The sequence below is a fragment of the Papio anubis genome, unplaced genomic scaffold, assembly GCF_008728515.1.
Source record: "Papio anubis isolate 15944 unplaced genomic scaffold, Panubis1.0 scaffold166, whole genome shotgun sequence".
NCBI classification, from domain to species: Eukaryota; Metazoa; Chordata; class Mammalia; order Primates; family Cercopithecidae; genus Papio; species Papio anubis.
In genome coordinates this window covers 94,575-166,663 of record NW_022161646.1, presented here as the reverse complement: position 1 = coordinate 166,663, position 72,089 = coordinate 94,575, and positions in this window count along the sequence as shown.

Here is a 72,089-nt window from a genome sequence, read left to right as displayed (position 1 = left end):
CCTCACCCTATTTAAAAGGCTTTTATCCAAAAGACAAGCAATAATGAATGCTGGTGGAATAGGGGAATCCTCATACACTGTGAGAATATAGATTAGTACATCCAATATGGAGAAAAGTATAGAGGTACCAAAACAACTAAAAATAGAACTACCATGTGATCCAGCAATACCACTGCTAAGTATGTATCCCCCAAAAAGGAAATCAGTATATCAAAGAGATATCTGCACTCCCTTGATTATTGCAGCAGTATTTATGACAGCTATGAATTGGAATCAACCTAAGTGTCCATCAACAGATGAATGGATAATAATAATGCAGTGCTTATACACAATGGAGTACTATTCAGCCATTACAAAGAATGAGATCTCATCATTTGCAACAGCGTGGATGCAGCTGGAGGAACTTATAAATGAAATAAGCCAGACACAGGAAAACATGACATGTTCTTACTCACTTGTGGGAGCTAAAAATTAATACAGTTGAACTCGGGGAGATAGAGAGTAGAATAACGGTTACCAGAGGTTGAGAATTGTAGTAGGGGTGAGGGAGAATGGGAATGGTTAATGCATACAAAAATAGGTAGAATGAATAAGACCTCGTAGCTGTTTGTACAACAGGGTGAGTACAGTCAGTACTATATATATATTTTATTTATTTATTTATTTATTTATTTTTGAGACAGAATCTCGCTCTAGTTTTTGTTTTGTATTTGTTTGGTTTTGTTTTTGTTTGGTTTTGTTTTTTTGAGACAGAGTTTTGCTCTTGTTGCCCAGGCTGGAGTGCAGTGGTGCAATCTCAGCTCACTGCAACCTCCACCTCTTGAGTTCAAGCAATTCTCCCTCCTCAGCCTCCCGAGTAGCTGGGATAACAGGCACCCACCACCATGCCCAGCTGATTTTTGTATTTTTTAGTAGAGATGAGGTTTCACCATGTTGGCCAGGGTGATCTTGAACGCCTGACCTTAGGTGATCCACCTACCTCCCAAAGTGCTGTGATTAAAGGCGTGAGCCACTGTGCCCGGCCCAGTCAGCAATAATTTTTTTTTGTACATTTTATATACATTTTAGAATAGCTGAGGGAGTACAATGGGAAGGTTTGTAACACAAAGAAATGATAAATGCTTGAGGTGATGCATACCCCATTTACCCTGATGTGATGATTACATGTTTTATGCTTATATCAAAATAAATATATACACTTACCTCATCAATATATACACCAAAATATCCCATAAATATATACATCTAGCACGTACCCATAAAGATTTTAAAAACTAAATAATTATGTAAATAAATATCTCAAATGTAACTTGTGTAAAACTGTACTCTTGAACTTCTCACTTTAAGATCTACTCCTCCTACCTTCTTGGTAATTCAGTCTCCTCCCCTCCCCACCTCTCCCCTCCTCTTCCCTCCTCTTCCCTTTTTCTCTTTTTTCTCTTTTCTCTTCCATCCTGTCTCATCCCATTGTATCTCATCTTATGCTCTTCTAATCACTCCTGACAATCTATCAACTCATCATCCAGAGTGTTTCTATCAGAACAGATGTCAGATGCTATTCCTCCTTTGCTCAAAGTCCTCCATGACAACCCATTGCATTTGGGATAAAAGTAGTCTTTAAAGTTGCCTCCAAAGCCTTATATGATCTTATCTCCTAATACCTTTCTTAAATTATTTCTTGCTCCTTTCCCAGTCGCTTATAGCATTCACCCATACTGCTTTACTTGGTCTTTAGCCAATGCAAAGGAAGCTTGATTTTCACTCAGGGCCCTTGCATTTGATGTTGCCTCTGTTTAAAGTATTTTCAGAAAATTGCATAACTCATTTCTTCAACCCCTTTAGCATTTGACTCGGATGTCACCATCTCAGTGGGCCTTTCTTGGTACTTTCCATGTCCAAATTGTCACCTCCCCCATACATATACTTTCTGTTCTTCTTTCTTCCATAGAACTTATTATTCAAGAAACCATATATGATACTTGTTATCTTATTTTTTTCTCTTTCCCTTTTTGAAATTAAGCTCTACAAAGGCAGAGAGCTTTGTCACTTTTCTTTATGGCTGTATCATCAGCGCCTAGAAAGGATTCTGACATATATTTAGTGCTCAATATTTTTAGTATGATTAGAGTCAATGCATACATTTTTCATATATGTATGTATCAAGTTTTGCAAGCCCAAGAACATGAGGACCAGTAGGTATAATTACTGTTTGTTTTGCATTTGTGCATTGAAGATCCTTTCTGCATTGTTCACACTACTTATCTTTCTATACAGGCTCACCAACTCAAAGCATTTTTCCTTTCTCATTCTAACAGGTTACCATTTTAAGGTTCTTTAATCAATACCTTTTTCCATTTACATCATATTAAGAGGCAATTTAAAAGTTTAATCAAAGACTTCAGCAGTTCTTGCTGATTATGCATGCGGAGTTAAATCTGGGGGTTGCAGACTGCAGATTGATTCATGCATGAGGTCCTGTGTGGTAGGAAATGAAGGGAAACAGGGTTTCTCTCCCTGCTGTAAGAGCTTGCAGGAGGACTATTGATCTATTTGTCTTTGTGCTTCAGTGCTTGGCTGGTCAATTATTTACAGATCGCTAAGACAGTGAGTGTTTAGAAGTAAGTGAAAGAGGGAGGTTGAAATTACGATTCTTCACATTTTGGCTTTAATGATGAAGTTGATAAAATGAAAACCCATTGTTTTAGAGAAACGGATAATTCACAGTAGGCCACAATGAGGAGACTTTATCAGGCTCTCTTTAAAAATAATTTAGATATAAAGCAACTTCGCATTTCTATGTGTTATTTTCAGTAGTCTTTCGATATTGAATATGGTCTAGTCAGAAGAAAAATACAACTTGGTGATTCATTTTGGTTTATAGTGAAAAAAGATGGTCTCAAAGCTCTCTTCTACTGTTAAAAGTTATTATTTTTAATATTGTACTCATTTAAAAATATTTTTCAAGGGCTTGTTTTGGTTCATATGAAATGTCTGATGGGTATAAAAAATAAGTAAGAAAACATATTGAAATCTTTTTCTCAAGAACTGCCTCATAGAGGTTTTTATTTTAGTATTAATTGAAATAAGTGATAGCACTATAAGCTAGATTATGTTATTACTCACTAAATTTAGGTGAATACGTTCAGACAGCTTAGTTTTCTTGTAAGTGATTTGTGCAGTATCGTGCAGCTAGTAAAGAGTAGAGATGGAATTCAAACTATGGTGGTCTGAATTCAAAGCTGGAATATCTAAGTGCTGTGCTGTGTATTAAGAGTTGAATTGTGTCTCTTCTAAGTAGATATATTGAAGCCCTAATCCCCAGTGTGATACTACTTGAGGATAGAACTCTTTAAAAAGTAATTAAGCTTATAAGGCTCATCAGGGTAGAGCCCTTAATCCAATATGACTGGTGTCCTCAGAAGAAGAGGAAGGGATGCAGCACACAAAGCAAAGGTCCTGTGAGAACCTGGTGGGAAGGTGTCATCTGCAAGCTGAGGAAAGGGGCCAAAGGAGAAACCAAACTTCGAACACCTGAAGTTTAGACTTCTATCCTCCAGAACTGTGAGGGATAAGTGTCTGTTGTTTAAGCCTCCAGTCTATTGTATTTTGTTGTGGCAGCCATAGTAAACTAAGGCATTCTACCTTCATTAAGTCCCCCACATTAAAAAAAATGCAGCAGGACGTGGTAAATCACACCTGTAATCCTAGCACTTTGGGAGATTGAATCAAGTGGGTGGTTTGAGACTCGGAATTCAAGACTAATCTGGTCAACATAGTGAGATCCTTTTTCTACCAAAAAAAAAAAAAGAAAAAAAGGTCGAGTATGTTGGAGCACTCCTGTGGTCCCAGCTACTTGGGAGGCTGAGGCAGGAGGCTCACCAAAATCATACCACTGCACTCCAGCCTGTGCTACAATGTGAGATCCTGTCTCAAAAAATATATATATTAAAAAGCCACAATACCCAGCCATCCCATTACTGGGGATATACCCAAAGGATTATAAATTATGCTGCTATAAAGACACATGCACACGTATGTTTATTGCAGCACTATTCACAATAGCGGGGACTTGGAATCAACCCAGATGTCCATCAGTGACAGATTGGATTAAGAAAATGTGGCACATATACACCATGGAATACTATGCAGCCATAAAAAAGGATGAGTTTGCGTCCTTTGTAGGGACATGGATGCAGCTGGAAACCATCATTCTTAGCAAACTATCACAAGAACAGAAAACCAAACACCGCATGTTCTCACTTATAGGTGGGAACTGAACAATGAGATCACTTGGACTCAGGAAGGGGAACATCACACACCGGGGCCTATCATGGGGAGGGGGGAGGGGGGAGGGATTGCATTGGGAGTTATACCTGATGTAAATGACGAGTTGATGGGTGCAGCAGACCAACATGGCACAAGTATACATATGTAACAAACCTGCACATTATGCACATGTACCCTACAACTTAAAGCATAATAAATAAATTAAAAAAATAAAAAATAAAAAAAATTAAAAAGCCACAATACCTATATGCAGTAGATGCTGAATAAATACTCACTAATAAAAGCTCATCAGATATCTCCTAAAACAGTTCAGCAGAGAAGTCCCAGGGAATCCTGTGACACAAAATCTACTGGAGAGATAATAAACAGTCTGGCTTCCAATCTGCCACTGCCTAAGAGGCCCCAGCAACCTGTCCTGCACGGTGGCTGAAGTAACCATCAGCCGTCTATAAAAGCAGAGCAAATGATCAAAACCTATTTTGGGAGAGACAGTCACTCAAAAGAGAGCAACTCCAAAAAGCTAGAGGAGAAGGCCTTTATAGAATCAAAACCAATTGAAAAAATAGAGGATAGAGCAATAAAAGGTGACAAGAATTATTAATAAGTCATGTAAGCATTCACAAACACAAGCATATTCCCTCCAACGAATTATGTCTAAATATAACATTTTGAGATTAAAATAGTAGTAAATTACTCTAGACTGCATTTCAGTTTATATGACAAGAAGATATGATTTTAAAGATTTGGTAAAATGGTACATAAGTCAATGCCTTGTATTTTTATTTAACACTTCTTTTGACTAATTTTATAGTAATGAAGATGTTGATTCATATTCTTAATCCATGTTAAGTAGCTGACAAGGTATTTTTTCTGTATTAAGTTTCAAGCAGATTCCTTCTGAAGTCAGTGCCAATGGCAAAGACCATCAGGCAGGTGGTATTCTTGGCAGCACCACAGGATGTCCTATTGCTGGACTCTGTAGCCGCTGTAGAACAGTTAATCTGGACTTGATTCCTTGATATTTAAGATAATTAATATTCAGTTTTTTAGAATTAGGTAATCACTGTAAAAACAATTCAATAGGAGGTGATAGTTTCTTATGTCTGTGATCATATTCTATGTTAAAAACTAAAAATATCTCAGTCTGGTCAACAATGTTATAAGACTTGTAAATGTTTCTAAAAACCTTTATCTACAAAGCAGCAATAGAAAGTGCATGTGAAATGCTCAAATTTGTATGTATGAAATGAATTAAGAAACAGTGTTAAAATAGTGCTTACATCATGTCCCTAAGGCCCATGAAATTCTAAACCCAGAACTATGACTGTTAATGGAAGAGGTGCTAGGTCAGGTCAAGGATATCGGGCTTCAGAGTCACAACAGCTATCTGTTCTTTGTCTGTCTTAACTATCGAGAGGCTGTTCTTCCACACCAACATGAACGAATTTCCCTAACCTCCTACCAATATCATTGGGAAAAAATGTTGAGTTGCTTAATTCAAAATACTAGAAGTATACCTAATGGTGTAATTTACATGTGGGCAATCATTTTAAAATGTCTTATCTAGGCAAACCCCTTTGGAGATGTGCCGTCTACAACCTGTACAACTATATGCAGCAACCATGTTTTCACTCCCTCCCTCACCTGACAAATGCAATCTCAGATGTTAAGCACCATGCTTGGATTTCTACTTATATTTACAGTTTTCTAAGATTTCTTACTTTTTGTTCCATGAAGAGATTTATCAGTTATGGCAAAAACAATTTATAGTTTGGAGGGATTACCAAACTAAAGTTATTTTTTCTATACCAGTCACCTGAGACTACTAAACTCATGAAAATAATGGCATACTTAAGAATAATGAGATTTGGGAAGTAAGAAGGACATTAGCAATTCCATAGTTCACAATTCTATAAGTAAAGTGCACTTCATTTATTTTACTTCATAATTATTTAAAGTACCTGTTTCTAAACATTTTATGACATTTCATAAAAACAATATTCTGCATAAAAATACTTATTTAATAGTGTGTCTGTTATAAATCACAGGTTTTATTTAAACAAAGTTACTTTTGTTGACCCTTTTTAAGTTGACTTTATTCTTCTTGCTACTTCTATAATATCCATGAGAGGGCAGTAGAGTACCTGGTTCAGATGTTAAGAAATTGTGCCACATGAAATTATGTTTTTAAAATCCACAAATCCTTTAAATGATTATTACGATTATATTAGATAAAAAGATTTCTACCTTTCTCATCTAAATGCTGTAATATAGAAAAGTAAATATTTTTCTTAATTTATTCTCTTATTGGCAATTATGGACATCCTTTCATGTAAATATTTTTATTCATTATTAATAATCAATGGTAATGTTATCAGTAATGTTGATCAATTTAGAGATTTGTGACCACTGAGTTTATTTAAAAGTAAATATCTAAAAATATTCAGTTTAAGTCTATTTTTAAAGTTAAAAGAATATCATTTTTTTTGTTGTTAAAAAATTAGTGGAATAAATCAGTGTGAATTCAGACACCTTTCCTATTTAACCTGTTATTTAATCATTTCATGCCAATTTTGGTTGAGCAAGATGCTTATTCCCTGTCTGTTCCTCCTCAAGCCAGAGACATAAGCCTGTTCTTCATTTCAAAATCATAATTTGTGTACCAATTCCCCATAATTTAGTTAGCTCACAGCTAACACTCGTACAAAACAAGTTTACTCATTCAATTTCAAATAACCCATTTTGCAACCTGCTTATCTTGGAAGGAACATGAAGAAGTTATGTTGCTCAAAGTATATTGCTCTGATTTCCTATTTAATCCCCTAGGGGGCCCAAATCCTATGAGAACCAAAGCACAATTATACTTGTAATAATTTAAAATATTTACATAAGCTCCATATTGCTGGATTTTTCTGTTTGTAAACATAAATATGTTTTAGATACCATGACATAAAACCTCACCAGTGGGAGCTCCTAAAGCCTGGCATCTTAAAGCCTGAGTTTGGGGTCAATTTGAATTCTTTCCATGCCTCTACCAGATATATGATCCTGGACTATTTATTTAACTTTCCTAAGCTATTTTGCTAATTTGTTGAAAGAGGGCAATAAATTTTAACCATTTTATAGGGTGGTAATGATGGCCAAATGACCTAAACACCTAGTAAAGTGACTAGCACATGGTAACAACTCAGTAAGTGTTTTTATTATAAGTTTTAGTGTTACAGGTAATTTCTATAAAGAGCTTATCAGAAACAGCCTTATAAACTTTTCATCATATTTATAAAAACTGTAATTTTTAGGACATTGACACTATATATGCTAGGCTTTGTGGAATAAATGTGTCTCTAAATTTTGCATTACATTTCAGGTTAGACTGACAAATTTTGGTTTCATCTGATAATCTCTCCAAATCAACTATGTGTGATGGTTCTGTCTTTGCATTAGTTGTTAGAAAGCTTACATTCAAATGTTGCCTCAGTTCTAAGAAATTTTGTGTAATTTCATCTCTCACATTTCTTTGTATCTTCTCCTTTCTATACATTTTCTCTTTTTTCTGTTTTCTTCACCCACTATTACTACATTTCATTGTGTATGTTTTTGCGAGATAACTTAAATTCCTTCTTTCCTTTAGAGAATGTTACAGAATGTATTCATTCATGCAGGTAAATGGACAAAATGAATCTGAGTGGTTCTTGAGGAGCAAACTTCTTAATTTAATGGAAGAAAATAAGTATATTAACTATTGAATGTGTTACTCCATGGGTGTTAGTAAATGTGACTTCAATAAAAACTGTTATTTGGTGTTAAATGTCAAATGCAGACATATGAGAAATCTATATAATTTTTTTAGGATTTAGGAGAGAACACAAAGAAAAATTTATAATTTAAGAGCTTGTTTCTCCAAGCTCTCTAATTTTAAATATATATTATTATAAAAATACACTGATTTATAAAGATTATCCTATCCTAGCATGGCTAAAATCATTCTTATGTGTAAATATTGATAGTTTCTAATGCTTGAACTTTTTATATGAACACAGGAAAATACAGGAGTTAATCTTCCTCCCGAGATGTAAAAGTTTATCCCCAATAGGTCATTATTAAGCTTCCAGCTTTAGTTTGGAAGTGGTCATGGCTGCAACCTCAGACAGCTTTTGGTACAGGCATCAGCTCGCTTTAAAGTATTGACAAGATCAAAAATTGCAAACATAGTTTTATTTTAAGAAAACAAACACCTGTTTTCTTAATAGGTTAAACTCTGCTGCTAGAGGTTTTTCTTGATGATGATTAAATCACCGAAGTGTTTTAGAGGTCATATGACTAAAGCTGTACATATTTTTCTTTACATTAGGAAATCTACTACTCCATTTTAGATTTTGCATAAAAGCTAACCAAGCTCCCAAACTTCTCAATATGGTTTACTGGAATCGTATGAGATTCAGCTCCAGCAAAATCTCTTTAGCTTTCTCTAATGTAATTGGCAACATGTAATCAATTCTCTTTGCCATTATTAATTATAGCTGCCATATAACATTATTGTCTCATCATTTGAAATATCTTGAAAATGACCATTTTCTTTCATTCTTTATAAAATCAAAGGTGAGAGGCGGCAATTGTATAATACAAAATAATTTGGGTTCAAATATTGAAGAATTTTTAAACAAAATCCAAAGGACATCTATGTGCTCTTTCTACTTGTGCACAAATTTCCTTTTGGTCATTCTGTATTGTATTATAATCATTTATTTCCAAGGTTTACCCATTTTACTGGAAACTCCCCAAAGGCAAAGTCTATGTTTCCATTTTTTCTTTGTAATGTCTAACATTCTCCCTGGTTCTTGTAAATTTTGCTCATGGCCTGACCAAATCTGCTAGGTGCTTTCTTTCTACCAATGACTTCTTGGCTGACAGACCCTGTAATTATCTGCTTGATAGATTTCTCTGGCCATGGGAGAACACACAGTGGGCAAGTCTAGAAGTGCCAGTGAGTTGACACCCTATCTTAGTTTGTTCATGTCACTGTAACGGAATACTTGAAACTGGCTAATTTATACAGAAAAGAGAAGAGATTGATTTCTTGCAGTTCTGGAGGCTACAAAGTCAAAGATCAAGAAGCCAGCATTTAGTGTCTGGTGAGGCACTTCTTGCTATGTTTTCACATGGTGGAAGGCTGAAGGGCAAAGGGCTGCCAGATGCCCTGTAAAGCTTCTTTTATAAACATCTTAATCCCATTCACAAAAGGGGTCCTCATGATCTAGTCACCTCCCAAAGGCCCAACTTCTTAATATTATTGAACTGGAGATTAAGTTTCAACATGAATTTTGGAGAACACAAACATTCACACTTTAGCAATTCCTTAATACCTATTCAAAGTTAGTAGAAAAATACCCCAGCATCCTGACCCCTGAGCTGGGAGCACTCCATACAAATTGTCTTCTAATGACCACCTGTGGGATTGAGCCCCATTTGCTCACAACAGTCATCTGCTTGTTAATGTGCCTTCCATTGGCTTCTTTTCACTTCCTGTCTCTCTTCCCTAATACTAATGCTTCCCGAGATCACCTCCCAAATAAACTACTTGCACTGCTCAAGTCATTATCTTTTTGTTATTTCTGGGAAAACACAATGTAAAACATGATATGTACCACGATACATATTGGTTAAAAGATGGATAAATGGATAGGTAGATGGTAGTAAATCATGCCTTTTTTTAGGTTACCAAATGCAGACTGTTTATCACTTTACTATGTATCACATTTTATATATGCAAATGTTATGTGAATTAAGAATCATTTATATTTCACCAATATAAATATTTAATGTTATGTAAATCCTTATCCATAGATAATGTTTAATAAAGAGAAGTAAGCATACAAACAAAAATATTTTCACATAGTCTTTAACAGATATTTGACATTTAGAGGAAGTTTTGTGTTTTTATCCAATTAATGTAAATATTTCTTTTTAAATGGTCATAGTACATATGATTTATGTTTTCTCACTTATGTTGTTAAATGTTAATGATTTTTAATACTGTTAATATTTATAACATTTATAGGATCATATATATTACTTTTCTCAATTTAATGATATTAAAGGTAAATAGAAATCCTTAACTGATGTGGTTGGTAATTCTAGTTCCAATGAATGTACTCTATTATTTTTATTTAGATCTTTCTATCTAGAGTTAGCAAGGTAGAAAAATGAACTGTAATTCTGGGTGATAGGAATGATCTCTATTGTTCTATTCAATCTTGAAAAAGAGCCCAATTGTCTTAACTTCCTTTAGCAGAAGAGTTGTGTTTTTTGTTTTTTTTTTTTTTAGTAGAGATGTGGTTTCACCATGTTAGCCAGAATGGTCTCGATCTCCTGACCTCACGATCCACCTGCCTTGGCCTCCCAAAGTGAGCTTTCTTTTATGTCTGTAACTGTGTACCTTTTTTGTATTTGGTCAGTACTGCATCCCTGGCTTCTAAGGCACTCCTAGTATTTGGCAACAGGACCAGTCCTGTGGTTTCCTGGTTACTTGGCTGCTCAGTCAGCACTACCTTTATTGACAATAATGTCCCAAAAGTTCTTTATGAAACTTTTCTTCTTTTTACTTACACAAATATGTTTATTATAGATCTAATTTCTCCCAAGGCCTTCTGTCATCATAGGTTAGCTAAGTTCATCAATTCATTTGAACCAAGGTATAGTTCTGATAAGTCATTGCCTTAACTAAAAAAAAAAAATGAAAAATTAGAGAAATTTAAACACTATATAAGGTAGTGTAGTTGAAAGTGATATTTTTAGGTACTGGAAACTTTCCTAAAGCCTCTTTCCTTAGTGTTTCAGCATTACCTATTATCTTCATGTTAAATCATAGAGTCAGAAAGATTTAGAATGAGAAATTACTCAGAAATAAATCAATTCAGGAGTAGCAAATAGCAGCACTTGAATTGCAAAAGCCCCTAGCCCACCCCCATTCTTCCTTGTCGAGCCATGACACAAGTACACATTCTATTTCAACACAGAGCACCAAGCAGCTTCTTACAGCTCATCATTGTTAGCACTTGATGTGTAAATGATTTGTCACTTTGGGTCCAATCTACTTCATTTTCACAAATGAGACTGAGAGATTACTGGAGTTGACCAAGGCCACACAGCTAGTTAACTGAAGAAGAGGCTAAAGTTCTGTACTTGTTAGGCGTGTTCACATTCTCTACCCATGTATAACATATAACTATCATTTGTTCATCTCTGGATTTACTAAAGTGGACCTGAACTGGGTAGAAAATTGTTTCTATTTTTTATTTTTTCCCATAGGAAGGGTGACAGTTCATTCCCTGAGTAAAATAGACTTAACAAACAGTGATGTTTGTATTTCTTGACATTCCCTTCGAAGATTTTAGCCTTTCCTGAGAATCGAACTCATGACTCTTCATCTTCTATGTGTAGCTTTCTTCCTATACCACCCTTGCTCATTGTTCCAGATTGCATCTGCATATATCAAACCCTTATTTATCTATAAAGAATAAGAATAAAGCTAAGTATCAAATTATTTATACTAAGCCATAACATTTACATAGCTGATACAGATAATTACAAAACTGCAATGTTAATAAATGATTTACGTACATTAATAAATTGATAAATATAATTTTGCTTATCAACAAGAAATTAAGAATTACTGGTGTGATTTGGTAATGCTATCACCCACCACTATCATTCTTTTTATGTCCTCTAAAAAGTATATGCCGTACAGTATTTTTGTGCATTATTTCCTCTGATTTCTGATGGTTGGAGGACCATGATTGTCTAAAACTGTTGGGCAATGCAGAGATTTCTTGTGGTTATTCATTAATTATTTTAAATTTTCAGACTATGGGATTCAGAAATTATTCCCATTATAACCCATGCAAAAAGGAGAGGTTTAAATACGCAGCTTAAGCTAATCAGGTATAGGAACAATAAATAATACTCTGTTAAACAATAGTCTTAACAGTTCCTAAGTTTAAAACAACTGATACTTTGCTTACATTTACATGTTAATTTATTTGCTTTTGCTGCAGCAGCTTGACTGCTCTTTATCAGCACTCAAGTTAAGTAAATTTTGTTGCAGTCCTTTAAGATTAGAGCAGAGTAAAATTTCTGACTGATTTATGCATGTTAGCACAGCTGACTTTTCTATTTTTTAATGACTTGGCTGCATTTGATGGAAGTAGACAAGCCAGCATTAGAACTGAATGTATTTTCTTCTGTGCTTTTCAATTCTCAGTAGTGTGTCCTCTGTCCTGTAAACCCAACTCTCTGTGCTTTATAAAACCAGTAGAACAGTGAGTTAACTCCATGTTTCACTGTTCAGGGTTTCACGAGAGTCCTAAGCAAAAGCACCTGGAAAATAAACAGAAGGGATAAAAGATAAATAAAAGTTTGATCCGATCCGATGTCTTCTACTTGTTTATGATTTAAGCCTGCCATCTACGAAGACAGTGTAAGTCTAACAACAAAACCATGTGTTCAATTCACTGAGTCAGTGGAAGGAAATATATAGGGAATCAGCAACGGTTGAACAAAATGCCAAGATGGTAAATTAGGAAAAGCACTGAACAGTGCCTAATTCAACAGTTTTCTATCACTTCCATGCGGCTTTTTCTGAGTGTGAACAGAATGACATTTGATGATCGCGTCACCATGAGCGTACCGCAGCAGTTTGCCAATCCCTGTGGTAGGGCTCACTTTCTGATTTGTCCGATCCATGTGTCCTCAGCCTGATTACTGCTCTGCTAGCATCTGTTTGAACTTACTAAATTGAAGCTCTCATACATATTTAGTAAACTTACATTTACCAAGTTCACAGGGCAGATTTCTGCCTTCTAGAAGTTTCTAATCTTTTCTTGAATATTCCTAAGTAAATATAGCAGTTTATAGATGCTTTCCAAATTTGGAAAGCACAAAACAGTCTCCTGAGAGTAAAAAAAAAAAAAAAAAAATTCAACATGGAGCCTCAATATGTCACTGCTTTACTGTAGATTTTCATCCATTTTAGGCTGAATCTTTGTGATAGTCTCAGTTACAACATCTGAATTAATAGCATTTTAATTTGCCTTTAACAATGACACTAGAGTGGCCTTTCTCAGTTTGATAAAACTAAATACCACAGCCCAAAAGTCTTCGGTACATCACTTTTCAAAATCATCTGTAAAATCCATTTTACATTTCTTGTCTTTATATTCAAGACTCTCAGCTACATTCTACCTCTCTTGACAGCCTTATATCCTACAATATCCCCCTCAGTAGCACCTCACACATCACACTGTACCTATAGTTTCCTTGATATTTTTTCAAATCCTTTTCATGTTCACTTCTTCATCTGAGAAAAACCATATTTGCCTCAGCCCCATCTATCTGGCAAATACTTATTCATTTCCAAAATGTGTTTCAAACATCATTTGCTCTAAAATGCTTTCTTTCCACTACCCAGCAAGAAGATGTAATGTTGTCCTCAAATAGCTCAAGCTTTACTGTATACATGCTTCTGTAATTGTAGCTATAAGCTATGATACGTTAGGGACTTACATTAAATGTCCATATACAAGGTGACATCTTACATGTATCCTTATATGTTCATATTTTTGTAATGCCTAGCAAACATGCTGAAGATTAATAAATCATTATTGGTTGATAAGTGAATGAATGAATGTGTAGGACTGAACCTCTGACTGAGTCATTCACCTTCCAAAAATGGCCTGTCATCAGCAAGAGCTGATTTTAGTTATCTGCAGCTTCAAGGAGCAGAAGTCAAGTAGGGTTTCCTTCCCTAACGGGCACACTTCAGTGAAGGGGGGGTATTATAGAGGGAGACAAATAATAACTACTATGTGTTGAGTCATTAGTCTGTACAAGCATTATTGCTACATGGTTTTGTTTTGTTTTTTTGAGACAGAATCTCGCTCTGTCACCCAGACTGGAGTGCAGTGGTGCAATCTTGGCTCACTGCAACCTCTGCTTCCCAGGTTCAAGTGATTCTCCTGCCTCAGCCTTCCAAGTAGCTGGCACTACAAGCACCTACCACCACACCCAGCTAATTTTGTATTTGTAGTGGAGACAGGGTTTCACCGTGTTGGCCAGGCTGGTCTCGAACTCCTGACCTCAAGTGATCCACCCATCTCAACCTCCCAAAGTGCTGGAATTACAGGCATGAGCCACTGTGCCCAGTCTGCTACATGTTTTTTATATTCATCTTATTTAGACTTTGTAACTTGGTGAAGTAATTATAAACTATGTTCACTTCACAGATGAGATAATTGACCTTGGAGAGGTTAAATAACTTTTCTAAGGCCACTCTCTTAGTCAGTGGTAAAGTTTGAATTTGAACTGATTCATCCAAATGTAAAATCCTTAGTTCCACATGCATTGCACTCATTTGCCAGTCATTTCATGAAATGGCCAAAATTAATAATGTGTCCACTCATTCAAATCTTTTAATCTCTGTCATCAGGAAACTATAGTTTCATTTCATACCCTTACTTCTTTCGTCTTAAGGAAGTTTTATGTCTTGACAGATCATGCAAAAAAAACAAACAAAAAAAAAACCCTGCATTATATGTATAGTTTCTGTGTTAATAAATACATCTTCCAAGAAAATCGAACACTTGACAGATGTTCTGACCAAAACTGTGGATTAAAATGAATAAGAAATTGCTACTGTAAATAAAGCAAAATAAAAAATTGTGTTCTCTATATATGTGTGTATGTATGTACACATACAAATATTTCAGTTTTTTCTGTGTCTTAGTTCACTTTACGCTGCTATAACAGAATGCCTGACACTGTGTAAATTATAAAGAATAGATATTTATTTCTCACAATTCTGGAGGTTTGGGGATCTAAGATCAATACACTGATGTCTAGTGAGAGCCTTCTTTCTGCACCCTCACATGGTACAAGGCAGAAGGGCAGGAGATAGCCAAAAGCTGCCTGAAGCCTCTTTATTAGGGCCTTAATCGCTTTCATGAGGGAGGAGTCCTCACGGCCTAATCACCTGTTAAGGGCACCCCATTATAATACTATCACATTGACAACACCTGAATTTTGAAGGGGACACATTCAAACCATGCCATTCCATATGTAAATATAGACATAAACAAGCACTATTAATACTGACCTACATATGGATGTAAAATTTACCTGTAGACAAATACATGCATACAGTTGACATCATACAGTGCATGCACAGAAAAAAAGACTAGAAGGAAATATATCAACAATTGGCAATTAACTGTTGATAGGATTATTTAATATTTTAATGCATATTTGGGTATATTTTCTTGCAATAAGCATATATTATTTCTTTAAATAATGTAATTTGTAGTCACTAAAAAAGTCATCTCAGGTTGCTTGCATATAAAGTCTTCAGTTATAACTTACCCTATTTTATATCAAAAAATCTAGAATTTTTTTAAGATTAGTAGTTTTAAAACTATATTTTCATGTGTGAACTTTGCCTTTTTTCCCCATGCATCAATTATTTTATAGTCCTCACTCTCAGAAAAAAATCTAGGAAATTTAACATAATTTTCTGACAAGAGGAAAATTGCCTTTTAAACACGATTATTCCAGGTTTGGTGCAGTGGCTAATGCCTGTAATCCCAGCACTTTGGGAGGCTGAGGTGGGCAGATCACCTGAGGCGGGGAGTTTGAGACCAGCCTGACCACCACTAAAAATAATAACTACTATGTACTGAGTCGTTAGTCTGTACAAGCATTATTGCTACATGGTTTTGTTTCGTTTTTTGAGACAGAATCTCGCTCTGTCACCCCGGCTGGAGTTTTAATAAAATTAATAAAAATTAAAAATAAAAGATTACCTAGGGGTGGTAGCACATGCCTGTAATCCCAGCTACTCAGGGGCTGAGGCAGGAGAATCGCTTGAACCCAGGAGGTGGAGTTGGGGTGAGCTGAGATCGCGCCATTGCACTCCAGCCTGGCAACAAGAGCAAAACCATGTCTCAAATAAACAAAACTCTTATTCCAAATTTTTTGCATAAATAGGTAAGTTGGCTATATCAGTTATGCCTACCAGGAGCTCACGTCAGAGAGATGTTTCAGAGAAAGCAGCAACAAGCCATAACTAGCAAGAGTAGAGGAAGAGTTAGGTGGCCACTCTTATGAAGAATGGGTGTCCAAATCACAAGTTAAGGGATCATAGTGATTAATAGTCTAACCTATGCTGATACTGGTCCAAAGTTGTCAGGCTTCTCTGCATTAGGTAAAAGATCAAGTTACAGATCCAGTTGTGTTACATGAGGTGATTTGTAGGGATTCTGGAAGACAGGTTCAACTCCAAGGGTTACAGCCAACAAGTAGTAGGCAAGAGGTTAGGCCTTCAGCCAATTGGCCTCAGGTTGAGGGCTTGGCTTTTTGGAGCTGGAATTGAATCACGGAGGAAGGGACTGGTGAGAGAGAGACTTAAACTGACTAATAAGGGCATCAAATCAGATGCCCAGGAGTTAAAGTCATACCTGGCAAGAAGAGAGCAAATCTTTTCCAGTAACTCACTGAAATTTAAGGAAAAAGGTCCTAATAGACTGCCCAGTCAGATTCTCTGTATTATATGAGACAGAGACTGGAAAATGCAAGGATTTTTTGTCCTTTCAGCTGAACCTAGGAGAACAGTAACCAAAGAGCAGATGGTATCTCAGTTTCCTCATCTGTCGAATGTAAGCTATAATTGTCCTTACTTCATCCAAGTGTTGTGTAGAATAGATACTGTGTGTTAAGTGCATAGGTTTGTTACTGGGAAAAACTTGATCATTTTGATGACCAATTTCCTTACAATCTAATATTGAGGCAGTGATTTTCAACTCAGGTAGCAAGTGAGAACAGCCTGTGGAGACTTTTGAAGCCACAAATACCTGGGCTCTGCTATAGTCCTATCAAATCAGAATTTCTCTTGCTGAAGTCAGAGTTTCAGAGTCTTAGGTGTGATTTATCATATAAATAATGACTAAGCATATGATAGGGATACTACTGTATTTACTAAAACTTATTTATGATTAAAGTAATAAGAAAGTTATTTATGATTACTCAAAATATAGTAGTAACAAATATGTATTATTAAATTAGATAAATTCACAGATTATTATATATATGATATATATAATACAATTATAATAATTGATTATTAATTTTATATGTCAACCTGACTAGGTCCCAGGATGCCCAGTCAGTTAAACATTATTTTGTCTGTGAGAGTGTTTCTCAAAAAGAACACCTTTGGAATTGGACTGAGTAAAGCAGATGGCCTTCCCCAAAGTTGGTAGGCATCACCCAGTGATTGAGTACCTTAATAGAACAAAAGGATGGAGGAAGGTTGAATTCATTCTCTGCCTGACTGTTTGGGCCAGGACATCTGTCATCTCCTGCCCTTGGTGGTCCTGGTTCTCAGTCCCTCAGACCTGAACTGTGATCTATACCATCAGCTCTCTGGCTTTCAGGTTTTCAAACTACACCACCTGTCTCCTGGGTCTCCAGCTTGCAGACAGCAGATTGTGGGACTTCTCAGCCTCCATAATTGTGTGAGCCAATATTTTATAATACGTCTCTCTTTCTTTCTCTGTATATAAGTATGTATGTCTATGTATATACCATACATAGATAGATACATATATATTTGCTTATCTAGTGAGTCCTGACTAATACAACTCATCTCTGAAAAAAAGGCAATATACAGTAATTACTGAGTTTAATTAAGTGTGTTAAATGTACACTATTTGGCACTTAATATTCTCAATAGAGAAAAGTATCATTTTAAAGATACTGTTTTATGGTTCTGATATACAGAAGATTATATCCATTCTGCCTACTTCCCATAGCCTTGCCACATGTATGTAAATAAATAAGTAAATTAGACTGTAAAAGTGAATACTTATCTTGGCCCCCACATCTCCTTATAAAAAATATTACATTTTAAAATTATTGAAACAGTTTAATTTTAAACATGTCAGCAGTTTTAATCTTCTAAACTCCTTAGATTCTCTAATAATACTGGTTCAATGTAAAGACGTTGTGGCAAGTTGCAACAAGCTTTAGTAAAACATTGACCGTTCTTCAGCATTCTCTTCAGTTACAGCAGTAGTCACTGGATTCTCTGGAGAAAATCTCCTTTTAGTTAATTCACTCAAGTTCAGAGACTCTTTTTTGATTCAGACAATAGACTCACAGGTAGTATACTTCATGGCACAGAATATGATTCATATTTACTAGGTGGTACAATTTATCTCCCATAACAATGCTTTATTTGCTAGTGCTTTTGATTGGAACCATTTTTCTTTCTAGTTATGGGTAGAGAAAGAGTCACAACTTTTGACTCATTTTCGTGCCACTGTTGCCTGTTGTCGTTTTTATGTTGAATGTAATAGAAATTCATAATTCTAAAAAATGAAGAATTGGATACATCACTAAGAAGTACACATCCCAGCAAAAAAATGTCTGCCAAAATCATGTGGTTATAAAATACTGAATGAAACATTTACAGTTAGCGAAATAGAAGAAATAGCTGTATTTTTAAAATGGAGCTTAAACATCAAAATGCTACCTGCAGAAGAATGTCATTAGTCTTCCTCTAAAGCAGAGCAATGTGACAAGAATCAACAAAGTAGATTATAGTGAACAAGCAATAAAACATCCTCCTGTTTTTCAAGTAGTCTTTGATAGCAGGAGACACACTCAGTGAATTTTAGTGAATGTGAAAGGAGAGAGTGATGACACTCTACACAGGATGCCATAGGTAGGAGGAGAGAAGATTTTCACAGATGCATCTGCTGGAATCGATCATGGAGGTGATGGCAACTGCAGTGGCATAAATGCATTTTCCCTCAGAGCTGGACCAATTTGTCTCCAATTTGAATAATACATGGACACCTTTCAAAGGAAAAGAGAACAAATTCTCACATACATCCCTCACTCCCCAAGGCTGGCAAATTATTTTTATAATGTGATTTTTATATATTTTATATATTATATACTATACATGTAATATATAAGTGAATACATTTATGCTGCTTGCTTTTATACAACTAAAGTCAAGACTGATTTTCCTATTAAATTTAAATAAAACTTTAAAGCCATATAATTCAATTAATCATGTTAATAGGATGGATATTAATGTTTTCTCAAGATGCGATTTTCCCTTTCAGTGTAAAATCACCCCCCTCAACTATGGTAAGGCATTGTTTGCCATTCTGATAATAGGCTAGTAGAGGATTCAGTTTTCCTGCCACAACCAGGGGGTTGTGCTATCATAAGATTTTTATTTAACCATTGTTTTTGCATGGCTTTGACATAATATTTATGTGTCCACAAGCACTAACCCAAATGGAAGCCACTGAGTTGCAAAATAGGACTCAGTTGTAATTTTGTTGATCACTCAGATGGTTCATAACATTATGTTGGTTCTCCAGACCATCAAAATTCATACAAACCACTTAAAAGTTAATTATTGATGATAATTTCCCATACGCATTTGGAGAAAAACAGAGATAGCTTGAGAACACAAGTTTTTCAAAATTGTCAAATAGTATCATCTCTAGGGCATCCTGGGGCAGCATGGAGGACTTGAGTAGCATGTGAAGCAGATGTTTACTTTGTAGCTCTATAATTTTATTCTTAGGGTGTTTTTGTTTTTAAACATTTAAACATTTTGTTTTTAAAAAATTACTATGTTTCAGGCCAAATCGTAAGCACTGGCGAGCCAACCATGATTAGATATGGCCCTTGCCCTCTAGAAGCTCACAGTTTATCAGAGAAGACCGACATGTATTTAAAAAAAAAAAAATGTCCCCAATGCTAGTAATGATAGTAATGAGTCCTTTTACAGTGATCAGAGAGGTTTGTACAACTGCAGTATCTTGAGAAAATACTAATATCCATCTTATTAAATTAAGATGATTAATTGAATTACATGGTTTTAAAGTTTTATTTAAATTTAACAGGAAAATCAGTCTTGACTTTAGTTGTATAAAAGCCAGCAGCATGAGAAATTTACTCACTTATATATTTTATGTACAGTATGTAACATATAAAAATAATTTGCCAGCCTTGGGGAGTGAGGGACGTATGTGAGAACTTGTTTTTTTTCCACTGATAAACTCACAGTTTATTAGGGAAGACAAACATGTATTTAAAAAAAAAAAAAAATGTCCCCGATGCTAGTAATGAGTCCTTTCACAGTGATCAGAGAGGTTTGTACAACTGCTATGGGAAAACACAGAAAGCAATATGAGTTTTCTTTAATCTTGTAGCTAGTGAGGATGTTGAAGATCAGTTAAAACCCCTTCAAAGTTTAAATATAGGTTAAGGCCTTTACTCTTTTTCTTTATTCTCTACCCCAGTCATCAATATGTCCTATTTTCAATGCATATTTTTCTCATCTCTGCCTATGTTTCATTTGGCCAGTGATAGCAAGGAAGTTGCTAATCTTCCTGGAGGTTCTCAAAACTCAAGTGATAGCTTTCCCTGGTTTTGGATTAAATCTTGAGTTAAAATATTGTACAACGAAACTCAATACTGTGGGAAGGAGGGAATTGGTTTAGCATAGCCATGAGGTGCAAGGACTCTTGTCTCAAACTGCAGGGATTCATATTTTAACTCTTAATATCTAAGCAATCTTGGACTAATTGCTTCTGTCTGTTTTGGGTTCTTCACATTTCAAATAGGAATAAAAATAATTGCACATATGATAACTAGAAGAATGAAGTGAAATCATGAATGTAAAATACTTAGCAGTGACTGGCAAATGGCAAGTGCTCAAAAAACATTGACTAATGTTAGGAGTACTCCAAGCCCTCCATCACTCAGGGATCAAAGAAATCATCCTGGGAAAAGAACACAGACATTCATCTCTGTCTTCCTTGTCAATCCAAGGGCATTTTGAGTTCAAAGGGAAACTGGTCATGTTTGGTGCTTTTCTTTTATATTAGGGCTATACTTTACCACAGAAATCGCATTTTTAACTTTTATCCTGTCATGAAAAAACCTGATGTGGCACAATGGAAAGGGAGTAGGATACTAGATCACATGAAACTTGGCCTGTACAGAAGCCCAATCTGTCCACAAACTTACTCTGTTACTTGAGTAAATCACTTTGCCTCTCCAGGCTGTAGCTCACTCATTGGTAACAGAAAATATATAGTCACCAGATGATTTAACATATTACTTTGTATTCATTCCAAAATTTCCAAGAAGTGTACCGTTCTTGATAATCGATTTCATCTTCTTTTGGGTCTTCAATTTATGGGCACAAGAACTCTGCTGACTTGGTTTTATTTTTGCCAGAGAATCCTTTCTGAGGTTTGTAGCCAAACTGATGCAAAGTGTACACGCCCCATTGTTCTATTAGTAGCTATAGTTGGCAAAATTAAATGTGTCAGTTTCTATTTTGGTGTCCCACGTCTTAGCACAGTATAAATAGAACTTACAGAGAAATGGTTCAGTGTGGGTGTAATAATATGCTATTTTGCAACCATTTAGATTAACGTTTAAACCTTGTATCTGCTGATTACTAGCCATATGACAAATATGTGTTATTTCATCTCTCTGAGAACATCCAGCACACACACTGACGTGTGGAACCTGGTCAGTGAACTTGCATTCCTTTGCTTTGGTTTTTTGCCAGCATCTTATATGCTCATGGAAGGTAATGTACGTATATCTATACCTACTTTGATCTCTCTATCTATTTAAAATATATTTTATACTTTCCCACGAGGTAAGCATTTTCATTCATTACTTTGTGAGAAATTTTGGTGCTTTTTATCTCTTAAATGTGTCTTGAATGCTACTAGAAAAGACAGTAACTTATTTATTTTTGTAAAAATTTTAGTCCAAGTAGAACTTTATTATTTATGAGCATTAGGATTCAACAAAATCTCATTTTCTCTAAGTTTTCATTAACTTCAAGCTCATGTACCTCAGAAGCCATATTATTGAAACTGTTTGGGTAGCCCATTTATAATAGGCCCATGTATTGCACTGTGAGTCCTAGTATTTATATTCAATAAACTGTTGCTTTACTTCACATTTACTATTTTATATATTTCTAAAATCTCTAGCACAACCCTGGAACTCTTATTTTTAAAAATATCTCAAGAACTGACATTTAATCCTGGACATTTTTGACAAGGGGTTTACCAGGATCTCAGTTCTTTGGCCTGATATTCTACGCATTCTACAACCAGGCTCCAATCTGTTCATTCTTACAGTAGTAGCCCCTACTCCCTGCCAGTGTGAATGTTTGGCTTCTGGCCTTTACAAAGACCCCAATCAGGATGTACCCACCCTTGCTGGCTTCAGGTCTCCTTACACTCCATCCTTCTATTGGTATCCTCACCATGCTTCAAGGTCGGCGGCAAGCCCAGGATGACTGCCTACTTCTAAGTTAGCATTTATTCTCTGTGGGCACACAAGGGATTATTTCCATTTCCACTAAATCAAGTTTACCACTTAAATTAATCATCAGTCTGTGTGAGCACTTGTCACTCAGCCACACATTTCCTACAAATCCCATTCTCTCTGGATAAATCTAGTTATCCCTGTTTCTCAGTCTTTACAGCAAGACTTTGAGACAAGCTGGAGAACATTGCTTAATGCAAGTGACTGCTGTCACTACAACATTTTAATAATTACAACTCATACTTTAAGAAATGATTTACAATATCCATACCTGGTCTGCTCCCTTTCCCATGGACTACATTAGTATTCCAAATCTTCAGCCCTTTCCTCAAGTCATCTACTCAACTTTCACGGTGCATGTACATATAGATGTGTGTGTGTGTGTGTATATATATATGTATGTATATGCCATAACAGTAGCTTAACACTGTGCATACTATCTTGTGGTTTGCTGCTTCACTTAAAAATTAATTATGAGCATTTTCCCATGTCAATTGACATAGTCACATTGATGTTTTCATTGGCTGCTTAGTGTTCTGTTAAGAATACCATACTTTATTTAAGTAGTCGCCTAACTTTGAACAAGTAGATTGGATGTTTTTGCTTCCTATTTTTCCTCATTACAGAAATCACTATGATAAATATCCATGAAGAAGTTGTGCATAACTGTAATTACGTTCTTAATATAGAGTATTAGAATAAAATTTTTTGGCTTAAATAGGATGCAAGTGTTAAAACTTTTGAAAAATAATGCCATTTTTTTTTTTCCAGGGAGTTTTTGCCTAACTGTATTTTCTGTATTTGCCTGTTTTTCTACTCTATCAGTATCATTGTATGTGATACTTTTATTTTCATCTTTATTTGTGACTTAAAAATATAGTTTTCTTTATTTGGGGTGTATTTCTTTGACTGTTAAGAAGGTTGAACAATTTTTCATATGCTTACTAATCATGTGACATTTCTTCTCTTGTGAATAGATTGTTCATGTCATTTGTACCCATGCATACATGGCAAGCCTCTCCTTCCCAGATGGGAGCTTCACATGTGGACCATCAAATAAAAATAGAAACCTTAAGATCCTCTACTTGCTGTTGTTAAAATGATCATTCTTAGAATGACAGCTAGAGAGTAGTTAAGCAGTCAACAATTAAATCAATTTCCAATTATGCACATAAATTTAATGTGTTTTCCTCCAATGAACTGGAGGAAAATCTTCCCCTATCCCAAATGCTTCCTTTTCCTAAACACTAAATTGATAAAATATTTGAAAAAAATTGTGTTCATTAAATGATGACTCACACACTTAAAGTTCTTGCATTTTCTTAAAGTATTTGACTTAGTCTAATTCTTCCCAGAGCAATAGTCAACTTCAACGATCACTTCCTCTGTTTTCTGGGAGTTGCTATGGATACATATTTCTGTCCATGATGCAAGGTTGCAAATCATGTGATATTTTATTGGTCATAATAGATTCAATGTATCTTGAACTCAACTTCCTGAAAAGCTAGGAGAAAATTCTATTTCAGTCATGTTTTGTGGACAGTCTTTTCCCAACATATACCACCACTACCACCACCTCTTCCCGCAACACACTCTAGGTATTTCCTTAGCCTGTGAGTTCCTAGTAGCTTGAAACCTTGTGGGGAAAATGTTGCAGTTTTTAATGGCCATTGGTCAACATTATTATGATCCTTGTTCAATCTCACATGAGTTGTAAATGACAACTCCACTGTCTCTAGGTTATTATGGGCTAGGGGTATTATTACTCTTTCTGTCAAGGCCATAAGGACTCCAAGCCACTTTATCAAAGTCCTGACATTTTAGGGGTATCTAGACAGAAATGTGGTTCCTGGTGCCCATAGTTTTTATTTCCCTATCACAGGGGACACTTTCTATCAAGTCTGTCTGCTTCTGCTGCTTCTCCAAGCACACAGCTTCATCCTCTCAGGAATGATACTGCATGATTTCCCATGTGCAGACCTGTGAAAATCACATACTGGCCTTTCTTCCCTGGGGTATAGGTGTAGAAATACAAGCAGATCCTGGTTCTCTCATTTCTCATTTTATCATAGACAGTGAGAAGAAGCCAGTTTGCTCTTTCAATGTTCTTGGAAAACTCCTTAGCAAGATCTTGCATTCATTAGGAATATTTCCTACTTATACCTTACTGTCAGTGATAGTGTTATTAACTTTTCTCTCAATTTCTTCCAGTTTCCAATAACATCTTCCTTATCATCATTTTTGACCTGACCAATAACCTCTTCCTCCATCTAAAAATCTTAGACTCCCACTAATACTCCCCTCAAAGCCTTTTGAGCTTCAGCCTGCCATCTAGTTCCAAACCCAACACCATATATTTTAGGTTTTTATTATGGAAGCAACAAACCTCCAGGTATCAAATTACAGTTCAGTTATCTATTGCTATGTAACAAACCACCTCAAAATGTATTGATATAAAATAAAAATAATCATTTTGCCAGTAAATCTACAATTCAGAAAGGATTCTGCAAGCGTAGCTCATGCAGAATGGCTCTGTTCATTCAGAGTCCCTGGTGTGGCTTAGCTGAAGATGGACAGTTCATTTCTCATAACTCACATAGCTGACAAGATAATGCTGTCACTTTCTCTCAGAGAGCCTCTCCTTGGCTTTCTTACAGCATGGTAGCTGAGTTCCAAGGGCGAGCGTCCTAAGAGATGAGAAGTGGAAGTTCCTAACTTACTAAGGTTTGGGCCTGGAGAGTGACATTAGGTCATTTCAGCTGTGTCTTTTTGGTCAGTCAGTCACAGAGCACAGATGCAAGGAGGAAAGGCACAGCTTCTCGCAATGAGAGGAGCATCAGAGAATCGTGAGGCCATATTTTTAAAACTCCACAGATACCAATACTAGTCATTTTCTAGTTAGCCCATCCTGTTTCATGTGCCATGACATATAGAACAGGATGGGGAATGATAGAAATGCCACTTTATTTTGACTGCATCACAAAGAGATTGTGCAGTACAGGGATGTATTTTCGATTTTATTACAGGCAAAGTACCAATGCCTTTAATCCTAATGGGTCAGAAAATAGAGGAGGAATAAAATTTCTCCTCAACACTTTTTGAGCAAGAAAGTCTCAAGTATTTGTAAAGCATTTGTCAGCATTATTCTCTGATAAGGAGCACTCTTATTAGAGTTTTATGTCTCTATATGTTTAAATCAATTTTGATACATACGATAGTCGATTAGTATTTTTTCTATTTTTGTAAGAAATTTTATAATTCAAGAAGCCCAATTTTTAATAATGTCATGAATAATTTTTTCTTTCAAAAAACGTGTATTTATTTTTTATAAATAGTTTCAACTTTTATTTTAGAGTCAAGGGTTACATGTGCAGGTTTGACACCTGGGTATCTTGCGTGATGCTGAGGTTTGGGCTATAAATGATCTTGCCACCCAGGTAGTGAGCAAGCTACTCAGCAGTTGGTTTTCAACCCTTGTCTCCTCTCCCTTCCCTCCCTTCCCCCTCTAAATAATTATTAAACATGTACATCTTTTTTTTTTTTTTACCTCATATGAACATCCCATTCTCAATCTAGTCTTCATCTCATGGCTAAGTTTCTGCTCTGAATTTCTACATTCTCTACTTCAAATTCTTTATTTTCAAATGTAAACTCCAATTTCCAGCTTTTATTCCTAAAGACTTTAGTCATTTACAGAAGCATTTTAAAAAATATATTCCTCAAAAAAGTTCATTTGTCATTAGTAGATATAATAGAGTGAATATCACCTCCATGATACAAGAATTTTTAAACATAGTATGTATGTATATATGTATATACGTTGAATTAAAAATGCTTAATATTTTTATAATTATTTTTATAAAATTGATTTATAGTTAATTAAATTTTATTAAACAGTGCAAATGCTAACTGATGCCACGTAATGAAATTATCTCAGAAGGAAAGAAAATAAAGAATACTTTTATTTTAAAAACAATTATTCACAAATAGCAACAAAATAAAAAAAAATCAATTTTCAATAGATTTTTATACTGCACGTAGGAAAAGTCATAGAAAAACTAGTTACAATAGAAGATTTTATCTATGTTTGCAGCATTTTTCGACAGGAATTTCATCCACAGATCACATCATCTAGAGTATCATATTGAATCAGAAGTTAGATCAATAGTTTGAGAGTATTGTCCCATAGAAATGGGATGTGCTCCCCAGTATAAAACTAGGTGGATAATATTTGAGAAGATACTCAGAGGAAAGGTTAGTACCTAAGTTACCATATTAAAAGAGAAAAAATCATGATGGAATACCAAAATGATATCCTGTGATAAAGAAATAGATCTGCAGAATTAAAAAAAGATTGAGTGGTCCATAAATAAATAACATAATAATACAAAATGATTTATACTGAGATTGTTTAATTTCAAGGATAAAGAATTTTGGGGCCAGGTGCTATGGTTCACACCTGTAATCACAGTGCTTTGGGAGGCCAAGATTACTTGAGGCTGGGAGTTTTAGAGTTTGAGACCAGCATGGACAACATACTGAGACCCCTATCTCTACCAAAAAAAAAGAAAGAAAAGTAAAGAAAGAAAAAATAATAATAACTGGGCATGGTGGTGCATGTCTATAGTCCTAACTGTTGGGGAGTCTGAGGTGGGAGAATTGCTTGAACCCAGGAGTTTAAGGTAATAGTGAGTCATGATCATGAGCCACTATACTCCAGCTTGGGTGATAGAGTGAGACCGTTTCTCTAAAATAAATTTTCAAAAAAGAGAGGGAAAGAATTTCTGGGAATGTAGAAAGGAAAAAGGATAATATCTGGCAACCATGAGGGTATGCCTTCAAGAAAACATTTTCCACTCAGCTATGAGGAATGAAGTTAACTGACAACTTACAGTTGTACTGTTTTGAAGATCTGTGACAGCATTTGGCACAAAATCACACATTTCCCAGTGTGGCCACCTCCATAATCTACTGGACATGTCTGATTTGCTCATGACTAGCCATCTTCTCCCAGCCCAGGGCTCCTCTATGGGCAATCTTTGAACCAGAGCTCCTCACTGGGATGGCTGAGATGTCCTCAAAACCAAACCTTAGTTCCAGGCCCTTCATACTCACTTCTCCTTTCTTCCCCCTCTGCTTTCATGTGTGTCTGACCTATGTCTTGTTCTGATACTTTTCCCTGTGTAATTCTGATGGCCACCTCTCTTTTCTATTTCATGGGGGTTACCCTCAAGCAATGTCTGGCATTTCTAAGTCTGTCTTTGTGTCTTTCTCTTGGAGGACTCTGATGATGCAAATGCCTTTATATACTATTAAGCCACATTAAAAAACAGAGGACAATGGTACAATGCCTGCACATTTCTGAAAGAAAAAAAAGGGTACAACGTAAGACTAAAATACCTAGCCAAGTATGCATTCAAGGATAAATGCATATATTCAGGAACTCAAATAGCCGTGAGAATTTTTGGGAAAAAAATGCTACTTGACAATGAAATATGAACAACCAAAAGACGAATAATATAATTGGTAGAAAGGAAAATTATCAATAGAATATTTGATGCCAGAAGACATTAAAGCAATGACACATATTTTCACACATGAAATAACTTAGATAATTCAACAGCAATAGCCTTTTATTAAAAATATTGACAATAAAATCCAGTCAACCCTCTTATCAAAATTTGTAAAGCATTAAATTGGTATTAGTTTAGAAATCAGGGTGCTAGTTTCCCTGGAATAGGGATGGAACCAAATGGGTGGGGAGCTGTTTCGAGTGCTAGTAATGTTCTGTGTAGATATGTGGATGTCTTCATTTATAAAATGTTAGCGAGCTTAACGTTTACTATATGTGTACTTTTCTGCATATATATTATATCTTAGTACAAAACTTGCTAAGAATCCCTATTAATATGGAACTAATGCTAAACAACTCTGGGAATTATAGACCATAATAATTTTATGATCGTAAATGTTAATAATCCCTGAACAAATAAAAATAATAAAAGTAGTAACATGAGTAGCAGAAGTCAAAATTAGGAAAAAGGGTGGGTGGGAAGACATAGGTGAATGATCACAATCTTTCTTATTTTTTATAGTAGGTTGTCAACTCATATAATGAATGAGGATAAAATGTGTAATTTAAACCACATAATCCTCAAACCTCTAGTAGTTTTCAAACTGTTTACTTATAAATAATTAGATCTTTAATATTATCCTTTGTGAAAGATATTTATTCAACCATTCTATTTACTTTGATTTCCTTTAACTTTTCAAATTAAGTAAAATAAATTTAATATGTTTTACTCAAATTGCACTTTTTTAAAATTATTCGTAACTATTTTTATATATGTTTAATAATATTTTATTTGTATCCATACATAGTTTAATGTCTGGGTCAATCTGCATGTATTAAAAGCCAATACCTTCTAAGAGTTTTAGATGTTGGGTTTACTTTTTTCTAAAAAATGTTTTATTTCTATAAAAATAGTAATGTCATTAGTCTTAAAACTAAATAAGTGATTTCAACACAATTTAACAACTTTTTTTTCTTAGGGAGTTTTTCTAACTCTTCACTAAATGTAATAAATTGTTTCATTTGGCCCCAACACTTCACTTCTCCCAGTATCCACACTCTTTGTCATGACTCTACATTGTCCCACTTTAGGGTATGGGAGCTATGACCTTCCTGCTCCTAGATGCTGGCCTCAGTTAAGTGATGTGCTTTGGGTAACAGAATGTTTACATGTTTGACCCAAGCAGATACATTATATGAGACTGTATGTTATTGTTGCCAAGACTGGAGCTGCCAAACCTTCCTTTGACTCAAAACAGTTGAAGGACACATGCTTATGTTTTATTTTATTTACCCCAGGACCTTTGCACATGTTTATGTTTTCTACCACTTAACTTTTAGGGTTTCTTTTGCCATGCATCATTGTCATGGCAAAAAAGAGCAGATCATGCTAATATGTGTTGTGTCTTTATAAACCTTGTATAAACATTTGAATGTTTTTTAGGGAGGAGATCATAAAAGTGTTCTTTAATATACCAAATTTTAAAATGCTGGCCTGTTGAAATCCTTGGCACATTATAGCAGTCCTTTGATACCCATGCCCAATTTCCCCAGCTTTATTTCCTACATAACTTTACTTGTGCTTTCAATTGTGTATTTCAAATATAGCAAATCCAGTACCTCTAACATTTTTTCCATTCTTATTTCTTCATTATGTACTAGAATTCTACTTGTTCCTCAAGAAGTTCAGATATAAACTCATTCAGTACTATTTATCCTTTCTCCTTGCCTTCCTAACAGTCACTTTTTTTTTTCTCTGAAACTCCAAGCATGTTTGGCATTTTGTTTGGAAAAGTTATAATTACACGTTAGTATATTTTTTGGTTTGTTTTAAAGTGAAGAACTTTATCATTAAAATGTTAGTACTTTATATGCCAGAATTCTAAAATCATTTTATTTTCCCCAGACCCTAGAATAGTATGAACCTTTAAAAATTCATAGATAAATGGATATAAGAGTAAATGAATGGATTAATGAATGAACTCACAATTAGCACATTTTTTGCATTAACAAAAATTTTTAATTACAGAAACAAGTGAAAACACTCACTATGATTAAATATACAGAAATAACTCATCTCTAAAATTAAATTTAAAAGTGTTTGCTATTTCTTTCTTGGTTTATCCTTCTGTTTAAATCTTCAAAGTATGTAGTAACTTGTATTTAAAATAATAAATAATGATATTTGGAGACATAGGCAAATAATGAAGAGTTTTTATTTTGTGCTTATCTAGCCAGGCTACAATCAAAGAAGTTTTATTATAGGCTTTAACTAGCATTTTTGTGCGCTTTTCAATTTTCTCTGTAAGTTTCTAATATCTATCTGGCTTCTATAAGACAATGGCTATGACAAATTTCCTTAAACATCTCTAATCAGAATTTTCATTTGTTAGGCTAAAAATAAGGGTGCTCATAAATAACATAATATTGTACTGTTATTTTCTTATGATTCAATATAGTAACTGTTAATACATAAGAAGAGCACTTTGCAGAATAGTTTTGCACTTTTGATCTATTCTGTCTCCATGAAGAATAAAATTTATTTCATTAATAGAGAATTCACTTTAATAGGAAACACAAGAAAATGAAAACATACTGTGCTTAAATCTTCTTATTTAAGAACAAAGTATACATTTTTAATTTATCATGAGCATGCATGCACTTAATATAAATCTTTTCAAGTGACAATAATAAGCATTACAATTGCTTACATGAAATGAAAATTCATTGTTCAAATATTTTAAATGGTAATTTCTGTAGGAAGATAGACATAAGTAGAAAAGTCAAAATGATTTTGAATTTAGAAGTAGAAAATAAATAATTTGTTTTGTTAACCAAGTTCCTACTTTTATGTATATTCTCAGTATGATTACCTGTGGAGGCTTTGAGACCATGCCAAATTAGGCAATTGATAAAATGACAAATAAGTGATTGAAAGTAATTTTTCAGAAGAAAAAATAAATAAGATGTAATTAAAATGTTATAACTTTCTCATTAAGTGAACATTGCCTGAAACAATCAATAATTTAAAATCTTCAAATACCTTCATATTACCTATCAAAACATTTTTATTAAACAGAAAATATATGTAATAAATATACATAGGTGTGTGTGTGTGTGTATACATATTAAATTTGATATTCCAACCAAGGCACCAAGATGCAACAGAAGATGCAAATATAAAAACAAGATGTCAGACTGAAATATAAAGTTATCAAACTATATATCGTTTTACTAATCTTGGACTCCTTATCTAATAATTCTAAATGAGATACATACACAAAAGAATTAAAAACATAAAACTGAAATTTCACAAGAATGACCAAAACTAGAAAAAGGAGAAGATTTGTGAGAAAGACTTTTGGAAGAGTCATTGGAGTAAAGAGAATCTCATCTTATTCCTAAAATTAAAGGGAGGGTTAGGTCTTTGTTTCCTCTCTTTAGATGTAAGGAGTAAAGCTTCAGTTCTGGGAGAATTCTCAATTGACACTGTGTTGATGATTTAAAGTGATGAGAAAACATTTTTATTTTCAAAAAATCATCCAGTAAGGCAAGGGACTTGCTGGAAATCAAGATTTTGTCCTGGATTTTGACTTTAATAACCTCTTAATATATTCAATATTTTTAATCAATAAATAGCATAACATTGAACCATGCACATTCATTGTGTACAGGCATTTTTGTATTCCTAGGTTTTAATAAGTTTATTTGCATTAATTTTATTTAAATAACATTCAAAATAATTGTATTATATCCAATTTGCTTTAGTAATTTCAAGAATAGGTGAGTTAAAAATGATATAAAACTAAAACATTAATAATTCCTGGGAGACTAACAATAAATCAGACCTTAATTTTAGTACTTTCTTTTTTTCTCAAACTAAAAATATCAAAATTGTAAGAGGTATATCAGTCAGGATCCAGAAGATAAACATCAGGTTAAGATTACCAGACAGTAATCTTAATATCAAAAATTATTAACTGTAAGGGGATTTGCTAGCAAAGAATAAACAGAACTGTAAATAATATAGTAATAGCAGATTATAGGGGCTACTACCCCTAAGTCTGAACTGGTACATAATAGAAGCAAGAGGGTCTGGAACCAGCCTCTACACACCATACAGATCCAGATTCACTGGAGAGGGCATAGCCATGAAAATCTGCATGGCAGGGTTTGCTGAGGCTGCAAAGTACTCAGGAGGATATCAGTAGAAGCCATCCACAGATTGGTATCATACCAGCAGTACTCTGCCATGAAGGCACCTGCTGGGGTTGCAGTCAGCATTCTCTGGATGCCTGGAGCTGGCCCTGCAAAAGCTGTGGATGTGGCTGGGACAGGCTTTGTAGAAATAAGCTGTGTTGTAGGAGCCAATATCAAGAAGCATAACAGAACCTGGGAGAGAAACCCACTCATCCTTCAGTTTTCCCTTAGCAGCTTCTACTAACAAAGCTTAACGTTATCCTGACTGGCAAAGAAGGAATGTTTACAGGGTATAGCCCCACTGTCAGAAATAAAGCAGTAAGTTGTGAATTTTCAACCGAGAGGCAATAAAGTGATGACTAGGACAGTACATGCCTTGGATTACTCAGTTTCCATATCCACTCTGCTATTCAATCTTGAACTTTTATTCAAAAATGAAACAACTCTGTATTTCCACCTAATAATTTATAAATGTTCTTCCTGAAAGTGAATGTATTTTCATCCTTTTCCAAAATGAGGTGACACAGTCCCAACAGTCATTGTATCCATTACTGGCTATATTGATCCTCTCAAATTCCACCACAGATCTACTAAATGCTCTGTGAACTAAAGACTAAATTGTGAAGTTAACCATCTGCCACTTGTATATAAAATAAAAACAGGAAGGAGACATAAAAATGGTTAGTTATGCAAATAAAAACATGCATATAACAAGCAAAGAGAAAAATAGACAAACTTCTTAGTCTTGAAAGATTTACCATATGTACTTGTAGCTATGGTGCAGCCGTTCACAAATGGACCCAGTTTCTCCTTCGGTCAGGGGACTCTGTGTCTGTGGATTGATTTAGGAAATAGGTGAGAAGCTGTTTCCATTTATGTCAGGGTTTTAGCTGCATATCTAGAGGGTTTTTTTTTTTTTTTTTCCTACTGGGTAGATAAAACAATAACTCTGATAGGCAACTCTTGTATTTCATTCCTGGGAACACAGTGTTCAGTAGCCACTGCCAAAGATCTCTACAAGCCAGAGTATTCTGATTACTAGTCATCCCTGCCAGTTAGATATGCTCACTTTGTTCTTGGTGATTGTATGCTATCTTTTGATTTCTGTTACCCCAGAGCCCATTATCCCTGTTGAAATCAGGGAATCCATCCCAATGGCAGAATCCCTTACAGTACCTGGTCTGCAAAGCTGCTCAACTTTCTTCACGAATGAATTTCTTAGTGCCATGCTTTACCACGCTGGACTGGTTTATCTTCACCAGTAGGCTCTGGTATCTCCACCTAGTAAAATGTCTGGACTCTTGGTGTCCAAGTTTCAGTCAATCAACCAAGTAAGTTGTTAGAGTCACCTGCAACTTTACAAGCTAACATATCAAATCTGAAATCTCTAGTTAGTTTCCTATAGCAAGGAATTCAGCCTTATCTAGTGTTATATTCTCTGCTTATTGGCCTAATGCCTGTTGAATCCACTCCCACACATGTCCCACCCCATCATGATTCTATTGGTTATATATTAGCATGGTCTTGCAGTTCTTTTGCCATGTAGTCTTTTTACTGTATAGTGTACACCTGTTCCTCTCGAGCATGCTATACTTCACACGAATTACTTTGGGGCATAAGACCCTAGCAAGGCATCTCCTACAGGTGAGGTTATTACAAGATTTGCAGGCAAAGGAAGGCTAGTCTCTTCAGGCATGGGAGAGCAAGTAACTTCTACTAGTACGGAGGCCTCAGAGTGGCTTGCCCATTCAGGGTTGTCAATTTCATTTGGTTCAAATATATGTCCCCATTCCAAGTGTCCAGATCTCATTCTTTCTCAATTGGTACCCTAAATTTCACATGAGAAATGGTCAATTTCACTGCTGTTGTAATTTACTCAACCCACAAAGTAAATATTGTGCAAATTTAGCAATATCAGTCCTGTGGCTGCACTAAATATTCTTTTATGGTTCTCATGGTAGCTCTCTGGCCCTTAGGCTGTGAATTGAACTGAGAGCTTATTTTTTTTTTCTCTGTAAGTGCTCAAGGGCACTCAGAAAAATCTATCCCACACCATGCTCCTTATAAGAATCATTATTGCCATAGGGTCAAGGGCAGAGTCACTTGGGCTCTTAAAGAATTTGCTTCAGTTGGCACTTTGTCACAATATACCACAGGCAATAGTTTGATTAATTAATTGTGATACCACACATGCCCTGGATTCCTAGCATCTCATTTCCCATTAGTAAGAAGCTCAGCACTGCAACAAAGCACAGGAGTAAACCAAAATATACCCGAAATGTCATAATTGGAGGTCTGTCTCCTGGGACCATTTCCAGGGCAGAAATTTCATAGCAATTTGAACTGGAAAAGTTTACCATAAATAATTATTAATTACAGGCCAGGCGCTGTGGCTCACGCCTGCAGTCCCAGCACTCTGGGAGGCCGAGGCAGGTAGATCACAAGGTCAGAAGATCAAGACCATCCCGGCCAACAAGGTGAAACCCTGTCTCTACTAAAATACAAAAAATTAGCCTGGCATGGTGGTGTGTGCCTGTAGTCCCAGCTGCTCAGGAGGCTGAGGCAGGGGAACCGCTTGAACCCAGGAGGCGGAGGTTTCAGTGAGCAAAGATCATGCCACTGCACTCCAGCCTGGCCACAAAGCAAGACTCCATCTCAAAAAATAAAATAAAATAAAAAATGATTAATTACAACATATGGGATTGAAGTCATGGATAATTTGCTAGTAATAATAAAGACTCTAAAAACATAAGAACAGCATATACAGGGAGCAATTATTACCCCTTGGGCTGAGATAGCATGCTCAAAAAATAATGTTGAAGGAACAATCATGAACTGGAAATCTCTCCTTACTCAGGGCAGAGATCTAAACCTCACTGGGGAAGGTGCATCCATGGCTCGCTGAATAGCAAAAAGGCCATGGAGGTCATGGGAGTTACCATGTGCTGCTGGTCACCAGCCATGTTAAAAGCACACTTACAGAAGCCATGCACACTGCTGGAGCCAGGTGTTGCAGAAATTGCGTGTACCGCAGGAGCCTGTCTTTGGGAACTCACCAGTACCAGGAAATGAAACCCTTTCTTCCTACAGCGTCCTTTTAGTGCCCTCTACTGACAAAGCTTAACATCTACCAACATTATTACAGAAAAATGAAGTGTATATTTGGACTAGAGAGACAATTAATTTGTGGCTCTCACAAAATGCTATGCTAGGATTATGTTTACAGATAATTTTACCAAACAAGTATAAACATGTGCTCTAATATAATGTGAAGAAAGTAGGAGAGTATTTTTGCTAATGGTAAACAAGTGATGATAAATAATGCATATTGAGCCATGCAGGATCAATGTAATGATAATGAAAATAATAATAATAGAAAATATTTGAATAAAAAAGTCTAGGCAATGCATTGGTGGCCCACCAAATATGTCATTTTAATGTATATTTATAAGACATTTATTAGAATAGCTTGATAGATTTTTCTCTGAAGTTACCTGAAGGAAGTTTTCAATAATTATTTCAGCCTCATTCTAATGTCCATATTAACATAGCTGTATTACTCTTTTGCATTTCAGTAACATTGAGTTCTACACATCAATTGTTTTAATCTTTTAAGAAAATGTTTTATTATGAAACTCTTTTACATACAGTTTTTTAAAAGCAGTATCTGCCATGCCTTCTCTTTGAACATTGTAAATATAGAGATCTAGCTAATTAACGCGTGCCACACTTAGATGTGTAAAGAAAATGTATCTTTTTCTTGGTTTTTTTAGCTTACCTGATTTTTCTTATGATCCCTAACCCCTGGGTAAGGGAAAAATAATAGGATGCAAATGTTACAATTTGCAATCTTTAATTAAATCTTTTAAGAGTGTTCTTAAAAAAAAAAAAAAAAAAAAACTTAGTCAAATTTTTTCACCTCTGCTTCCTTATGGTCGTCTCTTTATGCTATTTAGGTATATGAGCAACACAAGTTAGTTGCATTGGAGAAGGATTAATCTCAGTTCTCATTGGTCACTGTTTTCTGGATTCTTATTGAATCTTACTGCAGTGTTGTCTGGTTTTCTCCTTTTACTACTAAGGTCTTATCTTGGGAATATTTTCACTTTGTTAGTTTGTTGTTATTTGTATTTTAATGGAACAGTAGCTTCTACCACTGCAGCCTATGTTTGGTCCCACACAGCTCCATCCAAGGTTCTGGCACATGTATAAGTGGTTGCTCTGCTCTTCCAGTGCCACTCCACTAAATCTCTTGTGGTTGGTGTCCATAGTCAGGAGTACAAGAGCATTTTTAAGTCTCATGCAACAATTTCAGATGATTGCAGACTGGGAGTCTGGCCTCAGATTCATCCATACACATCTTTGCTCTCACACCACATTGAATGGTGCCAGACTAAAGCCAGATCTGAAAGTGTCCTAGGATACAACAAAGCAAGTGGCTCAGCAGACTCGGCGTTACCAGGCCCCTGCACATATACTGGAATGTTTCTGAAGTTATCTCTGAAGAGCAAGATGGGAAGGAGATTATTTAGAGCCTTCTCATATTTTATCACATATTTTGTGTTTCTTCTTCCAGATTTTGGATTTTCACTTTCTCCTTTAGCATTTGCGCATCGTGCCCATGTTAACACGCCTTGCAGTCTAACATCATGGGAATAAGGGTATTCTCTGCTGCTTCAGAGAAAATCTGTGTTTTCTGTCCTGCCTTCCATGCTTTGTATTGATTTATTAAATTCCTTAAATTTGTTAAATCCTCTTGTTTTAGACAAAGCTCTGCTTCAATACTAGCTGCTGAATCCATTTTGAGTGTCAACAACTGATCACTAACATTCTTTCTCTGTACATTTCTTCTGTAACAACCCTAAACCTTTCCCAGTCAAATAAATTGACACTCGCAGAATATTAGAATGTTGATAAAAGGAAACATGACAAAGAAAAGTCATTAATATAGTTCAAAACTATTATCCCTCTGACACAGGCTTTTGGATAATCATTCCTATACTCTGCTTTTTTTGAACTTTGATTATTCTCACTGTTGTATCTTCTTTTTCCCATTATTAATAAATCACTAATTTCTAACTCACTTATCTGTTCCATAAGATAAAGCTTGACTTCAAGTAACAAAGCCCACAACAAAAATAATTAACAAAGTTGAAGTTTATTCTTGTTTCAAGTAAAAGTAGGTAGTCTTGAGACGGTGTAATAGCTCAAAAATCACCAGGGATTCAGGCTCCTATCTTGTTGAAGCATCATTCATAATAACTAATTTCCACCTCACAGTCCAAGAAAAATCACCCTAGCTCTAGTCATCATGTTACATTTCAATAAACAGGACCTAGGAAAGCATCATCCTTTCATTAAGTGACACTTCTTAGAATTTGAATACCTCACTTTCATTTGCTCCCTTTGGGCAGAACTTAGTTCCATAACATATATGTTTTTAAGGGAGACTGAGTAATACCATCTTTTTCTTTCTCTGAGTGTTCATTTGTTGCTTAGAGGAAATGGATATGGGAAGACAATTAACATTCTGTCATATGCATATTTTATAGATGTGGCCTCAGTGGAAAAAAACAGTTTTGTTTAATTTTACTATCTTGCTTGGAATATGACATACTTTTCAGTAATAATTTGTGAAATCAAATAATGCTGTTTCAAAGATCTCATAATTACCCTTCTAATTAACATGCTCCAATCAGAAAATTCTTTTTTTCTTTTTATTATACTTTAAGTTCTAGGGTACATGTGCACAATGTGCAGGTTTGTTACATATGTATACATGTGCTATGTTGGTGTGCTGCACCCATTAACTCATCATTTACATTAGGTATATCTCCTAATGCTATCCCTCCCTCCTCCCCCCTCCCCACAATAGGCACCAGTGTGTGATGTTCCCCTTCCTGTGACCAAGTGATCTCATTGTTCAGTTCCCACCTATGAGTGAGAACATGCGGTGTTTGGTTTTCTGTTCTTGTGATAGTTTGCTGAGAATGATGGTTTCCAGCTGCATCCATGTCCCTACAAAGGACACGAACTCATCCTTTTTTATGGCTGCATAGTATTCCATGGTGTATATGTGCCACATTTTCTTAATCCAGTCTATCATTGGTGGACATTTGGATTGGTTCCAAGTCTTTCCTATTGTGAATAGTGCTGCAAAAAACATACATGTGCATGTGTCTTTATAGTAGCATGATTTATAACCATTTGGGTATATACCCAGTAATGGGATGGCTGGGTCAAATGATATTTCTAGTTCTAGATGTTTCAGGAATTGCCACATTGTCTTCCACAATGGTTGACCTAATTTACACTCCCACCAACAGTGTAAAAGTGTTCCTATTTCTCCACGTCCTCTCCAGCACCTGTTGTTTCCTGACTTTATAATGATCACCATTCTAACTGGTTTGCATTTCTCTGATGACCAGAGATGATGAGCATTTTTTCATGTGTCTGTTGGCTGTATAAATGTCTTCTTTTGAGAAGTGTCTATTCATGTCGTTTGCCCACTTTTTGATGGGATTGTTTGATTTTTTCTTGTAAATTTGTTTAAGTTCTTTGTAGATTCTGGATATTAGCCCTTGGTCAGATGGGTAGATTGCAAAAATTTTCTCCCATTCTGTAGATGGCCTGTTCACTGTGATGGTAGTTTCTTTTGCTGTGCAGAAGCTCTTTAGTTTAATTAGATCCCATTTGTCAATTGTGGCTTTTGTTGCCATTGCTTTTAGTGTTTTAGACATGAAGTCCTTGCCGATGCCTATGTCCTGAATGGTATTGCCTAGGTTTTCTTCTAGGATTTTTATGGTTTTAGGTCTAACATTTAAGTGTCTAATGTAGCTTGAATTAATTTTTGTATAAGGTGTAAGGAAGGGATCCAGTTTCAGCTTTCTACATATGGCTAGCCAGTTTTCCCAGCACCATTTATTAAATAGGGAATCCTTTCCCCATTTCTTGTTTTTGTCAGGTTTGTCACAGATCAGATGGTTGTAGATGTGTGGTATTATTTCTGAGGCCTCTGTTCTGTTCCATTGGTCTATATCTCTGTTTTGGTACCAGTACCATGCTGTTTTGGCTACTGTAGCCTTGTAGCATAGTTTGAAGTCAGGTAGTGTGATGCCTCCAGCTTTGTTCTTTTTGTTTAGGATTGTCTTTGCTATATGGGCTCTGTTTTGGTTCCATGTGAACTTTAAAGTAATTTTTTTCAAAATCTGTGAAGAAAGTCATTGGTAGCTTGATGGGGATGGCATTGAATCTATAAATTACCTTGCGCAGTATGGCCATTTTCACGATACTGATTCTTCCTATCCATGAGCATGGTATGTTCTTCCATTTGTTTGTGTCCTCTTTTATTTCGTTGAGCAGTAGTTTGTAGTTCTCCTTGAAGAGGTCCTTCACATTCCTTGTAAGTTGGATTCCTAGGTATCTTATTCTCTTTGAAGCAAATGTGAATGGGAGTTCACTCATGATTTGGCTCTCTGTTTGTCTGTTATTGGTGTATAGGAACGCTTGTGATTTTTGCATGTTGGTTTTGTATCCTGAGACTTTGCTGAAGTTGCTTATCAGCTTAAGGAGATTTTGGGCTGACACGATGGGGTTTTCCAGATATATAATCATGTTATCTGCAAACAGGGACAATTTGACTTCCTACCTGAATACCTTTATTTCTTTCTCTTGCCTGATTGCTCTGGCCAGAACTTCCAACACTATGTTGAATAGGAGTGGTGAGACAAGGCATCCCTGTCTTGTGCCAGTTTTCAACAGGAATGCTTCCAGGTTTTGCCCATGCAGTATGATATTGGCTATGGGCTTGTCATAAATAGCTCTTATTATTTTGAGATATGTCCCATCAACACCTAGTTTATTGAGAGGCTTTATCATGAAGGGCTGTTGAATTTTGCCAAAGGCCTTTTCTGCATCTATTGAGATAATCATGTGGTTTTTATCACTGGTTCTGTTTATGTGATGGATTACATTTATTGGTTTCTATATGTTAAACCAGCCTTGCAACTCAGGGATGAAGCTGACTTGTTCACAGTGGATAAGCTTTTTGATGCGCTGCTGGAATCGGTTTGCCAGTATTTTACTGAGGATTTTCGCATCGATGTTCATCCGGGATATTGGCCTGAAATTTTCTTTTTTTATTGTGGTATCAGGATGATGGTATCAGGATGATGCTGGTATCAGGATGATGCTGGACTCATAAAATGAGTTAGGGAGGATTCCCTCTTTTTCGCTTGTTTGGAATAGTTTCAGAAGAAGTGGTATCAGCTCCTCTTTTTACCTCTGGTAGAATTCAGCTGTGAATCCATCTGGTTCAGGACTTTTTTTGGTTGGTAGGCTATAAATTATTGCCTCAATTTCAGAGCCTGTTACTGATCTCTTCAGGGATTCAACTTCTTCCTGCTTTTGTCTTGGGAGGGTGATGTGTCCAGGAATTTATTCATTTCTTCTAGATTTTCTAGTTTATTTGTGTAGAAGTGTTTATAGTGTTCTCTGATGGTAGTTTGTATTTCTGAGGGATCAGTGGTGATATCGCCTTTATCAGTTTTTATTGAATCTATTTGATTCTTCTCTCTCTTCTTCTTTATTAATCCTGCTAGTGGTCTGTTTCGTGGATTTTTTCAAAAAAAAAAAAAACAGCTCCTGGATTCATTGATTTTTTGAAGGGTTTTTTGTGTCTCTATCTCCTTCATTTGTGCTGTGATTTTAGTTATTTCTTGCTTTCTACTAGCTTTTGAATTTGTTTGCTCTTGCTTCTCTAGTTCTCTTTATTTTGATGTTAGGGTGTCGATTTTAGATCTTTCCTGCTTTCTCTTGTGGGCATTTAGTGCTATAAATTTCCCTCTACACACTGTTTTAAATGTGTCCCAGAGATTTTGATATGTTGTGTCTTTGTTTCCATTGGTTTCAAAGAATATCTTTATTTCTGCCTTCACTTCGTTCTGTACCTAGTAGTCATTCAGGAGCAGATTGTTCAGTTTCCATGTAGTTGTGTGGTTTTGAGTGAGTTTCTTAATCCTGAATTCTAATTTGATAGCACTGGGGTCTGAGAGACAGTTTGTTGTGATTTCTGTTCTTTTACATTGCTGAGGAGTGCTTTACTTCCAACTATGTGGTGAATTTTGGAATAAGTGCTATGTGGTGCTGAGAAGAATGTATATTCTGTTCATTTGGGGTGGAGATTTCTGTAGATGTCTATTAGGTCTGCTTGGTGCAGAGTTTAGTTCAATTCCTGGATATCCTTGTTAACCTTCTGTCTCATTGATCGGTCTAATATTGACATTGGAGTGTTAAAGTCTCCCATTATTATTGTGTGGGAGTCTAAGTCTCTTTATAGGTCTCTAAAGACTTGCTTTATGAATCTGGGTGCTCCTGTCTTGGGTGTATATATATTTACGATAGTTAGTCTTCTTGTTGAATTGATCCCTTTACCATTATGTAATGGCCTTCTTTGTCTGTTTTGATCTTTGTTGGTTTTATCAGAGACTAGGATTGCAACCCCTGCCTTTTTTTGTTTTCCATTTGCTTGGTAGATCTTCCTCCATCCCTTTATTTTGAGTGTATGTGTGTCTCTGCATGTGAGATGGGTCTCCTGAATATAGCACACTGATGGGACTTGACTCTTTATCCAATTTGCCAGGCTGGGTCTTTTAACTAGGGCATTTAGTCCATTTACATTTAAGTTTAATATTGTTATGTGTGAATTTGATCCTGTCATTATGATGTTAGCTGGATATTTTGCCCGTTAGTTGATGCAGTTTCTTCCTAGCCTCAATGGTCTTTACAATTTGGCATGTTTTTGCAGTGGTTGGTACCAGTTGTTCCTTTCCATGTTTAGTGCTTCCTTCAGGAGCTCTTGTAAGGCAGGCCTGGTGGTGACAAAAATCTCTCAGCATTTGCTTGTCTGTAAAAGATTTTATTTCTCCTTCACTTATGAAACTTTGTTTGGCTGGATATGAAATTCTGGGTTGAAAATTCTTTAAGAATAGAATATTGAATATTGGCCCCCACTCTCTTCTGGCTTGTAGAGTTTCTACCGAGAGATCCGTTGTTAGTCTGATGGTCTTCCCTCCGTGGGTAACCAGACCTTTTTGGCTGCCTTAACATTTTTTCCTTCATTTCAATCTTGATGAATCTGACAGTTATGTGTCTTGGGGTTGCTCTTCTCGAGGAGTATCTTTGGGACGTTCTCTGTATTTCCTGAATTTGAATGTTGGCCTGCCTTGCCAGGTTGGGGAGGTTCTCCTGGATAATATCCTGCAGAGTATTTTCCAACTTGGATCCATTCTTCCCATCACTTTTAGGTACACCTATCAGACATAGATTTGGTCTGTTCATATAGTCCCTCTTTCTTGGAGGCTTTGTTCATTTTTTTTTACTCTTTTTTCTCTAAACTTCTCTTCTTGCTTCATTTCATTCATTTGATCTTCAATCACTGATACCCTTTCTTCCACTTGATTGAATCAGCTACTGAAGCTTGTGCATTTGTCTCATAGTTCTCTTGCCATGGTTTTCAGCTCCATCAGGTCATTTAAGGTCTTCTCTACACTGTTTATTCTAGTTAGCCATTGGTCTGATCTTTTTTCAGGGTTTTTAGCTTTCTTGCAATGGGTTTGAACATCCTCCTTTAGCTCGGAGAAGTTTGTTATTACCGACCTTCTAAAGCATACTTCTGTCAACTCATCAAAGTCATTCCCCATCCAGCTTTGTTCCATTGCTGGGGAGGAGCTGCGATCCTTTGGATTAGAAGAGACACTTTGGCTTTTTTAATTTTCAGCTTTTCTGCTCTGGTTTCTCCCCATCTTCATGGTTTTGTCTACCTTTGTTCTTTGATGATGGTGACCTACAGATCGGGATTTGGTGTAAATGTCCTTTTTATTGATGTTGATGCTATTCCTTTCTGTTTGTTAGTTTTCCTTCTAACAGTCAGGACCCTCAGCTGCAGGTCTGTTGGAGTTTGTTGGAGGTCCACTCCAGAACCTGTTTGCCTGGGTATCAGCAGTAGAGGTTGCAGAACTGCAAATATTGTAGACAGCCAATATTGCTGCCTGATCCTTCCTCTGGAAGCTTCATCTCAGAGGCGCACCCAGCTGTATGAGGTGTCAGTGAGCCTCTACTGGGAGGTGTCTCCCAGTTAGGCTACACGGGGTCAGGGACCCACTTGAGGAGGCAGTCTGTTTGTTCTCCGAGCTCAAACACCATGCTGGGAGAACCGCTGCTCTCTTCAGAACTGTCAGACATTTAAGTCTGCAGAAGTTTCTGCTGCCTTCTGTTCAGCTATGCCCTGCCCCCTAGAGGTGTAGTCTACCGGTAGACAGGCCTGGTTGAGCTGTGGTGGGCTCCACCCAGTTCCAGCTTCCCAGCCGCTTTGTTTACCTACTCAAGCCTCAGCAATGGCGGACATCCCTCCCCCAGACAGGCTGTTGCCTCGCGGTGTGATCTCGCATTGCTGCCCTAGCAGTGAGCAAGGCTCCCTGGGCATGGGAACCGCCCAGCCAGGCGCAAGATATAATCTCCCGTTGTGCTGTTTGCTAAGACTGTTGGAAAAGCATAGTATTAGGGTGGAAGTGTCCCGATTTTCCAGGTACCCATCTGTCACGGCTTCCCTTGGCTAGGAAAGGGAATTCCCCAACCCCTTGCACTTCCAGGGTGAGGTGATGCCCTGCCCTGCTTCGACTCACCCTCCATGGGCTGCACCCACTGTCCAACCAGTCCCAATGAGATGAACCAGGTACCTAAGTTAGAAATGTAGAAATCACCCATCTTCTGCATTGATCACTATGGGAGCTGCAGACCAGAGCTGTTCCTATTCAGCCATTTTGGAATGGAAGAGAATTCTTAACATTGCAGTTCCAAGCCATTTATATTGGTTATTGAATTAAAAATATTAAACAAGCAAAAAAAAAAAAAAAAAAAAAAAACCCAAGCATAAAATAAGTAACTGCCTTTAGAACTACTGGGGGAGAGGGAAGCAATAACTTTAAGAGGTGATAAGATCACTGTGTTAGCTAAGATCATTTATATATTATAATAAGCAAATCAAATAATTTCAGTGAATTCATACGTAATTGTATTTTTGTTTTTGCTGAAGTAGAGCAAAAACCTTTTTTTTAATGCCAGAGAATCAACATTTTAGGGTTTTGAGGCAATAGAGTCTTTGTCACAACTACTCTGCCATTTTAACTCAAAGGCTGCCGTGGAAAGGTTTGTATGTTCCATCAAATTTTGACTTGCAAAAAACAGGGTAGATGACAAGTTTTGGTCCCAGCTTACTGTGACAACAGTTGACTGCCAACACTTAATCATCTAAAACACCAATCCATCTACGAGTAGAGAGTAGGCTGCCTGCGTGCTCATGAGGAAGAGGAAACTGTTCTGGTGAATGGCTGTCTCATCTCTGCCTCAGCCATTATCATAAAAACATCTTAATTTTTATAGTATTTCATAGTTCTGAAAACATGTTTTCAATATATGCGTGTTTCATGATAAACTTATGAATTCGATAATTTGGATCTTTTTTAGGACATAGAGGCTGAGTAACTTGCTTAAAAGAATGGAGCTACTAAATGGAGAACAAGGATTTAAGCTCACATCCCCAAAACAGTTCAATACTACATAGCTCCCAATATTTGAAATTAAGACCCACAGATGGATGAAATACAAAAATAAGATAGGAAGAATTTGGGGCAAAAAAATTAATAAACCTCTTTAATTTAGCAAATATCTAACATAAATCATAGATTGAACATCTATTACATTTTGTAGAGAAATGTAGTAGATATAGGAGACATTGAGAGTTATAAGATATGGTTGCTGACCTTTAACAGTTTATAATTTAGTTGGAGATACAGAAAAAAAAATTGTGTATGTACCTGTGTGTATAGACATATATACACACACATGTGTATCATAAGCCACTGGGTTGCTTATGAACCTAGCCAAGGGAAGCCACTGGGTGGCTTATGAACAACAAACCTGTATTCCTCACAGTTCTGGACATTGGGAAGTCCAAGATTAAGGAAGCAGCAGGGTCAGTGTCTGGTGAGTGTCTGTTTCCTGGTTCATAGATGGTGCCTTCTTACTGTGTCCTCACATGGAGCAAGGGCCTAGCTAGTTTTCCGGGGTCCCATTTATAAAATCCACTAATCCCAAACAAAATGATACTACCCTTATAATCTAATTGCCCCCCAAAGGCCCTACCTCTTAATACTGTCACCTTGGGGATTAGGAACTCAACATATGAATTTTAGGGGGACAAAAAACATTCAGAATATAGCAATAGTTATCAATGCATTTTATATGTAAAATGGATACAGAAATGTATACTTTGTATATAAAATATAAAAATTTTATATATAAAATCTGTAGCTATTACAACTATATATGTATAAGAGTTTATAAAGTTATTAACTGTTATATACTGAGTGGCCAATTATTGTTAAAGCTTTTATTTATATGATTTTCATTCCCTTCAAAGCTTATGAGTTTCCATCAAAATATAGGGTGAAAGCAGATTATTTCTTTATTTATTGATCATGAACCTTGCTTTCTCTAAAAACAAAAGTAGAAAAGAGTTTTCTCAGCATGTGAGTTTAAAGCAAATGTCTCAACTACATAGATGACTGTCATTTATGCATTAAAGTCTCCGGGGTGACTGACACAAGATCATTACAACTTTGGCGTTGTTAGGCTCTACTGTGTCAATAACACTCTAAATTTGTGAGATAAAACACAATGATTTTTCCAGGATCCATTATCTTTCAGGACCCATATTATTTAAGACTTAGACAGGCATACTTTAGAACTTCCTAAGTAATTATATGACAAACTATAATGGCAAAAACATCTTATAAAACAATCCCTGAACATTTTGTGCCTTCATTAACATAGGTAGAGGTTGGCAGTCTACCAGGTAAGTGTAACAACTTTGATATTCTTTCCCTGAACATATATTTAAAATAACTGCTCTGGTGCTTTTAGAATATGTGTGTGTGTGTGTGTGTGTGTGTGTGTATGTATATATGTATGTGTGTGTGTGTATATATATACCTACATACACACACACATATATTTGAATCTCTAAGGACCTATATTTAAACATACACAAAGATCAGAATCAGCACTATGCATTTCCTACATATGTCTTTTAATACCCATATGTCCAAGATATTTATTTTCTCATTAGATATACCATTTGCTATAATTTTAAAAATCAAAGGAAAAACCATCCTTCAAAGAGAAAATAATATAAATAAAGACATACTTAATCTGATTTTGGATACTTTATGCTATCAATGAAAACCAAAATAATCTTCCTTAGTGCATTATCTCCCTATTATATATAGTAGGATGCTGCCATTTCCCAGTAATGAAAAAGCGCTGATCTGCTTTGCAAAAATGGTGAGGGAACTTTTTTGTTCTGTGCTAATCATCTACTAATTGGTAATTACCATTAATTCACTTCAGAAATCTCTCCCCATTCCAGTTTCCAAGGAAAACTTTTGTTGAACCCCTGCGTTTAGAATTATAGAAAAGACCTTCAACAGAACATTTCTTTATTAAATATCATTAGTCAATTTGTACTTCATAGTTTTATATTAATTATATAATTAACATTGTTTTAATCATATAATTTATTTATTGGATTCTTAAATTATATTTTTCAGTAACATCTTTTACTCTGAAGGCTTATTTATGAAATCAGATATATCATTTGATCATCTTTTTTTTGGTTTGTTGCAAATATTTTTCTTTTATCCCCTAATTTCATTTTAGTGATGGGGGAAATGTTGCAATTTTTTATGTAGTGTGACACTCAAGTTTAGCATTGGCTAACCTAGGTTACCAGTAATCTATGACACTCATACTCATTCTGTTTATTCCTATTTAATCCAAACTTCCATTCACATTTTTTGACTAACTTTGATTCCACTTCTGTCTTCTACATCTTTCATGTAAATTCTGGTTATTCTAAAACTAAGAGTTTTTGACCTTCAAAAATTAAGATAAGCATAATCTTAACACACTTGAAATTAAAAAATAGGTTAATTTCCACACATTTTTTTGACAAAGCATACTTTGTTAGAAACCACATTATTGAATTTAAAATTTTAGGTATAAGAGTCTGTATACGCAGTTTTATATAACTTATCTTTGCTTATATATCCATATTTTTTGAAACCATATCCTATATAAAAAAGTTATTTTCAAAATTATTTTTCACATTTATGACATTTACTTCTGCAACTTGCCACTGCTTATGATACAGATTCCTGACAGCCGTGCCTGAGAAGTATCTTGAAAACACCCTGATTGCCATCACCTGTCACTATTAGAGATTTCTGTTTTGAAGATAATGTCAACAAGGTGACCAGGCATTACTGCTTTTGTTGTTGAACTTCCTTGCCTTGCTAAACACTGTGCCTTGCTTGATTTTCTTCATACAGTGTTGCAAAATCCTCTCATCTGTGAACATTGAGACATAATATGTCAATACCATATCCTTATCCACTCATCTTTTGACAGGAGCAAAAGAAATAAGTGAGAAGGACACATATGCACTTGATGGTAGCACTGCATGGTTGGATCATTTTCTCTGTGAGCCTGGTCAACATTATCTGTTATTATCACCAAATGATGAGCATGCTTGGTTATATTGCAATGCTTGGTTATAACCAAGCATTGGTGAGCATGCTTGGTTATAATGCATGAGCATGCTTGGTTATAACGCAATCATTCAAGCATTTAATTTGCCAACATATTTTCAAACGTTTAATTTGTCAACATATTTTTTTCTCAAAATACAGACACCGAGCAACCAAATCATTTATGTCTTTTGAAAAGTGTCTATGCTGTGATTATTTTTAAATAAATTATTTTTAAATACATTATTTTAAAATTATTTTTTAAAAGGGGTTTGTTAAACATTTTGAACATTGCATATCCAGCTGGACGTTTCAGATAATGAACCTTGGAAATTGTCCCATGCTTTTAGCATTCATGAGAAGAATCCAGGGAAACTGAAATGGTACTCACAAATTTCAGGGATATTTAAGATAGATTGTCTTCAGTTTTGAAATCCAATAAAAATACCTGATCTTATTTGGCCAACCCTATTTTTTTTCTTTTGTCTAGGACTTTTCATGTTGTCAGCTATCAGTGCAGATACCCCACAACCAGGTTTCAGGTATCAGACATAGAGTAAGTGAGCATTTTCTACAAGTGGAGTGGGGGTGTCTCACATGGAAAATGAATAAATAGTAACCTGTCACTAACACACCTATTACTTAAAATCATGCTTTAGACTGACATTCTATTTCTCCCATTTCTTTTGTTGTTGTTAGAAACAGCTTCTAAGGTAGAAATTATGTAGGCAGCTACAACTGCACTCTAAAACATCTACTGAGAAGAATCTCTGTGTGAAGAGAATCATTACATGCAAACCAAAACAATAGCAACTATGTGCCAAAAACATCAAATATTTATTTGATTCTTTCATCAAGGAGAGTGTTAAATAGGAAGTCTGCTTTGCATTTAGATACAGAACCTCACCCTTTGTGGGCCTTTTCTAAGACAAAAGAAGACCAATTTCTGGAATAATCTATTGATAAGAAGCCTTATCTATTTCAGTCTTGCCTGAGCTGGACCAAATTACATCAGCATAGATGATGTATTTAGGTAACAACCAATGTTGGACAATTTTAATTTTATTTTCTCTTTTGTGTCTGGGCTTCTTTTTCAATTATTCTACCTCTACCACCAAAAGATGCTCTTTTGAGAGTACTAAAAATAGGCATGGAAGAAGTAGAATTTAACCAAAATTCTGTATGGGAACATAATCTAGTCCAGGAAAATTTATGCTTAGTGCAATTATACAATAAAAAAGTAAAGAAATGAAACATTCATATAGTCTGAACAAAAAGCAGACATCAATACTGAACTATAGCAACACCTCTGCTACATATTCATTTACTAACACTGTTAATGCTTTTTGTTATATATATTTTTAATTTGCTTTAAATATGGTTATAATGGACATTAAGGTCTTGTCCTGTTTCTGAAAATAACTCACACTTATTTTTAAAGCATGACTTCTAACCAAAGAGTCCTTATAACTTGGAAGGTGGCTCTTATATATTAACATGATTAAAAACATGTTACTCAGAGGTAGATGAGTGTTTTTTAAATATGTTTTTTGTTCTATTCATCTGTTTTTCTGTAATTACTTACGGTCATAAAGAGCTTTAAAATGGATAATTTCCTAAACAAATTTATGGAGAATATGATCTTGAACTTCAAATATGTTGTCCAACAATAAGTCACTATATTTTTCAATGTGTTATTAGAGACGCAAGAGGAATTGGTGCTCAATTGTAACCCAAATATAAAATGCAGACATTAAATTTAAAAAGTATTGATCACTCACTCTGGACTATGTTCTTTGACAGGTACTAGGGATAAAACTATGAACAACAGACATGTCCTTGTGCTTATAGTCCTATTGGGCTAAGAAACATAAACAATTACAAATAGATACATAATTGTAGTTTGTGATTATATAGTAATAGAGACTGTGTTATAGCATAACACTGGAGGACCAACTTTAAGTGGATTTGTTATGGGAAGCCTCACTTTTGGGAGATGAATCTTAAGCTGAGACCCAAATGATTAAAAAATAGGGTGTGGGGGAATATTCATTAAAAAATAAGCCAGCTAATGGGAGGTGGGAAATGTTCATACAGATAACTGAAAGAAAACCAGGGAGACTGGACTAAAGTGATCAAGGTTGGGGAACAGTGGGTAGGACATGAGAAGCTGGGCAGATAGAGACCAGGTCACAGTAATGGAGGATAAAGAATGCATCTTTTTTGTGAATGAAGTGAGAAACTAATGAAGACTTTTGAACTGGGGAATTACAAGATCTGATTTAGGTTTTCAAATGATTCTTCTGGAAGCTCAGTGAAAAATGGAAGGAAAGGGAGGCAAATTGGAAGTGAGAAGTGAAACTAAAAGGCATTAGTCTAGGTAGAAAAAAAAATACAGTAGTTTAGACTCAGTTGGTAATGGGGGAGACAAAGCTGGATTAATTTCAGATATATTTTGCAGTTTGCATTTGTAGGAGTTGCTGTCTTTTGGGCATGGGGAATTAAAGAAGTGAAGAATATCCTCACTACATTTGGAGATTGATATCCAACTCAAGGAAATGGATGGATTATGATGATATTTACAAAGTTTGGGAAGACAAAAAAAGTTATAGATGAACTCATCTGTGCATTTGAAGATAGAAATGTTCCTAAGATTTGAAAAGGAAGTGCAGTTAAATATCTGAAGCTAAAGCTCAGAGAAAAATCTGGGATAGATGTGAGAGGGTTTTTTTGTAGATAATATTTAAAGCCAAGAGAATGGATCAAAACTTCTTTGGAAAGAAAGTACAAGAAGGAAAAGAGAACTCAAGCATAAGCTTTGAGGATCTTTACAGTTTAGCAGTTTAACAGAGAAGGACAATCTTACAAAAGATACTAGAAAAGAATGGTCATTCTGGAAGAGAAAATCAAGGGCATGAGCTATCATGAAATCCAAGAAAGAAGGTTTGTTGAGGAGAGAGAGGGAAAATGAAGAGGGATAATGAGGGCAAAGAATCATCATTTGGCTCTGGCAATATGAAGTTCATTGACGACTTTTGCAGGAGCACTTTCAATGGAGTGTTGAGAATAGAGATCAGATTACAGTGAAATTGAAGGGTGAATTGGGATGAGGGAGGAGAAGTGATTGCACATGACGTTAGGCCTCTGGAGAGGAATCTTTACGGAACCTGGAAAAAGGAAAAATTTTAAAATTAAGTGATTATAATGTGCATATAAATTGAAGGGAATAACCTACTGGTAGGAATGAGATTGACAACATAAGAGAAAGGTTATTACCCATAAGTGGTCTCAACTCTCGTATCATGCTGAATTCTTCTGGAAAGATTTAAAAAGTATCATTGCTTGGGCCAATCCCATACCAGCTAATCAAAATCTCTGGTGTAGGGCCTTATAATTAGTATTTTTTAAATTACTCTACAAGATTCAAATATATAGTTAATATTGAGGGCTATTGAACTAACTTAAATATGATTCTCAAACTTTAGAGTACCTCAGAAGCACCCCCCTTTTCTCACCATCGTTTCTGATTCAGATTCCTCAGTGATGGTGACGTTGCTCATTTTGAGAACCACTGAATTAATAGAATGAAGAAAGTCCACATGAAGATGTGAAAGGGAAGGGTTCCAGAGTTCAGTGAAAGGATATACTTTTGACAGAGACTCACTTCATCTATTATCATGAGCAGGGAAAGTGATGATGGAACAAGTAAGATTGAACAGTGTCGGGAAGACAAGGGAGTGAGCATTTCAATGATGTGTATATGAGGTTATCAAATGACCCCTCGTTGGAGAATGAGAGCATACAAATTTGAAGAATGGAAGTTTTTTCTTATGTTGTGGAATTAAGCAAACTATGGAAACATAATAGAAATACCAGGCAATATCAATTTGAGGTTTGAATCAGGAATTTTAAAAAGGGAAACATTCAGCCTGCTTATATAATTTTCTCTGATGATAATCAGAAGTAACCAATATGCAAGATTCATGTTCAACTATCATTTATTAGTAATTTTCTAGTATTAGACATTGGGCTCAATGTTTTATGCTTAGATCCACCCATAGAAAAATTAAGAGTTGGCTTCTCTGCCAAGGGCTGGATGATAGCAAAGGATAGAATTACAGCTATTGAAACACATCAAAGGCTGTTGATGGTAACTATGTATCTAATTATTTGTGCATCGACATAATCAATGTCTTCACTCTAGCTGATCATTGTGGATCAGCTAGTCTTTGCCTTTTCTCTTCAAAGCAAATGAGCTGGCACAGACAAATTGCACAGCTGTTGACACTTGTTTATGTAAAACCCTTTGGGAACTTCACTGTAGATGTCTTCATCTTACAGGTACACAGAAACATTAAAAAAGTATCATAGGAAAATTTTAATGCTTCCGAAGTGTTGCTTAGGGTACAGAATAATCAGAAGCCAAATTTTAAGATCCCTAGACATAGGAAGAGAACATTAAATCAATGTATTTTAGTACAAGCAGAGAAAAGGAATAGATTTTGAATACATGAAGATAAACTGCCCTTTTAAAGGATGCAAAACCATTCATGAATAACATAAAACAATAGTAAAGGTTGTTTTATAAAAGAGAAAATGCTTCTCAGTATAAATAAATACATTGCCTTGGAGACACATATGTATGGGTTTGGTAATTAACCTCTTTCTATATTTTTTTAAATTCTAAAAATAGTGTGCTCTTACCTATTCAGAGAACCTTCAAATGTGTTATTCAATTCAGCAAACAGTTCTTAATCCAAACTGTCCAACCTCCCCATTTCTTTAATTTCCACTACAAACTTGTAAGATAGGATAGCCGGTACTATGCTTCTATTACAAATGCAAATAGAAAGCCTAAATTATTTGTGTAATCTCATAATTTGTGGCAGAAATGAGACTGGAACCCTTGCTTTTTTATTCCTTGCCAATAATTTTTTCCCCAGAAAGGTTATTGTGTATGGCTTTTTATACTTTTAAAAAACAAAACAATTATTAAATTTTAGGAAAGAGTAAGTTTCTGGAAGTTTAAACTACTTTTCCCCTAAGGAATAAAGCAATAAATATGGAGAAATGATGGCATTTCACCCTCTCACCCACCCTCGTTCAGAGGAAATTACAAGAATTTCCTTTTTTTTTTTCCACTCTGTCTCTTCTTCATATAAAACTAATTTTAACCTAAAGTAATTTAAAAAATAAAAAGCAGGAATCCAAAAGGGAAATATTATTAGATTTGTCTGCAAATGATGATTTTAATTAATTATTTGGGACTTAAACGCAGCAAAGGTCTAGATTTTGACCAGAACCTAGCTTTGTTTCAAGCAGGTAAATTCTGAGGGCACCTTCAGCCTTTCCAGGTCTGCTTGTCTCTGCCCTTAAGGATTGCTACATTTTTCCTGCTGAAGAACTTTCTAGTTCAGTGGTGATTTGAGGTGTTTGGAGCTAGAAGTCTGAACTTCTAAAAGACTGAAAATGCCCAGAAACCATCTGAGAGGCAATCCAGTCAAGGTGGCCTGCCTTCTCTATGTGCTCAGAGCAAGTGCTTTTCACTTGGCCCCGAGTCTTCCTGGGAACCTCAATTTCGAATCAAACAGCACAAGTGCAGAGAAGAATGTGTATTCCAGGGCACTAAGAATCAAGTCCTTACCTTTCCTTTTGTTCTAATTCCTTATTTCTTCTCCATTCCCTTTTTCCTTCCTTCTCCCAACCTTCAATATTTCTTCTTTTTTCTTCCTTGTCTGACTTTACTCGTGTCCTTCCTTCTTTCTTCCTCTTCCTCCCTTTCTCCATTCCTTCTTGCCTTCCTATCTAACATTCTATCCTTTGATTCTTTTTAGTTTTGATTAGATAATATAACAATATATCTTAGATTTGAAAATCATTTTCCATCCTAAAAATTGCAAATCTATAACCAATCTCCATAGAAGAAAAGTTAGTAAGTATAATACTTATTTCAGTACCAGCTCTTCAGCAAGCAGCTGAAGAGTTCTAATTCTGGTAATTCTTGATGAAATTGTTTAGAGAATGCTTCATTCTGCTTGCAGGAACAGATGAAGCCTCTTATATAACCAAAATATTGAGTAGTTTAATAAGATGGTTACTTTTTTAAATTTTTCAATTCACAAATTACTTCCAAGAAGTATATAATGCCAAAGTACAGTCGCAGTATCTGTTGTACATGGCTTTTGCCCATGTCTAGTTCAGGAATTTTCCATGTCCAATTAAGAAATTCTATCCTTTTTCAGACTTTGCTTACCACAGGATGGCTTTAGTCACTTACTATAAAATAACTTAGAATAAAGGTGTCTAATTTACAATCTTGAGATTCAGTTTCTTCTTTGCCTAATTTCATCATAATTACTCATATGGGTAAATGAAAATAATGCTACAATTAACATACATGATGGGTATTACAGGTATAAATTATTGCTCATCTCAAGAAAAGAATTATGTCTCTTTTTTTCTGAATTTGACAGTTTCCTTCAGGTTTCTTGGTAAATAGAATGAGTTACCAGACCTTGCAGGACCATTGCATTAATAATCTTTGACTTACGTCAAGACAGTCTATGATGGGGCCATCATCAAATGCACCAACCACAGATGGCAGAGCAAAAACAGTATCGGTGTGTGTCTTAGGCACTTAACTGCATGGCCAGGAAGAGAAAACTAGATTTAGTGCTTTTACTAATCTTGTTGGTGTCCATAGAAAAAAGATAGGTATCGTACTTCATTCTTCTTCATCTTCACATTCATCTGCCAACCCAAGAGAATGTGAGCTTACTCAAATAATCAGGGATATTTTCTAAGTATGTTGAAATGTTGAACTTACCCATCATATAATTTTTATTCTCTGCAGTATTACAGGGAAAGTGAGGAGCATGTATGGAGGAATGCATAAAATTAACTTCAAAGGTGGCTCCTTAGAACAAAGGCCAATAATGGCAGGTTTGTAGTTGATTTAATCATCAGAAGTGCAGTTGAGGGATAAATGTCAGCAATTTCTTTTCAATCACCTAGTGACCTCTAGTGTGAAGCTGGATAATATTTTTTCCTCAGGTGTGTAGAAAATACTCTTTCTTGCTTTGGGAAAAATATTAGACTGTTCACTGTTTAGATAGGTTGCTGTATACCATGAATGTTGCCAAGATTTCAACTTTGGGGCAGAAGCTTGATAAAAATGATGTAGAGATACTGAAGAATGAGTTGGAACCTTCAGGATATTATTTATCTGTCAAATATGAAATTAGCTTTTAAAGGGAATAAGAGGAAGGTAAGTTGTAATGCAGACATATACATTCTTTATTGCTGTCCAAAGCCAGGCACAGGACAATTCTGTATCCAGGACTGAGCTATTTCATAAATACCATGTTACCTTTCTATTTCAAAGTGTTCAGTGCATCAATATTTTTATTCTTTTCATAGATTTAGCAACTGAATAGGTAAAAAATCTTTCAATTTTGGCAGACTGGAGAATGTCGCACTTTTCCTAATATTAGTTGACATCTATACTGTTAATAAAACTATTTCTTAAATATTTTCATGTAGTAAGGGCTTTCTGAAGACAGGAGAAGAAAACTTAACAAAAGTGATTACATTGAAGCCAGTTGAAATTGTAAGCTGTTTATAAATTATATCATTGGAAATAAACTTGTTCATTAATTTCAATACTTTCTGAAATTTCGTGACTTACTTCCACAACTCAAGATATAGAGCCCCCTCACCCTTAATAAAGCTTCAACATTATAAAATTTGAAACTTTGTTTTTTTATTCAAAATTTTTATTTTCTATATTCTCATTTCCTCTACCCTGGACATAGTATAGGACTTTCTATGACTAGAATAGATGTTTCTCTATTTGAAAATAGTTTCATCCTTTTAGATTCTTTCATCACAGTGTGTCCTGGGATTGGAAGAACTTTCATAGAAACCTATTTCACTTTCCTAAGTGAAATTTGAGATAATTAACAAAGCACTCAACTCTCTCTTATAAAATACAACAGAAACAATTAGCATTGTCTACCATATAATGACATATTAACTATAAAGCTTTACAATTTAGGAATGTTTTTTCTAGAAAGCAAGTTACTTCATAGACATCTGTTTCTCTGTAGGATGTATTGCTTTCCTTTTATATATATATAAAAGGAAATATATGTGTATAATTACAGGTGGTGCCATTTAAACATAAGTGGACCTATTTCTTTATCCAGGACCTAAATTGTGCTTTAAAGGGATGGGACCACTGATTTAAATTACAACATGTGAGTAGATAATGTTTTTTGTGTGTTTTTTTTTTTTTAAAAAAGATTGCTTATCTTTAAAGTTCTAAGTGAACATTTGTGGAAAATTATTTAAAAACGAAATTAATGTGTTTTTAATTCTAGGAAAAGCCCATTTTCAATGTGAGCATACAATTTGGAATTTAGACAGTTTGTGGCACTAAAAATAAAGTCCCAAGAATAGTAGAGTAACAAACAGCTTTATCTTACTCGCCTTAGCTTGCTCTCTTTCTGAAGGTGCTGCAGACAGCTTGGCACTCTGAAACCCATTCTATACCATACAGAACCAGCAGTAAGGCAACAGGAGACGTAGAGCAAAGGCAGGTACCTGCTACAGTGGGTTTTCCTAGGTGGCTGGTTTGGGCCTGACTATTTCATGGGACAGAAGAAGAAAAGCAATAGGGCCATGTGGAGGAGTCCCAGTTGACTTATCACTGATGCGCACCTATTACCTTCACGTCTAAAAAAAGGCCCCAGAATCCTAGAGTTTCATCTTCACTGTTCCTTTTCAGGGAAGATTATAGAATGAAGGAGTCATTGTGGAGAGAATTTATTTCTTCTTAGAGGCCAAAAAATTCCATTAGATACCATTCTAAAACACACATATATTTATGCCATCCTTTTGCTTCTAATAGCTTCAGTTTTCCAAGGAGTCAGGTCCAAAATGTTAGCATGCCATTATTGTTGTTTATGTTACCTTTATATTGTCTATGTGACTATACATGCACACCCCTCGGGGTTCTTGTTTAATATATCATTTCCTCTCTCCCCACCCTAAGACCAACACTAGTTCTAGTGCCTACCCAAAAAGCATTCTGCATCCTTCTCATATTCCTTTTATTCTACCAGAACCTTGATTTGTTTGGTCATTGGTGAGAGATGTCTTGTGGTGAGGGTATGTAGAACAATTTGCCAGTTCCAAGAGATTATCCATGATCACCCTGAGCCACTCACTGTGCTCTCATTTTCTCAGACCCTGTTGGAACTGGGAGTAGCCATTTGAACCAGTACTAATCAATGAGATATAAGGAGAAGTTAGTTGGGAGAGAATCTATTAAAATGTTAATTTTTATAACACAACAAACACCTGTAGCTAGCCCAGATCTTTATATCCTTGTACTAGTTGAACACAGATATAATTCTGGAGATGTGGCAGCCATCTTCTGACAGTGAAACACTGAGCACGAAAACAAGATTAAAGCTGAGGGTGATGGAGAGTAAAGATAGCACCTGGGTATGTAATGGAATCTTGAAGTGTCTGTACCAGTCCCGAGACACCTTCCTCCATATTTATTGTTAAGTTGACTTTAAGTGTCACTGTGATCTATGCTACTGTTATTAGGCCCCATGTTACTTGTTGCTAGAAGCATTTTTCTTCACAGTTGTGCATACGCCAATATTTCTGTAGTGTTTTTCTTCACGTGTCAGCTGTAGAAAGTTATCAGTCAGAGTTCAATCAGAGTTTAACTAGGAGTATGTAGAAAAAGAAATTTATTTTGAGAATTGGGCCTTTCACATATGTGAGAGGAAATGTGGAAAAGAAGAGCCAAAGAAAGATCAAAGAAATGTCACTAAATAGACAGAGTGTGGGTGGATAATGTTGAACCTGTAGGAAGCCAGGCAGATCCAACTGCTAGGACAAATCCTCAAAAGAATAAAATAAAAAGTTTTAAATTAGTAGACTGAATTAGTAGAGCTTAAGAGGGAAAGACAAATGGGGTGTGGGGGAGTAGACAGAGAAAGAAAAGGAAAAAGAGACATTCATGTATCTGTTTACTACACTTGGATATAGGCCTTAAGGATAGTATGTAGGGTTTTAATGCTCATGAAGGGACAGGGAGTGAAGTGTAGCTCAAAGTGTTAAGCTGGAACTAAAACTGATGCAAAGTATCAATTCGTATGAAGAGACACAGTATTACTAGGTGCAAAAAAAGAATAGAATTAGCACCACAGTGTCTAGAGATAGTACAACTGTCTGAAAGAGCTTCTAAGAGAACAATGTTCCAACTAATAAAGAAAATAAAATAAGGCAGGTAAACCATAATAAAAGAATAAGACCTTCTTAAAGTTACTGAATTTTAAATTTTACTTAAATTCAGTTAATTTCTATTTCAATTTCAAAAGTCACAGGTAGCCAGTGGCTACTTGTATTGATCAGAGATTTCTTAGGTATTTTTCTTTCCACCCCCAGTGGAAAAAAGGCTGGAGTGCAGTGGTGCGATCTCTGCTCACTGCAACCTCTGCCTCCTGGGTTCAAGCGATTCTCCCGCCTCAGCCTCCCAAGTGCTACAGGTATGCGCCACCATGCCCAGCTAATTTTTGTATTTTTAGTAGAGACGGGGTTTCACCATGTTGGCCAGGATGGTCTTGATCTCTCGACTTTGTGATCTGCCCACCTCAGTTTCCTGAAGTACTGGATTTACAGGTATGAGCCACCACGCCCGGCCAGATATTTTTATATTTCTAAATAGTCGTAGAAATATAATTTTATGTTTCTAAATAGTCGTAGAAATATAATGTTATATTTCTAAATAGTTGTAGAATAATTGCTTCTTTCCCTTATGTAATTTGAAGTTCTGTGAGAAAGGCATCCATTAAAAAGTTGATTTGTTTGTATAACATACCTCAGCTTGTGAACATTGAAGTGTACCACCTCTGAGTTAACTTTAGTGTTATGAATCATTAGAAAGAGAGGAAATGGGAAATACACTTCTATTTTGTCATAGCTTAAAAGATGATTTCTAAGCCTTTTCTGAACCTGTTGCCAACTCAGAAACTATATTATACAAATCTATAGTGACTTCATTATCTGTTACCTGTTATTGCCCTGCTGAGCTAAAATAAACTGTTGCATTATGTGACCTATAAAATGGTATTAGGCATTTTATTACTTGCTTGCTGTCAACTTGAACGTAAGAGAGTTATTAAAGATTACACTGAGAAGATTGAGAGTACTACAAATGTTATTTTACAGAGATGACAGGTTTAGCTTAATGTCTCCAGTCATAAAAGAAAAGAAACTGGATAAATTTGAAGCCAGTGATATAAACTCAACAGGCAGTGTGATGAATAAAACACAGATACAAGCAATCTTCCTTTCCATATTCTCTTTATTTTTCTAATGCCTGTACCATTACTTTAACAGCTTCTAACTGATGTAAATTGGAAAGCAAGAACATTAAAAGAGTAATTCCACTGAGGAGAATATCACTTCTTTATAGTCACATTAGGTGCCTGAGCGTGATCTAGACTTTCATAATCCATTGCTGAATTGATGGATGTTAGAAAGTAGGGAAACTAAATAAGAATGGGGTACTTCTGATTATAGGCATCATTGATTTTGATGAAGCATTCAGCGTAGGTAAAAGTTATTTAGCAACCTGGATTATGTTTTCAAGGAAATACATTTTCAATTTCTTTTTCATGTGACTTACTCTCTTCCTGAAATAGACGCATCTCAGGTCATGAACAGCTAACTAGGAAACATCCAGTAAACGTGAATATCTAAGTGCACATCACTTATCTTCTTAGCAGTCGCTTCCTAACTAGATTTTCCTCTTCTAACCTCATTACTGCCTCCTACAACACCAAAGCTGCCCTGATCTTATAATGCTTCCTGGTGCACAGATAGGGAACCATCTCACCAGTATCTTTTAACTTATACACACACACACACAAACACACACACACACACAATCCTTAACTACAAAGAAGCATCCTTTTCCCCTTGCCTTCATTTTTTGGTCTTTCTAAACTATACTTGTTGTTTCATAAGCAGTTTCTCTTTTCTTTTCTGGGCATAACTTTTGACTCTAAACTAATTTATTGAATGAGCTGGACATAAAATATGCATCAGAAAAAAAATGGTATCTTTTTCTCCAGTGACACCTTTCAACTCTTCTCGGTTGACTCCTCTTTCCCAGCTCACTGATGACATCTCTGGAAGATACGACAGCTCTTTTGTCACTTTCAATTGTAAGAACGATCTTATTTTTTGATAATTTTCACTTTCAGGAATAAATAATCCTTAGGTGGTCCAATTTCAAAATTGAGCCTCAGAGTCTGTTTTCCTCACTCCACCTGGCCAATTTCAATTGGACTGTGATCTGTGGTGTCCTTATCTGTATCTCTTTTCCCTTCTGGATCTTAGAATCAAAATGAGGAGGTAAGAGATTAAAAGAAAAAGACAAAACATATTTTATGACTTACATAATTTGTGGCCACTGGTGACCTTAAGTCATGATAGATATTTATGTGCTGGTTTTTTATGCAGTGTGTGTGATGTTCTTTGAGATTACAATCCCCCCATAGCATACACGTACACTCCTAGATTATGATCCTGTGTGTTTGCCTAACTGAACTCACCACTTGTGAGCTCCATATGCCCAGTCCTTTCCCCAACAAATTGATCTTTTCACCATGTCCAGTGTCCTTTTGTGTCAGGATCCCATCAAGTGAGCTCAGATCTGGATGCTGTTGTACACCCACCTGGCATCTCTGCCCCACACCAACATGAAAGTGTAGGGTGCAACCTCTTGTCGCCCCTACCCTGCCATTGCAGAGTGTTCCAACTGCCTTCCATCTTCTGTATTTTTTAGAAAAGCACGCATCATTCTTTACAGTCAAGTCCCAAGCACTCTGTTGGCATAGATTGGACTATTTTTGCAGCTTTGCAGACATCTATCTAGGTAGGACAGTGAGCTAGATGAGATAGAGATGTCCATCTTGCTTTCTTAAAAGTCCTTATTCTCTATCAGTGCTTCTTTTGGCAAATCTGCCCCAGTCTTATCAGGAGAGCAATACAATAGCCACACAACACCCTCTTTGAGTCTAAGACTTAATAGCTCCATACTCTCTCGATAAGTTCATCTTCCGTATTGATTTAAGTTATTGTTTATGTTTCTATTTAAAGTCAAAGCCAGGGAAGGCTAACTAATTTGTATAAGGACTTACAGCTAGTGGGTGGCATAACTAGGATTTGAGCTTGTATTTCTAAAGTTCTAAAGTCTATCCTAATTACAACATTATACTGTCATAATATAAGTTGTGCTTGCCTAAGTCAACCATACTACTGATACATTGGCTTTAAGGAAATATTTTTTTAAAAAATATACAATGCATCGTTGTTTACTGTAATCACCATCCTGTGCAATAGATCACTAAAGCTTCTTCCTCCTGTCTAACTGAACTTTATACCCTTTGATCAACACCTTCTTTTTCCCCATCCAGGACTCTGCCCAAGACTCTGGCAGCCACCATTATGCTTACTACTAATGACTTACAGATTTTTAGGTTCCATATATAAGCGAGATCATGTCATATGTGTCTTTCTGTGTCTGGCTTATTTCACTTAGCGTAAGGTCTTCCAGGTTCATCCACGCTGTTGCAGATGCCAGGATTTCCTCCTTTTATAAGGTTGAATAGCAATCCATTGTAGATGCGTACCTCATTTTCTCTGTTCATCTGATAATGGACACTTGGATTGCTCTCCTATCTTAGTTATTGTGAATAGTGCTGCAAGGAACAGAGGAATACAGATATCACTTTGGCTTACTAATTTTAATGTTTTTGGATATATACCCAGAAGTGGGATAAAATTTTTAAAAGAAATACATACAAGCAACGAATTTTCTGCTTTCTAACAGTTTTTGAAGTTGTCCCAAAGTCACCACGCAATTTGTCACAAAAATCTCTGCTCCTCTGTGCTCTTCTAATTAAATTTCCTACTCCCTAAACAACACCATTTGTGTTAGAGAATCACTTTCCACCCCGTCGGAGAGGATTACCCCTGCATTGCCTGAGGAAACTGTAATGGCTTCTCCCGAGCTAATCACCATGAAAGACAAGACTGAGTCTCCTCAGGACCAACCCTGCCACTTCTCTTTATTTCTAGCCCTATAACTAGACTCCAGTCCTAGCAGTCCCCTAAAGGTGAGGTACAAAGTGTGAAACATGAGGTGCACTACAATAAAAAATATCACAATTTGGATTCCTTGGGAAGCAAATTCTGAGATGGATATTTGCTTACAGCAAGTGTATTGGGGTATGCTCTCAGGATTAATAACTATGGGTTATAGAGAAGGAGGAAAGACTGGGCAGGGGGAAAATCAAGATGTCCTGCCATCACAACAAAGGCCTCAGACAGCCCGTAAGGAACTCTGGAGCTTGGATAAGTCTTTAGAGTTGTACTCAGTTGGAGCAAGGGATCTGGACACACTGGACACATAGCTCCACATGAACCAGTGAAGGTATACAGGCTGCCCGGAGGAAGAGGGTGTGATTTTGGGTAAGATGCCTATTTTCAGCTAAGCATAATTCTTGGAGAGGACAGAGAGCTGAGGGCTATCAGCACGCAGCATGCCGAGCAGCTGGGGCATGAATCCTTCAGAGAGGAATTGAGCACAGCATCCCCTACAAATATATTACCATATCATTAGGGTTATTTTCAATTTATTTTTAATTTAACTATTGTGAGAGACTTTAGAGAATTTAATAGGCTTTAGTGGGCTTCTTAAGTGTTATACTCATTTTACATGGAAGTGTTATGGAAAAATCTATTGAATATTCTAAATAAATAGCTTGCAGATGAAATTTTGTATCATGATGCTTTTAGAAACTAGGTTCTCTAACTCTGAGGCTTTACTCAATTTTTATTAATATTTTAACAGAAGATTGATCAAAATTATATATGTTTGTTGGCTTCTCATTGATGAAAAAGGAAGTAAACCAAAATTAATCACACAATGTTCTAGGAATTGTTAACTATAATAATTGTTTAATTTTTTCAGTAAACCAGTGAAATAGATAATATTCCCATTATTCAGATCAAGAAACTGAAGTTCAGAAAGGTTAAAAAAGTTAACCAAAATGGCATATTGGCTGATTCAGGAATGTCTTCTTTAAGTGAGAAAAGCACATTATATCTGTGTATTACTTATACATTGCTGCATAACAAATTACCCCCAGATTAATGGATTAAATTAAAAAAATTATCCCATGTAATTTCTGTGAGTCATGAGACTGAGAGTGTCTTATTTGGGTGGTTCTGGCTCAGAATTTCTCACTCTGTTGTAGTGGAGATGTCACCCAGGCTGCAGTCATTTGAAGGCCTCACTAGGGCTAAAGGATCCACTTTCACAAAGACTCACTCATATGGCTATTTGTAGGAGACCTCTGTTACTTAGCACATGGTATTTCCATATGGTTGTGTGTATGTCCTCACTACATGGCAGCTGGCATCTCCCAGAGATACAGCAAGAAGAAAGCTGCAATGTCTTTTATGACCAACTCCCACAAACCACAGACTGTCAATTCTACTACACTCTACTCCTGAAAAGCAGGTCACTAAGGCTGGCCCACACTTATGTGGAAGGCAGATAGAGTGCATCTTTGGGGGTGATAGGGGCAGAATTTTGGGGCATGTTTTAAAACTACCACAATGTTAAATATTTTAAAGTAGCTTGTATGGTTACTTTTCAAATTTTGATCACAAGTTAGGCTCACTACTAATTGAAACAACTTTCATGATTGCTACAAGAAGCACGTCCCTTATATGGCAATATTTCATTAGTTATGGACGTAGAGATGCTCATTTAAAGTGTTATAAAGTAGAATGAATGTTAATTCTTCCACTTAGAAGAAAGATTATTTTAAAATGCACCAATAGGCTGGGCACAGTGACTCACGGCTGTAATTCCAGCCCTTTGGGAGACTGAGGTGGGTGAATTGCTTGAGCCCAGGAGTTCAAGACCAGCCTGGGTAACATGGCAAAAGCCTGTCTCTACAAAAAATAAAAATAAAAATAAAAATAAATTAGGCATGTTGGCGCTTGCCTGTAGTCCCAGGTAGTCCCAGCTGTTTGGGAGATTGAGGTGGGAGAATTTCTTGAGCTCAGGAGGTCGAGGCTGCAGGGAGTTATGATTATGCCACTGCACTCCAGCCTGGGTGACATGAACAAGACCTTGTCTTGAAAATAAAATTAAAATTAAATGCAACAATAAACATTTCCATGTTTAAAATTATTTTATTTACTAATGTATTCAGTGAATATTTACTGAGTCTATGATAATCACCAATACTGTTTTAGATGCTGGGGATGAAGCAACAAAGAAGACAGCTCAAAATATGCCTTCATACCTCTTACACTTTAGTGGCAGAGACAATCAGTAAACAAATAACTAGATGAGTAAAGAAAGGTAATCCAGATTGTGATAAGAGCTATGAATCAGGATAAAGTAATAGCAGGTGGAGCGTGTGTGTACAGAGACAGTGGTAGAGGGCGAAAGGAGAGGAAAGAAAGACATATTTTTGATATGATGATCATAGAATGCCTCTTTGACAAGATAACACTTAATATATTCTAGAATTGACACTTACTGTATGGATGAACTGTTGGAAGACAGTGACAAGAAATGAGGCTGGACATGTAATTGAGAATCAAATCCTGAGTCTTGAAGACCATAGGAATTGAAGACTTTGGAGTTATTGTGGGAGGCTTGAGAATAAAAGAGTGACATGATCTGATGTACTTTTAAGAGCAAGATTCTAGCTGCTCTTGGGAGAATAAACTCTGTGAGGTAAACATTTAAGCAGGACTTCCAGCAGAGATGTGGGTACAGTAATCTAGGGGTGACAATGTCTTAGAATAGGTAGAAGCAGGAAAAGAAGGAAGAAATGGGTGGACTCAGATACATTTGGACAGAAGAGAACTAAATGAATAAGGAATAAACCCAAAGGTTTTTGGCCTTATTATATTGTTCAGTTAATATTTAAATGACTACTTTTCTTCATACTTTATATTCACTGCTGAAATGTTTTCAGACTGTTTTGCTCCAGAAGGAATTTCAGAAAACAAATTTACTTTGAGAGAATAATTCTTCGCAACTCTCAGGTGATTAAATTAACATTCTCCCTGTTACCCAAGCTCTAGTAATATTAATACTGCCCTCAGAGAATGAGAAATCAACAAAGCTTTTAAATATCCATGACTATCAAGTTATTACACATTTATTTAACAGTTATTTAGTAAAAAATGCCATTACTTAATTTTAATTTGATATGAAATTAACTTTATTATCAATTTACAATTTTTTAGAGATTTTTTTACTTAAGAGCCAAAATTGGTAATTGAATAATGAAGCAATTAGAACTGAACCGCAAAACTTTCTTTTTTAAATTAATAGTCACTGTTTTTATTCGAAAACCCTTGTGTGGATGGCTTTTCTTATTAGACTTTCTTATTTTCTAGTTGAACAGTGCTAACCCAATAATAATCTACTATATTATGTATCTTTAATTTTAATAATCTAAAACTTCATTTCCTCATGCTCTAAGATCACTAGTTTCCATGGCTGTTAACATATTTTAAGTGAGATCTAAAATGAATTCATATTTGAAATAAGTTTTGGAAATGTGAACAGAATTTCCTAGAACATTTAGTGCATTTTCAATTTCTAAAAAGGAAACATACTTTACAAAATTAAAACTTATTGACAAAGTAATGGTTTAATTTCATCTTTGGAAAAAGTCCTCAGTATGCTATTCCTGTCCCTTCATTATTACTTTATTCATTTAATTATGGAAAATAGAATATATGTGGATGGTTGATTGAAATTCAATTTGAATTTAGTCTTAATCATTAATTTTTTCAACAAATACACATTGAGCACTGTATTAAAGTTCTTTAGAGAAACAGAATCAATAGGGTATATAGAGATATACTGTATAAGAGGAGAATTTATTATGGTAACTGGCTCACATAATTATGAAGGCTGACGAGATCCACAATCTGCCATCTGCAAGCTAGAGACTCAAGAAAGCCAGTGTTGTAATTGAGTCCAAATTTAAAAGGCTGGGAATTAGGGGAGTTAAGGGTGTAACTCCTAGTCTGAGGTCAAAGTTCTGAGAACTGGGCAGGTAAGGCTGTATAACTCCTGGAATTTGAAGTTCTGAGAACCAGTAGCTCCCAATGTCCAAAGGCAAGAGAAAGTAGATGTCTCAGCTCCAGCGGAGAAAGAGAAAATTCACCCTTCCTTTACTTTTATCCAAGTCTATCTGGATCTTCAATGATTAGACGATGCCTGCCCACAGTGGTGAAGGTGGATCTTCTTTATTCAGTCTACTGAGTCAAATATTAATCTTCCAGAAACACCCACACAGTCACACCCAGAAATAATGTTTTACCAACTACCAGAGCATCCCTTAGCCCCGTCAAGTTAACACATAAAATTAATCCTCACAAGCATCTCTTATGGGTGGTTAGGCCCTGGGGATACAGCAGCAAACAAAATCGAAAAATCTCTGCTCTTTGAAACTTATATGTAGTCTTCAAAACAATGTGCTCCACATACCCATTGGAGAACTCAAAGGCATTCCAAGAAGCTGATGAAGGGTCTTAAGGGAATGTTTCCAGATTCACAACTTTGTACATACTCCACTCACCACCACCACCACCACCAACCCTATCATAAAGGACACTCCGGCTTTGCAAAAGAAAGATACATCTGTCAATCATCTATTTTGGGGCATTGTTTCATAGAAGAAAATATTCTTAAAACCAACCACAAGGTTGGTGTTGATCTTAAGAAAGTGAATGACCCCAATTCTCTGGTTCTTGCTGCTGACTGCAACATAGACTTACCTGGGAAGCTTTAGAAATGCCAACACCCAGACTACACACTCCTCCGTTTCGCACACACACAGTCCCTGTGGCCCTGTCTTCCTCTTCTTTTCCCTTTCTCTCCTTCCTCCCTCTTAAAAACATATCCACACACCTGTCACTGAATGAGAAGTCTTTAAATTAATGCTCAGTGCTGACCAAAGGGGTAGTCACTTCCAATGATTACACAGGGTCCTCTTTAAAGAAATAACTCCTGACAGGTTAATTCCTGAGCTATCCCGGCCCGCGGGATCGTCGAAGCAGGCCCTGGAGGAGGGAGTGGGAATTTGGGGAACAAGTGACACGAAAAATGGAGACAAGACAGTGCTCTGATCAAGTCTCGTTTAATGGCGGTAATGCAATGCCTTATATACACTTGGAGGGGAAGGGGTTGGGCCAGAGGCGGAGATGATCTCATCGCGGAGGGCGTGGCCAGGTAGGTATTGGTTTCTCCGGTCGGACGTCATGTTGTGCCTGTGCTGTCAGTTGGAAATTTTCTGGGGCACGGGATGGCGCCTGCGCTACAAAGTAACAATTTTCGCAGGCGCGGGAAAAATGGGTGAAGAAGCAGCAGGAAGAGCGCCATCTTTTATGAGGTATTAATACAGGGAAAAGGTAAATCTAGGGAGGAGGCATGGGGTGGAAATGAATAGAGCTCAGGCGTTTTTTAATCGTCAGTTATTTATTTATTTTTTTTTTTTTGAGACGGAGTCTCGCTCTGTCACCCAGGCTGGACTGCAGTGGCCGGATCTCAGCTCGCTGCAAGCTCCGCCTCCCAGATTCACGCCATTCTCCTGCCTCAGCCTCCTGAGTAGCTGGGACTACAGGCGCCCCCGACCTCGCCCGACTAGTTTTTTGTATTTTTTTAGTAGAGACGGGGTTTCACTGTGTTAGCCAGGATGGTCTCGATTTCCTGACCTCGTGATCCACCCGTCTCGGCCTCCCAAAGTGCTGGGATTACTGGCTTGAGCCACCGCGCCTGGTCCAAAACATTTTAAAATATAAAGAAAAGAAAACAAATGGTAATGTCCTATTTTTTCATTTGGACATCAACAAATTATTTAAATATGAAAACTCTCAAATTAGTTTATAATCCTGAAATTATTTGACAGTACTCATTTACCTGACTCTACCAAGATCTCCCCTGCCTTTCATGCCCTTTGACTAGTTAGGAGTTGGAACCATTGCCTCACTTTGTGTGATACCCATTATCCAGTTCTCTAAAGAGGCTATGAATAAGTAAAAAATGGGGAGAGCTGGAATGAGTAACCCATTTTGTCCAGTCCTTTTGAACAACAGGGTTCTATCCTGGCTTGAATCCAGGAGGCTTGGGTCTGAGGCAACTGTTGACAATAGGGGCAGCTTGTTGAATTAGCTAATATCAAATTCCCTTCTGTACTTTTTCATTCTTCAACTAAGCAACATTGTGTTGACTCTATCATTTGAAGCAAAAAGTATTCTAATACAGTTTGCTTTTTTCAATAAGAAATCAAATCAGATGGTGCCATAAAGTTGAATTATCAGCTTATGACTTACCAATATTTTAAGGAACCACATTTCTTTTGACCAGCATGAACTTCCTTTCTGCCTTCTGTCAGCTTGCGTAGCATGGCGTAGAGCAGTGTGTATAGCCAACAAGAATTGTTTTAGTTTGGTCATCATTTATTCATTCATTCATTTATTCATTCACTTATTTTCCATTACTTTATTTGATTGGAATAAACAAGAATATGGCCTAAACGGCATGTTTGTCATAGCAAAACCATGAATTGTAATGATTTTCTCCATCAGTCTTTATTTCAATTTACCTATTTGTCCATTTACTGCTTCCAGGGTATGGAGGTCAGGAAAAGTAAATTGGGTTTTAAAAAGGTGAGGCCAGGCGCAGGGGCTTAAGCCTGTAATGCCAGCACTTTGGGAGGCCAAGGCAGGTGGATCACTTGAGGTCAGGAGGTCGAGACCAGCCTGACCAACATGATGAAACCCCATTTCTACTAAAAATACAAAATTAGCTGGACGTGGTGGTGTGTGCCTGCCTGTAGTTCCAGCTACTCGGGAGGTTGAGACAGGAGAATTTCTTCAACACGGGAGGCAGAGGTTGCAGTGAGCCAAGATCATACCACGGCATTCCAGCCTGGGTGACAGAGTGAGACTCTATCTCGAAATAATAATAATAATAATAATTTAAAAGAAAATAAATAAATAATGTTTTGGAGTAATTTGCATCTGCTTTTATGCAATTTAATTGCAATATCAGTTGATATAGTAAAAGCATAATACCAATTTTTCTACTTCAAGTCCTTTCTAACACAGTTAATGTTAGCTAATATTAATTTTTAGTGTTAACTGAATTCCAGGAACAATGTTAGTCACTTTAAAATGATTATGTGATTTAATCCTTATAATCTATGAGGTGTGGGTAATATTATTCTTGTAATTTCTATTTTATAAACAGATAAACTGAGGTTGAGAAAATTTAATTAACTTGCCCAAAATTGTACAACTAGTGAGTGGATTAGCTAGAATTCATATCAGGTGTATGAGTTTCTAAAGCCTGAGTTTTAAACACAAATATCTTGCACAGGGTCACATAGCAACTGATCAGATGTGATAGGTTAAATGATTAGTTTCAATATTTTGTTTCTCTGTTTTACTTCACACTCCCAACAAGTTCATGGAAGATGGAGTATATATTCCAGCCTCTTCACTTCAGACTTATTCATGTGGCTTGCTTTGGCCAATGCAATTTTGGTGAAAATGATGTGATTAGAGACTTTATGATTGCATAATTACTTTCTTGTTCTGAGTAGCTACTAATAATTCAGCCTGGGCTCCACAGTGAGACACATGGAGCTAATTTGAATTGAACCTACAGCCTGTAGCCAAGGCCAGCCAAACAATCTCAGATTGACTGATTCCGGTCTACCCTCAGACCTGTAAGCATGAGAATAAATGACAATTGTTTCAATCCACTGAGTTTTTCTGTGGATTGTTACATAGCATTATTATGGCAATAGTTGATGTACACTGAACAATAGTTTTGAATTAAGCTGTCAAACTGCACCAACTGAATTTCATTTGTGGAGTTATTTTTGGTGGGTTTTATTGTTTTGTTTTTTGGTCAGAACCATTTTTAAACTTTCTTTTCTGTTTAATTGGAATGGCTTTAGGAAGATGTACACCCTATAATAGGTCATGGTTCCTAATACTCACTACAGTTTTATCTTGGGTGTCTTTCACCTGATGACATTCCCACCTAACTGATCCTTGATGGAATTTTAGCTTATCGTCTTTGCCATGGTCTGTAATAGATAGCCCCTAAACTAACACATGGTTTATATTTTATCCTGTTCTTCCTGTACTCTCTAGGTGTCTGTATCACATTGAATTTTTAAGGGTCAGAAAAGTGAATAGATTGTGAAAGTCAGGAACAGATATTCATTATTTTTTATTGTTTAGTTTATTTAATATAAATATACAATTTTAAAACAAATACATAATATACAATGGATTAATATAATTTCAGCATCAGATAAAATCAGAGAAATTAACTCATTAAAAACTGCTGAGTTCATGTGGCAAAACACATGTGGCCTTTGGTCAATTCAATGATTTAATCAAAAGTTAGATTTAGTCAAAAATTAGAACCTAGAAAAAAATGTTCAAACTCCTAGAAACATACAATCTACCAAAAAATCATGAAGAAATAGAAAATCTGAACAGACAAATAAAGAGCAAGCAAATTAAATCAATAATGAAATATTTCTTCTAAAGAAAAGCCCAGGGTCTGATGATTTTACAGCTTAATTCTACCAACCTTTTTTTTAAAAAAAGAGTGTGTGTGTGTGTGTGTGTGTGTGTGTGTGTGTGTTGACAGTCTTGCTCTGTCACCCAGGCTGGAGTGCAATGGCACTATCATGCCTCACTGGAGCCTCAACCTCTGGGGCTCAAGCAATCTTCCCACCCCAGCCTCCTGAGTAACTGGGGCTTTAAGCATGCACCACGAAGGACAACTAATTTTATTTTATTTATTTATTTTTTGTTTTAGAAACCTGATCTTCCTTTTTTGCCCAGGCTGGTCTCAAACTCCAGGCTCAAGCAATCCTCATGCCTTGATGCCTTGGTCTCCCAAATTGTTGGGGTTACAGGCATAAGCCACTGCACCCAGCCCCCAAAACATTTTAACTAAACTAATACCAATCCTTCTCAAACTTTTCCAAAAAATTAAAGAGGAGGAAATACTTACAATGATGCTAGCATTACCCTGATACCAAAGCCAGACAAGGACTTTACAAGGAAAGAAAACTATGGCTATTATTCCTGATGAACATAGATGCTAAATTCCTCAACAAAATATTAACCAAAATTCAATAGCCTATTAAGAGAATAACTCACCACGATCAAGTGAGATTTATTACTAGGATGCAAAGATGGCTCAACATATACAAATCAACAAATGTAATATACCACATTAACAGAATGAGGAACAAAAAATATATCATTTCAATAGATGCTGAAAATTGAGCATCTCCTCATGATAAAAACTCTCAACAAACAAGGTATAGGAAGAATCTATTTCGACACAATAAAGACCGTATATGATAAGCCCACAGGTATTAATAACATCAAACTAAATTTTGAAAGCTTTTTCTCTAAGATTAGGAAGAAGGCAAAGATGCCCATTGTTGTCACTTTTATTCAATATAGTACTAGAGGGTGTAGTTAGAGCCATTAGGCAAGATAAAGATATAAAAGGCATCCGATGGGAAGGAGGGTGGAGAACAGGGGTACACTTGTTTCTATTCATTTCTATTTGCAGACAGAATCCACCAAAAGAAACACACCCTATTAGAACTAATACACAAGTACAATAAAGTTGCAGGATAACTATCAACAAACAAAAATTAACAGCTTTTTTTTTTTTTTTTTTGAGATTAAGTTTCACTCTTGTTGCCCAGGCTGGAGTGCAGTGGCACAATCTCAGCTCACTGCACACTCTGCCTCCCAGGTTCAAACGC